The sequence below is a fragment of the Rhinoraja longicauda genome, chromosome 9, assembly GCF_053455715.1.
Source record: "Rhinoraja longicauda isolate Sanriku21f chromosome 9, sRhiLon1.1, whole genome shotgun sequence".
NCBI classification, from domain to species: Eukaryota; Metazoa; Chordata; class Chondrichthyes; order Rajiformes; family Arhynchobatidae; genus Rhinoraja; species Rhinoraja longicauda.
This window is the reverse complement of record NC_135961.1, coordinates 40270207-40340448: the sequence shown is the minus strand read 5'-3', so window position 1 is coordinate 40340448 and position 70242 is coordinate 40270207. Positions and strand designations below refer to the sequence as shown.

The 70242-nt window shown below is 46.8% G+C and overlaps 3 protein-coding genes across 8 annotated transcripts; 2 read left to right on the top strand and 1 right to left on the bottom strand.

The window, feature by feature from the left end:
- Positions 1–1229: 1229 nt before the first annotated feature.
- On the top strand, positions 1230–3048 carry LOC144597061 (cystatin-like). Its single transcript, XM_078405975.1, has 3 exons — positions 1230–1475; positions 2729–2848; positions 2940–3048. Exons 1-3 carry the CDS (start codon positions 1230–1232, stop codon positions 3027–3029), a joined length of 456 nt encoding a protein of 151 aa, XP_078262101.1. The 3' UTR covers positions 3030–3048.
- Positions 3049–11061: 8013 nt separating this feature from the next.
- Positions 11062–21305, bottom strand: LOC144596647 (cystatin-like). Of its 2 annotated transcripts, XM_078405250.1 has the most exons (4): positions 21187–21305; positions 19825–20027; positions 15765–15875; positions 11062–11529 (listed from the first exon to the last, which is right to left on the bottom strand). In XM_078405250.1, the coding sequence occupies exons 1-4, from the start codon at positions 21212–21214 to the stop codon at positions 11386–11388; spliced, it is 486 nt and encodes a 161-aa protein (XP_078261376.1). In that variant the 5' UTR covers positions 21215–21305; the 3' UTR covers positions 11062–11385. The 2 variants fall into 2 exon arrangements, with proteins under 2 accessions (XP_078261376.1, XP_078261374.1); XM_078405248.1 differs by lacking the exon at positions 21187–21305 and having other exon boundaries at positions 19825–20225.
- Positions 21306–21371: 66 nt separating this feature from the next.
- LOC144596646 (solute carrier family 22 member 3-like) lies at positions 21372–53703 on the top strand. 5 transcript variants are annotated; one of them, XM_078405244.1, is made up of 12 exons: positions 21372–21779; positions 31494–31572; positions 32037–32140; positions 32233–32387; positions 33230–33398; positions 34812–34926; positions 38349–38455; positions 40362–40576; positions 44092–44200; positions 45809–45921; positions 48661–48760; positions 51794–53703. In XM_078405244.1, exons 1-12 carry the CDS (start codon positions 21766–21768, stop codon positions 51897–51899), a joined length of 1386 nt encoding a protein of 461 aa, XP_078261370.1. In that variant the 5' UTR covers positions 21372–21765; the 3' UTR covers positions 51900–53703. The 5 variants fall into 5 exon arrangements, with proteins under 5 accessions (XP_078261370.1, XP_078261369.1, XP_078261373.1 ...); XM_078405243.1 differs by lacking the exon at positions 31494–31572 and adding an exon at positions 28997–29476; XM_078405246.1 differs by lacking the exon at positions 21372–21779 and adding an exon at positions 29420–29476.
- Positions 53704–70242: the final 16539 nt, after the last annotated feature.

Here is a 70242-nt window from a genome sequence, read left to right as displayed (position 1 = left end):
GCACTAGGCAACACTGTTAAAACTTTTGTACTTAATATAATTGTATTTATTTGTTTTTGCATTTATTGCATATATGTTTTTACGCACCGTCAGGATTGGCTATTTTTTAATTTCGTTGTACTCGTTGCAATGACAATAAATGAATATTATTATATTATTATTATAAATGAAGGCTTGATGATTGGTACAAACTCATTGGGATGAAATGCCTGTTTCCCAGTCCTAGAGTACTATGACTATCATTGAACTGGCTCCAGGGTCATTTTACAGAGCTTGTACAGAAGAGATTTACCAAAATGCTGCCTGGATTAAAGGGTATTAGCTATAAGAAGTTGAACAGACTTGGATATTTTTCTCTAGAATGACGGAGGCTGAGGGGAGACCTGATAGAAGTATATAAAATTATGAGAGGCATAGATAGTGTAGATGGTCACAACCTTTTTAACCAGGGTCGAAATGTCAAAGACTAGAGGGCATAGCTTTAAGGTTAGAGGGGACAACGTTTGAAAGTGATGTACTGGGCATGTTCTTTACACAGAGTGTTGGCGCCTGGAATGTACTACCAGGAGTGGTGGTGGAGGCAGATAGGTGGCATTTAAGAGGATTTTGGATAGTCATATGGATATGCAGGGAATGGAGGGACGTTAATGATATGCAGGCAGAGGAGATTAGTTTAACTTGACGTCATGTTTGGCATGGACATTGTGGGCTGAAGGGCCTGTTCCTGTGCTGTACTGTTCTAGGGTCTATGTTCTTTTGTGGAGACACATCATGTGGGGCTGACTCCGTGGAAGGCAGATATGGTGAAAACGAAAATCTGATCTAATTGTGTCACCGATGTTTGTCATCATGTAGGAAACTTTTGGGATTATTTTTCCGTTACTTACAACTGAATAGAGTTTGGAAATCCGCACACCTGGGCTGCTGATTAAACACGTGAATCAAATTTATGTTTTTAAACTCACATCTGATAAGAAATATGAATAACCTGGTTCAAAATAAAAATACACAAAACACTCCTATTTGCTGTAAGAAATCACTTAATTTGTTCTTATCTTGCAAATACCACAAAATATTTAGATAATAAAACTAATTCAAAGCTAATGGTGCATCACCATCCTAATATTTAATTGAATGAGTATCACTGTCACACCCTTAAGTTGAAACGGTATATAACAGGGCAGTGAATTGCCTGCTATCTGTTCATTGAGTGAGACGAAGAAAAGATCATGGCTGGCTGGCAATTTGCACTCGCTGTTTTCTCCCTTACCCTTCTTTCCATTTCTGCTGAAACCAAGCACCAAGTGAAGGAAATACAGCAACTTGCCCAGACTGGCCAGGACAATCCTTTACTTCTGAACGTTGATACCAGTGACAACGACTTCCAGGCAATTGCAGAAATGGCCATGCAAGAACTCAGCAGCCAGAAAGGCTCTCTGTACAAAATCGTCCAGTACCTGGATGCCAAAGCGCAGGTAATGTGTACGCAATTTATTCTTTCTGCAATTATGAATGAAAGGTGTTTACTCTACCTTTAAATGGCGGCTATGCCCTGCTTAAAAAGTGCCACTCTAACAAGTCTAGAGTTAGAAAATTGCTAGCGTGATGCAAGTGCAGAATCAGTGACCTGCACACGATGGTTTTCCCACTTGAAAAAGGCAGGAGTGGCTGCAGGTAGTTTGCTGACCTTTGGAGAGTTATATGGCGGGTCCCAATGTTATGTGCTGAATATGTACTCCAGATCAGAGAGTTGTCTTGGACTGAGTGCTGCAAACTGGTGCACTCTAGTTTTATCCACCTTATGGAACTGAATTTTAGTGGACATAAATTTAGAGTAAGGGGTAGGAGATTTCATGAGAATCTGAGGGGGGCCTGTAAGTGATGAGTACTGTACCTGGAATGCACTGCTGGAGAGAGTGTTGGAAGTAGTCACTGACAGTGTTTAAGCAGTGTCTGCATGAGCACTCGGCATAGAAGGCGATGGACTAAATGCTGGACGATGAGATGAATGTAGAGGGCACGATGGGGCGAATGGCCTGTTTTCACACTGTGCGTCTCTGAGTGGCTGACATGCTGTGAGGAGTGATGAAGATGGCTGCTGCTCTGGGACAAAAGGGCCACAGATCAGGCCCTCAAATCTGTGCATTAAGAGGACAAAATCTGTGTTAAAGCCCCAGGAAGTATTTGCTCAAAAGGGTTGTTTATAAATTTGGATTTAGATTTATTTTTGTCACGTATAGCAAGGTACAGTGAAAAGCTTTATTTTGCATGCTATCCAATTAAATCAGATAAAACTATACATAAATGCAATCAAGTCAAACTCAAGCACAGTAGGTGGAGCAAAGGGGAGGATAAAGAGTGCAGAATATTTTTCTCAATGATAACTGATGTGCTAATAGTAAATGATTGGACATACGAGGAAAATATTGACCAGAATGTTCTCTATAATACACATTAAAAATTTGGATGCATGAAGTCCATTTTTGAAATGAGAATGGGAAGGTGAGGAATGGTTATGTGAGGTGTCCCGGCATGCCTCCATCTTCCATGTACCTCTGGCAAAAGCAGTGTAAAATGTAAGAGTACAGCAATAGCACAGTGGGTTGATACAGCATCTTTTTACCTGGGATAGAACTGCTGGTAGACTGATGAGATTAAAATGTTACTGTTATTTTGGGGCAGAGGCAGCATTCAACACATGTTTAAATAGGTTTTGTTCTCACTCCAGGTGCTCGAGGGAATTCTCTACATGACGAATGTCTTCATCGGGAAAACTGACTGCCCAGCTTCTAGAGCAGGACCGGCAGCAGCAGGCTGCAAAATCATTCCATCCTTTACAAAGTCTGAGGTAAAATGCAGCACTCTGCAATCTCTGTGGATTTTCATTATGTTGTGTCAGATAAATTAATCTTATTTTACCTCTTTCTTTTCCTTCCTAGTTCTTCATGTGCCACTTGGTATTATGGACTCCCCCTGCTGGTACACAAGGACGGGTATTGACAAAGGAATGTCTGAAAATTAACCTATAATCCATCCAGCCCACAAGACCATCATCCTCATCAGCAATGAAGGGAAAAGGCCTGAGTCCATGTTGAATGATTTTTCTGTAGTTGTATTAATAATAGTCCAAATGCGTTTACTCTGATTGTGGCAATGCCAGAACATGAATTACTTGATTAAATTATCATCAGAAATTAAATGCTTTAAAGAATCATTTCATTGTGTGGGATATGAACAGTACATGGTTACAAAGCTTTGACACATCTTGCAATCAGCCCATCCACTGATTTCTGATGCACACAATTCCTCACTATTGCAATATAACCGACCAACACATTCCACAAATCCATTCATTCAGGCATGCATACAATTGGAGATTTATTTTAATAAAATTTGTCAGCAATTACTACTTCCATAGTTGTTTTGAATGCCAAAGTTTATTGTCAAATGCACAAGTATGGTGAGGGACTGGTACAATTAAAATCTTGCTTGCAGAAGCATCACAGGTACATACGCTAAGACAACACACAAAAACATAAATTATGCATAAATGACGCATGCATTTTACAACACCGTGAAATGAAAAGAGACTGTGCAAAAAAATTGTCGTTAGTGAAAAATACATTTCGAAAAAAAAAGTTCACCTTAGCACAGGAGGAAGTCTGTCGTTTCCATTACGGAGGTCGGATTAGGGTTCTGTTGGCACATTCAGGAACCTGACATTTGAGGGAAAGTAGCGGTTGCTGAACTTGCTGGCGCATGACTTCAGGCTTTGGTATCACCCACATGATGGCAGCGCCTCACGTAGATGGTTCTGGTGAAGGGAAGGGCTGTGCCTATGATGGACATTGTGCAGCCACTTGCATTCCTGTGGAATTGCCATACCAAGCCATGATGCAGCCAGTCAGCATAGTTTCAACAGTATATTTGAAGAAGTTTGTTAAAATATTCAGTGACATGCAGAATCTCTTTAAACTTATTAGAAAGTAGAGGTGCTGGTGCACTTTATAATTAATTACATCTATTTGCTGGACCCAGGACAGATCATCTGAGATGTTAATACCCAGGAATTTGAAGCTCCACTGTTGATCTTTTGAAAACCTTGCATTTGTTCAAAGTTTGTTTTTGTTCCCAGCAGGTGGTGAATCTTTGCAATTCTCCATCCTGAACTCTTAAGGAAAGAGGGCAATGATTAAAAGGAATCCAGGGAGCAATATTTTCCACACAGTGGGTGGTGGGTATATGGAAATAGTTGGGGCAGGTACAATAACAACGTTTGAAAGACACTTGGCCAGGTACATTGATAGGACAAATTGAGAGGGATAAGGCCAAACATGGGCAAATGGGACTAGCCTAGATGGGCCTTCTTGATCGGCATGGATGAGTTGGGCTGAAGGACCTGTTTCTGTGCTGCATGATCTTAAACGTAGAGGCTCCCTCATTTAGTTCATTCACAATATAGATGGACAGATTGGTGGATATTAATTGAAGCAAGAAGTGGGTGGAAAGTCCTGGGAAATGGTGCTGATGTAAACCAACTATGAACTTGACCATCTGACACTATGGCATTCATCAACTCTTGATCCGAAATATTCCATTTTTATATTCTCAAATAAAAGTCCAAAACCATAAAGGATTAACTAGGCAAACTAAGCAAGGATTAGTTGACTATAAATGCATGATGTTGATATCTGAGAGGTACTGATGAAGAGCCAGTTATTAAAGCTAGAGTCAGTTATTGAAGATGTGATAGCATCACATTTGGAAAGTGGTGAAATCATCAGACAAAGTCAGCATGGATTTATGAAAGGCAAATCATGTCTGACGAATCTTATAGAATTTTTCGAGGATGTAACTAGTAGAGTGGATAAGGAAGAACCAGTCGATGTGTTATATCTGGACTTTCAGAAGGCCTTCGACAAGGTCCCACATAGGAGATTGGGGTACAAACTTAAAGCATACAGTATTGGGGGTTCAGTGTTGAGGTGGATAGAGAATTGGTTGGCGGACAGGGAGCAAAGAGTAGGAATAAACGGGTCCTTTTCGGAATGGCAGGCAGTGACTAGTGGGGTACCGCAAGGCTCAGTGCTGGGACCCCAGTTATTTACAATATATATTAATGATTTGGACGAGGGAATTGAATGCAACATCTCTAAGTTTGCGGATGACACGAAGCTGGGTGGCAGTGTTAGCTGCGAGGAGGATGCTAGGAGGCTGCAGAGTGACTTGGATAGATTAGGAGAGTGGGCAAATGCATGGCAGATGCAATATAATGTGGATAAATGTGAGGTTATCCACTTTGGCGGCAAAAACAGGAAAGCAGAGTATTACCTGAATGGTGGCCAATTAGGAAAAGGGGAGATGCAACGTGACCTGGGTGTCATGGTGCACCAGTCATTGAAAGCAAGCATGCAGGTGCAGCAGGCAGTGAAGAAAGCGAATGGTATGTTAGCATTCATAGCAAGAGGATTTGAGTATAGGAGCAGGGAGGTTCTGCTGCAGTTGTACAGGGCCTTGGTGAGACCGCACCTGGAGTATTGTGTACAGTTTTGGTCTCCTAATCTGAGGAAAGACATTCTAGCCTTAGAGGGAGTACAGAGAAGGTTCACCAGATTGATCCCTGGGATGGCAGGACTTTCAAGGACTTTCATATGAAGAAAGACAGGATAGACTAGGCTTCTACTCGCTGGAATTTAGAAGACTGAGGGGGGATCTTATTGAAACATATAAAATTCTTAAGGGGTTGGAGAGGCTAGATGCGGGAAGATTGTTCCCAATGTTGGGGAAGTCCAGAACCAGGGGTCACAGCTTAAGGATAAGGGGGAAGTCTTTTAGGACCGAGATGAGAAAACATTTCTTCACACAGAGAGTGGTGAGTCTGTGGAATTCTCTGCCACAGAAGGTAGTTGAGGCCAGTTCATTGGCTATATTTAAGAGGGAGTTAGATGTGGCCCTTGTGGCTAAAGGGATCAGGGGGTATGGAGAGAAGGCAGGTACAGGTTACTGAGCTGGATGATCAGCCATGATCATATTGAATGGCGGTGCAGGTTCGAAGGGCCGAATGGCCTACTCCTGCACCTATTTTCTATGTTTCTATGTTTCTATGAGCCACCGAACTGAAAGATTAAACATAGAAACATAGAAAATAGGTGCAGGAGGAGGCCATTCGGCCCTTCGAGCCAGCACCGCCATTCATTGTGATCATGGCTGATTGTCCACAATCAATAACCCGTGCCTGCCTTCTCCCCACATCCCTTGATTCCACTAGTCCCTAGAGCTCTATCTAACTCTCTTTTAAATCCATCCAGTGATTTGGCTTCCACTGCCCTCTGCGGCAGAGAATTCCACAAATTCACAACTCACTGGGTGAAAAAGTTTCTTCTCATCTCAGTTTTATGTGGTCTCCCTTTTATTCTAAGACTGTGGCCCCTGCTTCTGGACTCGCCCAACATTGGGAACATTTTTCCTGCATCTAGCTCGTCCAGTCCTTTTATAATTTTATATGTTTCTATAAGATCCCCTCTCATCCTTCTAAACTCCAGTGAATACAAGCGTAGTCTTTTCAATCTTTCCTCATATGACAGTCCCGCCATCCCAGGGATCAATCTCGTGAACCTATGCTGCACTGCCTCAATTACAAGGATGTCCATCCTCAAATTAGGAGACCAAAACTGTATACAATACTCCAGATCTGGTCTTATACAACTGCAGAAGAATACCAGGGCCCTATACAACTGCAGAGGAAATGACCAGAATGCTGGATTAGAGGATATTAGCTATAAGGAGAGGTTGGACAGATTTGGATTGTTTTCTCTGAAATGACGGAGGCTGAGGGGGAAACCTGATAGAAGTATATAAAATTATGAGAGGTATAGATAGTATAGGCAATCAGAATCTTTTTTCCCAGGTTGGAAATATCACAGACTAGAGATCATAGCTTTAAGATGAGAGGGGCAGAATTTAAAGTAGAATTGTAAGGAAAGTTTTTTACGCAGATGGATGGTGGGTGCCTGGAATACGCTGTTGGGGCAGTGTGGAGGTAGGTATGAAAGTGTACAGTGGCATTTAAGAGACTTTTACATAGGCACGGGGATATGCAGGGAATGGAGGAGTTTGGATCATGTGCATGCAGAAGAGATTAGTTTAGTTTGGTATCATGTTCACATGGATATTGTGTTCTGAAGGCCCTGTTCCTGTGCTGTACTGTTCTATGTTAAGAATGGTTCCCTCTCTTGATGCAGCCTTACCTGATGAATATTGCTGTTTTTATCTACAAAGATGTTGTCAGAAGCATCCTCTGGCTCACAAATATTTTGGTCTTTTAAATTGGTTTCAATTCTGAATGTGATTATAATTCTGGATGTATGTGACTCAGCTGTTCTTTCACTACCACTGTCATTATTCCTGTTTGAAGAAGGTTGCCAATCCAAAAGTCACCTATCCATGTTCTCCAGAGATGCTGCCTGACCTGCTGAGTTACTCCAGCATTTTGTGTCTTTTTTATTATTCCTACATTGTGCTCAGCAGGGACTGAGGGAGAGATTAACAATTGTTCTTGTGTTTTGATTTGAGGTTGAGCTCTTATTTGGTTCTGGATTCATTCAATCTTTTGTTTCTTCTGTGCTGATCAAGAATGCAACTAAATCTATTACTCAAACAATTCCTTATTGCTCTCAAGTTCGATCAGGTTTGCCAGTGTAGATAGTGTTAGGCATTGGAGAAACGAGAAACTACAAGTGGAATCTTGAGCAAAACACAATTTTCTGGAGGAACTTGGTGGGTCAGGCAGCATTTGTGGAAGGAAGAAGGGTCTGACCCGAAACATTGTCTGTTCATTTCCCTCCAATGTTTTTTTATTGTTAGTCTCCATCGATTGAAAAATTAAATAAAAACCTTGGTCCTGTTGGAACTGTGCCGATTAACCTGAGCACATTCGAAACATTAGTGGTTCTTTATTCAGCACAGCGGTTAATGCAGTTTGTCATCTGTCCAGCGGGTCAATAGATGCCATGACTCAGCAGCAGAAAGGTCAGTCTTTATGGTGATAGCCTTGTTCAAGAAAGGATTACCTTCTACTTTCCCTTTCACCCACCTTAATTGCCCTAATTGTCCCTTATCCCAGTAAAATGTTGAATTTCAACTAATTTAGACAATAGACAATAGGTGCAGGAGCAGGCCTTTCGGCCCTTCGAGCCAGCACCGCCATTCACTGTGATCGTGGCTGAACATCCCCAATCAGTACCCCGTTCCTGCCTTCTCCCCATATCCCTTGACTCCGCTATCTTTAAGAGCTCTATCTAACTCTCTCTTGAAAGCATCCAGAGAATAGGCCTCCACTGCCTTCTGAGGCAGAGAATTCCACAGATTCCAAACTCTCTGGATGAAAAAGTTTTTCCTCAGCTCTGTTCTAAATGGCTTATCCCTTATTCTTAAACTGTGGCCCCTGGTTCTGCACTCCCTCAACATCGGGAATATGTTTCCTGCCTCTAGCGTGTCCAATCCCTTAATAATCTTATTTGTTTCAATAAGATCCCTCTCATCCTTCCAAATTCCAGTGTGTACAAGCCCAGTCACTCCATTCTTTCAACATATGACAGTCCCGCCATTCCGGGTATTAACCTCGTGAACCTACGCTGCACTCCTTCAATAGCAAGAATGTCCTTCCTCAAATTTGGAGACCAGAACTGCACACAATAGTCCAGGTATTTCTTTTTTTTTCTTGAGCAAAACATAAAGTGCTGGAAGAACTCAGCGGGTCAGGCAGCATCAGTAGAGGGAATGGATAGGCAACATTTCGGGTTAAGGCCCTTCATCTGACTTTCTATTCTGCTCAAGATTCCAGCATCTGCAGTTCCTCATAACATGGAACGGAGCACAGGTACAGGCCCTTCGGACCATAATGTCTGTGCCGCATGATGCCAAGACCTACTCTTTCTGCCTGCACACAATCCATATCCCTCCATTCACTGCATATCCACGTGCCTATCTAAAGGTCTTTTAATTGCCACTATTGTATCTGCCTCCACCACCATCCTCGGCTACACATTCTCACTCCAAAATTGCCCCTCTCACCTTGTGTCTTCATTTTTTTCTTTATCCTTTCTCTGCCTTTGTTAGGCCCATTTTGTGGTCCAATATGTTAGCCACTAGGATCTACCATTTCTTTGGTTGTATTAAGGACTTTGGTTTTGTACATAGTTTGCGGTTATTCATTTACCGTATAATTGATTATTACATATTTATCCGTGTGTTATTGAACTTACAGGCCCGTTAAGCTGCAACAAATAAGAATTTCATTGTTGTGTTGCCAGTTTGTATGACTCTTGGTTGAAGGTTCACTTGGTTGATTCGTGGTGTGGGTTGTTGACTCATAAGGAGGCTGAAGTTCCGACGATATTAGGATGTACATGACACTACCTGGCTGTACGATGTAATCTTCCATTATGTGCGACACTTCCTACTCTTGAGGAGTTAGTTAAGGCAGGTACTATAACAACAGTTATGAGAAACACTTGCACAGGAAAATGGATAGGAAAGGTTTAGAGAAATATGGGCCAAATGCAGGTAGGTGTGACGAGTGTAAATGAGGCATCTTGGTTGGCATAGATGAGTTTGGCCGAAGGGACTGTTTCCGTGCTGTATAACTCTATTAGATGCAGCAGCTGTGCAAATGAACACTGATGGATTTCCAAATGTTCATGTTTTTTATCTTTCTGCTTACACCTGGCACCTGTGTGAGGGCAGCTTTGATTTTGTTGTCATGGTGTAAACAGAAAGCTTAGCAAAGAAAAGATATCATTACTTTAACCACAAGGTTTAAACAAGCAATAATGTTCTTTTGAAGAAATCAAAAAGCTGTTCAATATCGGAGGCTTCAAGAACATTTGATAAGCATGAAATAAGGTGTTATGGAGTTACACCACTCCCGTTTTTCTGGCAGTGTCCTATGGAGGCAGTGATCTCGTCCACAGGTACAGAGGGACACCGCTTTGAGTGTTTGTAATTCCAAAACATCTTTGGTTTCAGTAAATGTCTGATTTTTCTTCACTTTTAGCTTTTCGAGTCATAGAATCAACATGGCAATGCGATCTTCGACCCAGCTCATCCATGGCGACCATGATGCCACACTTAAGCTGTGTTTGGCCTATGTCCCCCTAAACCTTTCCTATCCATGTATCTATCCAAATGTCTTTTAAATCGTGTTACCGCACCTGCCTCAAATCCCTATACTGGCAGCTTGTTCCATAAAGCCACCAGCCTCTGCGTGAAAAAGTTGCCGCTTGAGTTCCCATTAAATCTTCCCCCTCTCACCTTCTGTCCTCCAGTTCTTTATTCCCCTACACGGAAAAAAAATCTGTGCATTCACCCTTTCTATTTCCCTCGTGATTTTATACACCTCTTTAAGATCACCCTCAGCCTCCAGTACTCCAAGGAATAAAATCCTAGTCTGACCAACCTCTCCCTATAGGTCAAGCCCTCTTGATTACGGGTTTCATCAAGTTGTGTTAGGATAAATATTCAATGAAATAAAATAATTATAGCACAGGTATATAGGGCAATATGTTATGTTTTTCTATAGAAACAGATGCTCTTGATGTATGTATGTATCCTTTGCATAAAGTAGTTACATGAATGCTGAGATTCTAATTGTGGGGTGATGTAAGTTTGTTACCTTGACAACCGATAAGGAGGTAAGTTTTTCCCCCAGAGGCACAAGGAACTGTAGTCTTCCCACTACCCAGAGGCACAAGGATCTGTAGAGGCTGGAATCGAGCAAAACACAAAGCTCTGGAGTAACTCAGTGGAACAGGCAGCCATCTCTGGAGAACATAGTTTAGAATGCTCTGGGCCAAATACAGGCCACTGGCACCTGCCATGTGTGCCAATGTATTTGGCATGGACAAGGTGAGTCGAAGGGCCTGTTTCCATGCTCTTTTACTCATTTCATAGTAGTTGCCTGACAGCGCAAAATGAGCCCAGGCAACAGGTGAAGCTCTGGATGTTGCAAGCCCCACGACCACGAGATCACAAACGTCGTTCAAATTTCCAGCCACCTTATTTTGCAATAAAACTATTGGTTTATTGAGCAAGCAAAATTTCACCTGAGGCCAACCTCCATGAATTAAATGGTCACAGAGAAGACTCTCCAGTGGGACAGAAGTGAAAGAGTGGAAGTTATGGTAAGCACCACTTTATGGAGCAGTCTAATGTGCTACTCCCTTCTCATCAATGACTGCAATAGAGAAGATGCAGAGAAGGGAATCAGAACTAAAGGTCTGGAAAGGATGAAGAGCAGCAGCCTTGACGGGTAGAAGACGCCTGGAGACCTCATTGTTGTGATTGATTGGAGGAGGTGGGAACCCAGTGTTGGCTTTCTGGAATCCATCAGGCCTGGGCATTTGGGGTGAGATTTCCCAATAGATGTTCTGTGCTCATCTCCCGTTGGTCGGCCGGGATGCAGTTGGATTTCAGAAGGCTTTTCTGGTAACGCCAGAACGTGTCCAGTACTTCAAAGTGGCAGAGGAGGACCTGAAAATGAATCAGAGCATCGTAACGGAGACTCAGCAGTGCCCAGACTAGTGCAATCAGTGAACACAATGCCCCATCAACCTAGGGATGTGGAGACTATTTTTCCTTGAGACAGACAATTCCCCATGCTACTCCTGAATCTGGGGAGGGGCATTCCACTGATCCATCAATTGCTGCCAGGGGCACCTCAATATTCACTGCATATGTCAGGGGCAGCAATTACTGAGTTCAGTACCACAACTCCAAAAGCACTTGAGGGTATGTGTTTGAAAGAGGCAATATGAGTGTTTTGTACACAGAATGTGTTCATTCTGGCAGCACGGTGGCGCAGCGGTAGAGTTGCTGCCTTACAGCGAATGCAGCGCCGGAGACTCAGGTTCGATCCTGACTACGGGTGCTGTACTGTAAGGAGTTTGTACGTTCTCCCCGTGACCTGCGTGGGTTTTTTCCGAGATCTTCGGTTTCCTCCCACACTCCAAAGACGTACAGGTATGTAGGTTAATTGACTGGGTAAATGTAAAAAAAAATTGTCCCTAGTGGGTGTAGGATAGTGTTAATGTGCAGGGATCGCTGGGCGATGCGGACTTGGTGGGCCGAAAAGGCCTGTTTCCGCGCTGTATCTGAAATATGAAAAATATAATATAATACTTGATGGTACTTTGAATATTAATTGATTTGACAACACCATGTAGATAATACAGGGCCCTGGTGAGACTGCACCTGGAGTACTGTGTGCAATTTTGGTCTCCTAATTTCAGGAAGGACATTATTGCTATTGAGGAGTGCAGCGTAGGTTCACCAGGTTAATTTCTCAGATGGTGGGACTGACATATGCAGTGAATATTGAGGTGCCGCCAGGCTCGGTGCTGGGACCCCAGTTATTCACAATATATATTAACAATTTAGACGAGGGAAATAAATGTGACATCTCCAAGTTTGCGGATGACACCAAACTGGGTGGCAGTGTGAGCTGCGAGGAGGATGCTATAAGGCTGCAGGGTGACTTGGATAGGTTGGATGAGTGGGCAGATGCATGGCAGATGCAGTATAATGTGGATAAATGTGAGGTTATCCACTTTGGTGCCAAGAACACAAAGGCAGATTATTATCCGAATGGTGTAGGAAAGAACTGCAGATGCTGGTTTAAATTGAAGATAGACACAAAATGCTGGAGTAACTCAGCGGGCCAGGAAGCATCCCTGAAGAGAATGAATGGTGTCAGATTAGGAAACGAGACCTGGGTGTGCTTGTACAACAGTCACTGAAAGTAAGCATGCAGGTAGTGAAGAAAGCTAATGGCATGTTGGCCTTCATTGCGAGAGGATTTGAGTTTAGGAGCAAGAAGGTCCTACTGCAGTTGTACAGGGCCCTGATGTGACTGCACCTGGAGTATTGTGTGCAATTTTGGTCAGTGTAGGTTCACCAGGTTAATTCCCGGGATGGCGGGACTGACATATGATGAAAGAATGGGTCGACTGGGCTTGTATTCACTGGAATTTAGATGGATGAGAGGGGATCTTATAGAAACATACAGTATAAAATTCTTAAAGGATTGGACAGGCTAGATGCAGGAAAAATATTCCCAATTTTGGGGGAGTCCAGAACCAGAGGTCACAGTTTAAGAATAAGGGGTAGGCCATTTAGGACTGAGATGAGTGTGGAAGAAAATTTTTAAATCCTTCCTTAGTTAATTTTGATCGGAATTAAACAAGGTAACGAAAGGGTGTGCGGATGTGGCAATTGGCATCTCTCGTTGACCAGGTGCAGAAGAGGATTGTGAGAATCAGCAAAATAAGAAATCAGACGCATTACCTCTTGTCTGGGAATGCGTAGAATGGTGAATGGTGAATGTAAGCATAACAAAATTAGGATGGAGATAAGGAAGCCTGTTTTCTCAGTGGAAAGTTACAGGATGCTGGGTTACAGTAGTAGATGGAATGTCAAGCTGGGTAGACCACCAGAGCCCCCTACCACGAGTAGTGTAGAAACGTTACAGTGAATGGGGGCTTATGATTGGCTCGGAGAGGGGGCAGTGGCGCGGTCTGCTTGAAAGATGAGATAGAATAATGTCAAGATACCCTATTATTATGTTTGACTTGTATTAACCATCTGTTGTTGAATAAGATTAAGATAAATAAAAAGTACATTATGACTAATGAAATAATGTATACCCATGTAGTAGATGTTATAGGAAAAGATATAACCAAGGACAAAGTATATTTTCGTATAGTTGTATCTAACAAAAAATAAAAGTTGTTTACTGCACAATATAACTGTCGGCTAATTCTGATCTAATCCTACTGGTAGGAAAAGGCCAAAGGAAAAGAAGCCGGTGGTCTAGGAAGGAAAAATGTAGATAAGTAAGAAGACTGCCAAGGTAATAAAAAAGATCATAAGACACTGGGAAAGGGTAGGAGATCCCATTGTCCCATCGGGATTGCCAGCTGATGTTGTAATAAAAGACACCGGAGATCACTGATATGGGGTAACGTTTGGTAACGATCTGTATGATTGGTCAAATGGAGATTGGCCGTATGGGGGAAGTTTTAAGCTATCTCTGTTAAAGAAATGGATTGAGAGAGCGAAAAGACACCAACCCACAAAGAAGGAGAAAGCAGGTGATGAACAAAAAGAGGGAAATAAGGAACCTGTGCCTAAAACACAAAAGCAGGTGGTAGTGTTTTTAGTTATAGTGGTATTGCTGTGTATAACTTTAAGATTAAAGGACAAAATAACTCTTACTCTGGAGTAACAGCAAGGGGAAGCCCAACAGGGAGGGTATCCAGCCACTTACTGATACTTTTATAATCCCGTTACTGGGAAGACAGGCTCTGTGCAAACTGGGAGCGGTCTTACACTGTACCGCAGACATTATGTTTATGGAACTACCACAAATTCAAACCCATCAATTGCTAAAGTTAATTAATAAGGAAGAACCAGGGCAAAATGCGCCCGTCCTATACTGTTGGCAATTGATTAGCAATCCGTACATTCAATTGGTCAGCTGACTTTATGGTGCCCTGCAAAGTGTACAGGATCCAAAAGACCAGTATTTACAGTATCTTGTCGAAACCAGCCAAGAGCATAAGCGAACGCATTGCACAGCTTTATATAGGCACCTCCCTAACCCCGGGAACCAGGAAAATGTCTCCCCCTGGTTGAATAAACGAACAATTATCAGTGACCCCTTATTTGTTCTTTGGGGTCTCGGGATTAGGAATAATAGTCCACCCCTCTCAAAACCAAAGGGATAGATTTGAACTGGGAGACACCTCTGAGTCACACTTGACCATAGCTACTAGACCTCCAGCAGCAGCGAAGGAAATAGGAGAGATGATAAAGAGGCTGAAGGGCAAAAGGTTCATTCATGTTTTAATGTTGCCAAAGGAAAAAGGAGAGGTCCAGATTGACTTCTTTAATGACACAGAAGGAAAGGTCACATGGGTCAGAAAGGAATGAGACCTACAACCACCTACAGAGGATTTGCCAAGGTTACCAATGGCTCTGGTCCCAGTACCCTCTGAACGATGGGCAAAGCATAAGAATCATGTGGGGCGAGTGCATTCAGTCCCTGAGCATAAAGTGACTTAAAAAAAGTCTCCGCTTTTGTCTGCCACAGAAGGCAGTGGAGGCCAATTCACTGGATGTTTTCAAGAGAGAGTTAGATTTAGCTCTTAGGGCTAAAGGAATCAAGGGATATGGGGAAAAAGCAGGAATGGGGTACTGATTTCAGATGATCAACCATGATCATATTGAATGGTGGTGCTGGCTCAAAGGACCGAATGGCCTACTCCTGCACCTATTTTTCTATGTTTTTATGTTTCTAATCAAAGACATGTATTGATTGCATTTTATTTTCTGCATATACTTTTATGCCATTAGGTGCAACATGGCGGCATGGTTGGTAAAGCTGCTGCCTCATGGCACCAGAATCCCGGGTTTGACCCTACTTGCGGGTGCTGTCTATTTGGAATTGGCATGTTCACCCTCTGACCGCGTAGGTTTCCTCCAAGTTCTGTCCCACCCAGTTGCATATCCTCCCTGAGATCTTCCAAGGAGATTGCCAATGGAGTATTGGCATCTGCAGGGAAGGACATGTCGCAATTATTCATCACTCCCTGCCTGCCCACTTTCAGGAGCCTCTCCCCCCCGCCCCCCCTCCATCCACACTCTGCCACTCCCATTCCCCCACCAGCTGATGATCAATGCTCCTCCGGTGGACACATATCTCTTACCGTGGAACCTCCCAGCGTCACGGGGCACTGTCTCAGGTCCTCACCAGCTCCCTTCCTGCATTCTGTCCTCTTCAGTTCAACGTCGAGGATGTACAACATTCCACCCAGGTCCTAGCAGCGGAACAATTTACCCAGAGTTTAATAAACAAAAAACATTGGCCGTGGACCAAATCCACCAGCATCTCGAGTGCCTGTACCACCGTGCAGTGTCCTAGTGTCTGTTCAGAATTTTAATGGTCTTGTTTTTGAGAATGGATCAAGTCGGTTCCTGTTAAAGCTATCAATAAAGTGTGGTATCTTAATGCAGCCTTAATGCGCGCACCACCCGACAGGGACAGCTTCTTCCCTTCTATTATCAGGCTTCTAAATGGTTCTTCCATAAGCTGGGAAATGGAAATAACATCAATTTTGAGCAGTACCACTTTGGGGGGATATAAAAAAGTTAATGTGATGTCAGAAAGAAGGAACTGCAGATGTCAGTTTACAATAAAGACACAAAGTGCTGGAGTTCTTTGAAGGTGGAGTGACAGGTAGATAGGGTGGTCAAAAAGGCTTTTGGTACATTGGCCTTCATCAGTCAGAGTATTGAGTGTAGAAGGAATGGGTGACGTTTCGGGTCGAGACCCTTCTTCAGGCCAGTCTGAAACGTCACCCACTCCTTCTCTCCAGAGATGCTGCCTGGCCCACTGAGTTACTCCAGCTTTTTGTGTCAATCTTCAGTTTAAACCAGCATCTACAGTTCCTTCCTACACATTGAGTATAGAAGTTGGGAGGTCATGTTGCAGTCATATAAGACATTGGTGAGCCTGCATTGAGAGTATTGTGTTCAGTTCTGGGGCACCGTGTTATAGGAAAGATGTTGTCAAGCTGGAAAAGGTACAGAGAACATTTATGAGGATGTTGCCAGGACTCGAGGGTCTGAGCTATCGAGAGAGGTTGAGTAGGCTGAGACTCTATTCCTTGGAGCGCAGGAGGATGAGAGGTGATTTTATCGAGGTGTATAAAATCATGAGAGGAATAGATTGAGCCGATGCACAGAGTCTCTTGCCCAGAGTAGGGAAATCGAGGACCAGTGAGATAGGTTTAAGATGAAGGGGCAAAGATTTAATGGGAATCTGAGAGTAACGTTTTGACACAAAGGGTGGTGGGTATATGGAACGAGTTGTCAGAGGAGGTAGTTGAGGCAGGGACTATCGCAACATTTAAGAAACAGTTAGACACGTACATGGATAGAATAAGTTTGGAAGGATATGGGCCAATTGCAGGCAGGTGGAACTAGTGTATCTGGGGCATATCGGCCAGTGTGGGCTAGTTGGGCCAAAGGACCTGTTTCCACACTGTATGACTCAATGACTCTATAATTCAACGGGTCACGCAGCATCTCTGGAGAACATAGATAGGCGACCAAAAACATCGCCTATCCATGTTCTCCAGAGATGCTACCTGACCCGCTCAGTTGCACCAGCACTTTGTGTCTTTAAATGTGAAGCCAGTTGCCCAGAGAATTAGTTGAATTAATTGAAGCCCACTTAGTGGAAAGTGCACAGAAGAAATTCACCAGGATGTTACTTGGGCTTGTGGGCTTGTGGGCTTGTGTTATAGGGAGTGGTTGGATAGGTGAGGACCTTTTATTTTGTCACCTCGGAGGCTGAGGGATGATCATATTGAGGTGGACAAGAGGTGTGCAAGATCATAGGGGCATGGGTAAAGTGAATGCTCAGTCTTTTTCCCCAGGGGCCAGAATTCAAAGACTAAAATGCATAGGCTTAAGGTGAGGTGAGAGATTTAAGAGGGACCTTTGGAGCAATTTTGGCACTCAGAGGGTAGTCCGTACCTGGAGTTAGCTGCCAGAGGAAGCTATTGAAGCGGATACAATTGTGTTTTAAAGGATTTGAACAAATGAGACCATAAAACAGGAGCAGAATTAGGCAATTCAGCAAATCAAGTGTATGCCGCCATTTGATCATGGTTGATCTATTTTTCCCTCTCAACACATTTTCCTGCCTTCTCTTAATACTCTTTGACATCCTTACAAATCACGAACCTAAGAATCTTTGTTTTAAAAATAGCCAATGACTTGGCCCCCACAGCATCTGTGGTAATGAATTCCAGTTTCACTATCTTCTGGCGAAATAAATTCCGTCTCACCTCCATTCTAAACATACGTCCTTCTATTCTGAGGCTGTGCCCTCTGGTCCTAGACTCTCCCTCTGCTCAAAACATCCTCTCCACATCCACTCTATCTAGACCTTTCATTATTCAAATATATTGATACGAAAGGTTTAGAGGGATACTAGACCGTGGACTCGTTGGGCCCTAACCTCTCCTGCATTGGTGCAGCTCCCTCTCCTCCTCCCCTCCCCCTCCCCTCTCCCCACCGTCCCTCCCTCCTCCCCCTCTCTCCACCTCACCCCTCCCTCCTCCCCTTCCTCTCCCCCTCCCCCTCCACCCCCTCCCTCCCCCTCCCCTCCCCCTCTACCCCCATCCCCCTCCCCCTTCACTCCCCTTCCCCCTTCCCCTTCCCCATCTCCCCCCCCACTCCATCCCCCTCAACCCCCCTAATCCTCCCTCCTCCCCCTCCCTCCCTCCCCCCACCCCCTTCTCTCCCTCCCTCCCTCCCTCCCTCCCTCCCTCCCTCCCTCCCTCCCTCCCTCCCTCCCTCCCTCCCTCCCTCCCTCCCTCCCTCCCTCCCTAGGAGATATATTGAAACTTAAAAATGTGAATAACTTAAAAAATATAACACCGATTTCAATGAAACTTCTTCCACTAGCACCAAAATCACCATTAGACGGTGAGTAAGGTGGGCCTAAAATTGTTACGCTATCGTGTACCGTTTTGGCTGTAGTTCAGGAACAAACAAACAAACAAATGAGAGTTTTAGTATATAGATAGATATAAAATTGTCACGCTATAATGTACCGTTTTGGCTGTAGTTCAGGAACAAACAAACAATCAAGAAATAAGTTTTATTTATTCATCTCTCAGGATCTGGGCTTCATTCCCATAGCTGCTGATTAGTGCCCAACCCCGGCTGTGGTGAGCCACCTCCTTAAGTCTACAGTTTCTGCAGGTGCAGGTGTTAGACGGGGAGTTCCAACATTCGGACCCATTGATAATGAAGGGGCAAAACTGCGTTGAAGCGACAGCCAAGAAGGCACACCAATGCCTCTGGGGACAGATCACCCAAATGAAGATTGCTTGTGCGAGGGGAAACGTTGATGTCACCCCGCTGTGCTGCCCCCTCGGCAGTGTGGCTGTAATGCTACAACAAGCACTCTGTTTATTTTATCTTTTGGCACTACCTAACGTACCCATGTACGATATGGTCTGGAGTGCACGCAATGCACTGGTGACAATAATACTCCAATACCACTACCCTTCAGCACATCACAAGGCTCGACCTCACTGACCCCATGACCTCACAACCATGTCCTGTCATGGCAACCAAGGAGAGGAAGGTTCCTCGTTTTTTTAGCACAACTTTCCTGATCAATCTATTTTGATAACAAAGTAGCTAATATTCATCTCCCCCTACCCCCTTCCACCATACTCTTCCCTCCAGCTTTACATTTCACTCTTCCTCTTCACTTCTTATCTGACACCCTTTTGCCTCCTTTTCACTTCCAGCCTTTGTTACTTACTCCACCCATCTGCTAATCACCCCCTCACCTGTATCCAGCTGTCACTTGACAGGCTTTGTCCTGCTTACTCTCTTTTTCAACTACAACCACCCCTCCCCCACCCCATCAGTTTGAAGAAGGGTCCTGACTCGAGACGTCATTTGTCCATTCCTTCCACAGATGCTGCTTGACCCACTCGGTTTCTCCAATACTTTGTGTTTTGCTCAAGATTCCCGCATCTGTCGTTCCTTGTGCCTCCATGTTTCTTTTATCCTGCATATTCTCTGTACAACAGGGCTGGCCCAAGTTGTCAGTCAAACTAGAGAAAGCAAACTAGAGGGGAAGGCGTTCTTTTAGCCTTTAAAATGTGCAATCAGCGCTCCCTGACAAACACATTTCACTTCAGGATTAAAGGGATCACCAAAGCTCGATCTAGTTACCTGAACTTGCGAGGACAAAATCCTTCCGACTTTGAAGAGGTGATCGTCCTCTGAGAAGATGTTGAACGATTCAACGGCAAAATCCAGTGAGCTGCTAACGGCCTTGTTGCTGGGGCTGATGGGTGCTCCATCGGCAGTGGAGACAGAGAAGAGGGCAGCGATGATTAGGGTATAGAGACACAGCCACCTCGCGCACATTTTGCCTGTTGTAGAATGGGGTACAGTTTCAGTAAGCAACAAACAACTCTGGGAGCACACATTAGCTGGGTTTGGCAGACTCCTTTGTGTCATACGCAAGGTCACTCTTCCATGTTGTCGGTTTAGATAGGTCTAAACACTCTGTGAAATGCTGACATACAACAAAATAAACACATTCATATTTGCCCATGTATTCTCTGGCAGAGTTCCTTCCTGAATATAATTATTAACAGTGTTATCACTCTCAAACCGTGGCTTAATATTTAAGTGCTGGACCATTCCCAGGTGAAGGGATGGTGAAATATGGGATTCTTCATTAAAATAAATGTTTACATACTGAGACCTTTACTAGAAACAATATTGACATTTGAAAGGCTTTTTGATAGGCACTTGCATATGGATGGAGCAATGTGGATCACATGCAGGCAGATAATAGTTGGTTTTGGCATCAGGTTCAGCAAGGACATTGTGGGCTGAAGTGCCTTTTCCTATGCGGTTCTGTTCTATGTTCTAAAAAGACTGTTCTTCAACCAAGCTCCAAAGCAATAGGATTAACAGCTATCTTGTGCAAATGTTAATGATTTCATGGACTTAGAGGTTTCTTCCCCCGCAAATGTCACATTCCTTAAACTGCCACGATCCATCCCAAATCCTGTATCTGGAGCAACTTGCTGTTGGAAAATAAGTCAGGGCCCATCCTGATCAGGGGAATCTGACAAAGCACCAGAAGGTCAAAAGAATGAAGGGTGTTTAATTGACATATGTACCAGATACAGAACTATGAAATTCTTAATTAGTGCAGCTTAACAGGTATTGAATGCAATAAAACACAAAGAAATACAGTATGCAATAATCAATAACTTATAAATTAGTGATACCAGGTCACCAGATCATAATAATACAAAACCAAAGTCTATTGTGCAACCACAGTCCGTAGAAGATCATAGTTGCTGAGGTTGGCGTTGAGCAGTGTTCAAGACCCTGATGCTTGTGGGGAGAAGCTGTTCTTGAAACTGGAGGTCACGGTTTTCAGGTTCGTGTCCATTCTTCCTGATGGCAGTGAGATGAGAGCGTCTCCAGAATGGTGCGGGTCTTTGATGATGCTAGCTGCCTTTTTGAGGTAGTGCCTCCTGTAGATCCCTTTAATAGTAGGGAGATCAGTACCTGTGATGGACCGGGTAGTGTCTTCCATTGTCTGTTGTCTCTTTCATTCCTGGCTGTTCGTATTGCTGAACGAAACTGTGGTGCATCAGTCAGTGTGTTGTTTACCGTACACCCGCTGAAGGTCAATAGAGTAAACAGTGCAATGTCCCACATTAGCATTGACTTATCATAAGAGTAACGTTGGCCACAGCCAGGGACAGATTGTGTGTTGGAAGGAACTGCAGATGTTGGGTTACACCAAAGATAGATACAAAATGCTGGAGTAACTCAGTGGCACAGGCAGCATCTCCGGATAGTAGAAATGGGTGACATTTTGGGTTGAGACCATTCTTCAAACTGAGAGTCAGGGGAGTGGGAAACTCGAGATATGGAAGGTAAGGTGTGAAAATGATGGATCAAAGCAGACGTTGTTCAAGGAGCTGGAGAGCAGGAGGAATCACAGAAGGGGAGCAGCAAGAGAGGATGTTGCAGATCTCTCGCCGGAGAGAGGAGGAGAGTAAGTGGGCATACCTTGAGGAGATTTTGCAGTCGAGCAGCCAAAATGCCTCAGCATCGAACAACTAAGGACTTTGCACTGTTATGGTTGCTCTAAGGTACTTTGATGTTTTTTGCTCTATCATGGACTGGTTTACTCAGAATCGCTGATAGTTTATCTGTTGTTGTTGCATATAATGTGCTTGTAAAGCAGCAAGTAAGATTTCCATTGTTCTGGTTTGTATCTGGTGCGGTTGACAAATAAATTCTTTGTCCTCTTCAAATTGTTCAGAAAGGGACTATTAAACACGGTGAGAGACTTTCTCAGACAACTCAGTGGTGAGAGAAGGGAGAGGGGTGGTGAAGGGAACATGGAGAGAACAAAATAGTAATGCAAATGGCTGATTGATGGACAACATTGATTTGGTGGGCTGAAGGTCCAGCTTCTGTGTTACTGACCCAGAGGGAATCCAGAGGTGACCATCTGGTCTGAAGGAAGAATGGGTGAAGGAGCAGAAGCCAGGGGGAGTTGGGACAGCTGAAGAACACCCCCCTGTGCTCTATCATTCACTGTGAAGGTCCTGCTCGAGGTTGACTTCCTAAAATGTAACACCTTGCACTTCTCTGAATTAAATTGAATTAGAGTTGTGGTTTGACTTAAAATGGAATTTGAACTGTCAGGTTTGACATCCCTTGGATACAATGAACTCCACTTAACTTTCATTAATAAAGTACCTAACCAGTGAAATGATTTACCGTGCTGTTGCCGTGTCTATGGTTCTGCCTGGCTCAGTCTTCAGCAATCTAATTCACTGTCATTCTGTTGTTGTTTCTTGTTGGGCTGACAATCACAGACGTGGTTTCCATATACTATAATTTCCCACTCCCGGTGATACAGTGCACAGTGTCTCTGTATCCAGTGATACAATGCACTTGCTGTGTCTCTCTCTATCCAGTGATACAAGTACACACTGTGTCTCTGTGTGGGGGTGAACAATGCACTGTGTAGAATGTAAGCACACCCCAAAGAGCTTTGGGATTGCCTGTGGCCTGTTGGTGGGCTAAGACACCACACTGATGTGCCCAAGTATGGCACACGTTCCCAGGGCAAAGGCCGGTTCCACTCGCCCAGCAGCTCTGCCAGCATCCTGGGGGCTGTGCGTGGCCCAATCCGTCAGTGCCTGACAATGAGAGGAAACCTCACGTGGGTAGAGCAGCTGACTCTAGGCACCAGAGACCTAATTTCAATCCTGACCTTGGGTCCTGTCAGTGTGGAGTTTGCGCGTTCTCCCTGTGACCATGTGGGTCTCCTCCAGGTGCTTCAATTTCTTCCCACATCCCAAAGACGTGCAGGTTTGTAGGTTAATTAGCCCGCTGAAAATTGACCCTAGTTTGCAGGGAGCGGATGAGAAAGTGGAATAACATAGAACTAGTGTGAACGAGTGATCAATGGTCAGCATGGACGGTGAGTCGAAGGGCCTGTTGCCATGCTATAACTTTCGATCAATCATCAGAGAGTCACCCTGCCTTGTTCCCTGAGCCTGCAGCAAACTGTCCCACCGAGACTTCTCCCACTAAATGGCCATCCTGCTGTATAGCGGCCGGCCAATGAGACACACAGTTTAGGGGTTAAGTTTATTATTTACATATGTACCAAGCTAAAGCAAGCTGTTTTGCATGTTGTCCAAACAGATGAGGTTTACATAAATACAATTAAGTCAAACATGTACTGTATGGCGTGTCTGGAGGCTCGTTCTTTGTTGAAGAAGTTTATTGCGACAGCAATATTCGATCACAAAGTATAACGAACGAGATTACAGACAACCATTACTTCTAACTGTTCACTTCGAAGAAGTCTCCTAACTGACTGGTTTTGGGCGCCAAAACCACACGTGACGACGCTGTCCAATCAACGGGCTCACTCCCTGAACCAATCCCTACGGTCGCACCCACACGTGACCTTGCTGCCCAATCTAAGGGTTCGACTCCCAAGACCAATCTCTATGGTCGCTACAACTGTACAATAAGAAGGACAAGGGGGAAGATGCAGAGTGCAGAATATAGTTCTCAGCATTGTAGTGCATCACTTCTATAGATAAAGTCCAATGTCTGCAATGGGGTAAAGGTTTCGTTTGGAGCTAAAGAATGGAAATAGGTCCCATGGCCCACCAGGACCATGCTGGACATCGATCATCTGCTCTCACATGGTCTGGGTTATCCCACTTTCATACCCGCTCCCTACTTCCTACACATTAAGGACAATTTACAGAGGCCAATCAACCTACAAACCTGCACGCCTTTGGAATGTGGGAGAAGACCAGAGTACCCAGATGAAATCCATGTGGTCACAGGGAGAAAGTGCAAACTCCATATCGACAGCCGAGGCTAGGATTGAACCTGGGTCTCTGGCGCTGTGAGGCAGTGGCTCTACCCACTGCGCCACTATGAAATGGACAGTACCCTCTACCTTATGGAAGGACCGTTCAGAAGCCTTTGCAAAATGGCGGCACTGCCCTAGCAGCTGCCGCTCACCTGCGGTCCATTTGTCTTTGTGTTTTTGTTGGTTTTTTTTGGTCTTAATTGTAGTTGTGATGTGGTGTTTTTGTGTTTGTGTACTATGTGTGTATGTGGGGGGGAGGGGGAAACTGTAACACTATAAATATGTGTCCCTTCAGAACGGAGACCCGACCTTTGTTTTCTGGGCCGTGTCTCCGTTCCTGCTGCGGCCTACCATCGGCCCAACTCCTGGAGCTGTCGGCCTCCAGGGCTCTGGTTCGCAGAGCCCGCGGATCGGACTTACCACCACCGGAGCCGGCCGTCTTCGGAGGCTACGGGTGCGGCTGCGACTCGCCTTAGGCTCGGGCCGCGTGGATGCCGACATCGGGAGCTCCGGCAGCGGCAGCGTGTTTGCCCGCCCCGGATCGCGGGGCTTGGGGCGCGGACATTTCACCGTCCGGCGCGGCCTAAGATGGCCGCGGGATATTTCTCTGCTGGGCGGGAGTTTCAATGTCGGGAGCCACGACCGCCCCGACGTGCAGCAACAGCGGCAGCAGCGTGTTCGCCCGCCCCGGATCGGACTTATCATCGGCGGAGCCGGCCGTCTTCGGAGGCTGCGGGAGCGGCTGCGACGCGACGCGCCTTGGGCTTGGCCCGCTGTGGACCGTCCGGTGCGGCCTGCAACCACAACAACCTGACCGCGGGCGAGGACAGCGGGAGAAGGGAAAGACATTGTGGCCTTCCATCACAGTGAGGAGAGGACTGGAGGAGACTCACTGTGATGGATGTTTCTTTGATGGATGTTTCTTTTTTGTGTGTGTTTTTGGGGTTGGGTGGTTTGAGTGCCTGTTTGATGTTTTTATTGTTGGACTGTGTTTTTGGGGGTTTTAGGGTGTGTGATTTGAATGCCTATTTAATGCTTCTATTGTTGGACTGTGTTTTGGGGGGTTTTTGGGGTTGGGAAATTTGGGTGCCTGTTTAGTGCTTTTATTGTTGGACTGTGGGTGATTGAATTAACATTTTGTTCAAGATGGCCGCGCCGTTGTGTTTGGCTGCCTGCCACTGTATGTTTCTTTTTTTCCTAGTCAGATGTGCAGCACTTTGGTCAACGTGGGTTGTTTTTAAATGTGCTATACAAATAAATTGACTTGACTTGACTTGACTTGATAAAGGAGGGAAAGAAACTGGTCCTGAGTCAAGTAGTGCGCACTTTCAAGTCTCTGTACCTTCTGCCAGATGGGAGCAGGGAGAAGAAGGAATGACCATTGTGGGACAAGTTCAGTTTAGTTTAATGATACAGCAAAATATACTTTATTCGAGAAATAAATATATACAATACATGATCCTTACAAAACTCCTTCCAACATTGTCGTAGGCTCTTCATACTTTCAATACTGTTTACACAAATTACACAATTTTTTTCACCCCATCCTTGACACTCGTGTGGCCCACTGGCTTGAAATCCCTTCCCTTATTTGGTGGGGCGTCTCCGCCACACCCTCTTGTCCAGCAGCAGAAGGACCTGAGACTGTTGCTCTCCCCCACAGAGCCCTGGTGTTGGCTGCACCAAGCTTCAGTGCGTCCCTCAGCACGTACCCCTGCAGTCTGCAGTAGGCCAGTCGGCGACATTCCCCGACGGACATCTCACTCCGCTGGGAGGTCAACAAAGCTCGACCAAGGAGCGTCTTTCACTGAGTTGATGACCTTTAGCAGCACTCGATGTTCGTCTCTGAATGCGTCCCTGGGAACAGAGATGCCCTGGATTTAATTTTACTTTCATGAGACCAGAGCTGTGCCTAGCTGTTCAATATCGTTTAGCAGAACACAGAATGTAGAAACGAGGGACTACCAATGCTGGTTTCCAAAAAAGACGCAAAGTGCTGCAGTAATTCAACGGGTCAGGCAGCATCTGTGGAGAACATGAATAGGTGATGTTTTGGGTCAGGAACATACAGTCCGTAAATCACAGAGTCCTTTGTGACGGAGCAGCTTGGAATAAACCGTGCCAGGGACCCTTGCAAACCTCTCCAGACTCTCTTTGCAAATCCACACTCTGCGAAGAGATGAGCAACCATCTCCTCTCCATCGCACCCGTCCCGAGGGCCGTGTGCGCTGGTGGTGAGGTTCCAACGGTGCAGGAAGGATCTGTCTGGGAGGGCTCCCCTCACCGCCAGCCAAACCAGGTCTTGGTGCTTGTTGGTGAGTTCTGGTGCTGCATTTCGCCAGACAAGCTGTGCATTCTGCTCTGGGAACCACGCCACAGGATCCATGGAGTCATTTCCCTGCAGTGCCTGCAGGACGTTTCGTGCTGACCACTGCCCGATGAACTTGTGGTCAAAGGTGTTGGTCTGGAAGACCCTTCACACGAATGACAGATGGTGCGGCAATGTCCAACTGACTGGCACATTGCGTGTAGGGTTGCCAGCTGTCCCGTATTAGCCGGGACATACCGTATTTTGGGCTAAATTTGTTTGTCCCGTACAGAACCACCCTTGTCGCGTATTAGGCCCGGGAGGCGCTGTAGGCCCGGACGCTGTAGGCCAAGGATCGGCAACCCACGGCCCGGGGGCCTAATCTGGCCTGCCGCCTGTTTTTGTACGGCCCATGAGTTAATAATGATTTTTGCAGTTTTAAAAGGTTGAAAAAAAATCAAAAGAAGAATATTATTGGAACACAGCCAGGCGTGGTGGGGGTGAGCTGCCAGCGATCCGGCCACACACGGGGGAAGCAGTCGCCCATTGGGCTGCCATACACCACCGACATTCATTGACACCACCGACACCCCCCCCCCCCCCCCCACCGACCGCCTACAGCACGCGGACCAGAGTCCAGGCAAAGGCGGATGGGATGGGCATTGCCTCTGATCACTCAGCCTCAGAATTGGGAGGGAACGTTGTTGACAGCTCACAATATGCCCTGGATTTAATTTTACTTTCATGAGACCAGAGCTGTGCCTAGCTGTTCAATATCGTTTAGCAGAACACAGAATGTAGAAACGAGGGACTACCAATGCTGGTTTCCAAAAAAGACGCAAAGTGCTGCAGTAACTCAACGGGTCAGGCAGCATCTGTGGAGAACATGAATAGGTGATGTTTTGGGTCAGGAACACACATTTGCAGTGACACTATAGCTGTGCTAAAAGAATATAATATACATTGATATTACCAGAATATTTGATTAACTAATACTCATTTAAATCGTGTATTGCTTTTGGTATCAACAAATGTGAACCCCCAATATTGATAAGCTTTTAAACAGCAAAAAACATTAGGTTTCTCAATGATTTATTAAATATTTAAATTGAAACAAACTATTCTTTTTTTATGTGGACTTTCCACTTTTCAATAATAAATGTTTAAAATGTTTACATTGTAAAGTTTCCTTGTATTTTTACAAATTAAAAAGATTTTTAATAGAAATAAATTATGAATTAAATATGTTTTTAATCACAAATGGTAAACCTTGGTTAAGGACAAATCGTTTTATAAGTTTTAGCCTTTAATTTTTTAATGCAAAATATAATAAGTTATTTTTTAATAAAATAAGTATATTTTTTCTTTTTTAAGTAAACTAACTGGCTCGCTGCTTGTTCATTAATTCATGATACGGCCCGCAGTAACAAAAAGGTTGCCCACCCCTAGTGTAGGCTAACCGAGTGTGTTCGGGGAGCGGGACTGAGTGTGTTCGCCTAACGGAGGTTGCATAGCAACCCGGTTCCCGGCTCGGGCGGCCGCCATTGGTGGAGCGGGAGCAAGTGGCCGCTGGCTGGGTGAGGTCACGTGGGGCGCGGGCGGTGACATTACCTTGTCCCGTATTTGGGAGTTAGAAAGTTGGCAACCTTAATTGCGTGGCATCTGCGCCAAGCCCATTCTTTGCCACACCAGGGACAGGTAGAACGTCAGCAGGTAAGTGACATGGTGCCCATGTGCCTTGGCTCTACGCTCCGCCTGATGCAGCCACACACGAAGGTCATCCGTCGCAATCGGTCCATCCTCGACCCCCAGATGAAGTGGAAGATGGTCCGGGTGATCCCTGTGGCGTAGGAAGGAGGGACAGGCCACACCTTCGCCAAGTACAGTAGACCCGAGAGCACCTCACACCTGATGACAATTTTTTCCCCGTTATAGAGAGGGAGCGCTGCTTCCACAGCTCCAGTTTCTTCCACACCTTGGCTATCTGCTCCAGCCAATTTTTGGCACACGCCTCAGAACCAGAACCTTCATGAAGTCAGGCTTGATGGTGAAGGGGACGGAAGATCGGTCGGGCCAGTTGCCAAAGAGCATGGCCTCGCTCTTCCTGCGGTTCACCCTGGCTCTCGTGGTCGACTCAAACTGGTTGCAGACGCTAATCAATCTGCGGACCAACCCTGGATCCGAGCAGAAGACGGCGACATCGTCCATGTACAGGGAGGTTTTGGCACACGCCTCAGAATTTTTGGTATATACCTCCAAAGACGTACAGGTATGTAGGTTAATTGGCTGGGTAAATGTAGAAATTGTCCCTAGTGGGTGTAGGATAGTGTTAATGTACGGGGATCGCTGGGCGGCACGGACTTGGTGGGCCGAAAAGGCCTGTTTCCGGCTGTATATATATGATATGATATGATATGACCTGAGTGCCCCCACTGCCTGGCAATGTCACTCCTCTTATGCTCACGTCCTTCCTGATGGACTCGGCAAAAGGTTCCATACTACAAACGAACAAGACGGGAGGGAGGGCAACCCTGCCTGACTTCTAGATGGAGTCCAGATGGAGTCAATGGTGGGGAGTCTTGTCTGGTCTGTGTGATGGACTGGGGCTGTGTCAGTCCTTTTACTGATTAACTCTACAATTTACACAGACACGGAAGACCTTTGATCTGCCTCTGCAGCAGTGTGGCCGACACATTCACTGGTGCCAGGGGAGTCTCCAGGGCTGAGGAAACATGACCACATTCGACGACCTGCTGGACGAGGCCGGAGCCTTTGGGCTCTTCCAGAAGACGATCTTCCTGCTGTTGTGCATATGTTCGGCCATGTTCTCCTACCTGTACGTGGGGATCGTGTTCCTGGCCATCACACCCGAGCACTGGTGCCGCAGCCCCGGGGTGTCTGAGCTGAGGGCCAGCTGCAGATGGTCACAGGAGCAGGAGCTCAACTACACCGTGCCGCCCATTGACAGCCGCTGCCACCGCTACGACGTGCAGTGGGAATGGACGGCAGCCGGCCGCTGCGACAGCCCCCTCTCCTTCCTGCCCAACGCCTCGACCATGCTGCCCCTCGTCTCCTGCCGCGAGGGCTGGGTGTTCGAGGAGGGCTCGCACCCCAGCATCGTCACTGAGGTAAGGATGCAGGGGGGGGCGGGGACCCTGATGGTGCAAGCCGAGGTTGCACGCTACCATGCATGCAACTGGCCATCCTGTGCATGCACAGCGATGCTCTGGTGCAGGGCGATCCATCCTTGCACAAGCTAGGGTACTGATCAATTAATCTCTACCCCATTGTCTCAAGGTCCCAGGAAGCAGCTTGTAACCACTTGCAAAACGTAATGGACTCCTTGGGGTGCAGGGGGCTAAGGTGTGACAGAGAGGTGTATAGAATCATAAGGGGAATAGATAGGGTGAATGCACAATCTTTTTTTCCAGAGTAGGGGAATCAGAGGACATAGGTTTAAGGTGAGAGGGGAAAGATTATATAGAAACCTGAGGGGCAACTTTTCACACAGAGAGTGGAGATATAATAAACGATCTGCCAGAGGAGGCAGTTGAGGCATGTACTATAACAACATTGAAAAGGGACTTGGACTAAATCGATAGGAAAGTTTTAGAGGGATATGGCCCAAACGCAGGCAAATCGCTCTCACCTTAAACCTATACCCTCAAGTTCTTGATTCCCTCCTCTGGTTAAAAGACCAGAGCATTCACCCTATCTGTGAATGGGACTGAGAGGGAAATATTCATCAGCTGTGATTGATTGGCGGAGTAGACGATGGGCTGAATGGACTAATTCTGTTCCTATGCCTCATGGTCTTATGGTCTTTTCCCCTCATGATCTTGGACACCTCTATAAGATCATCCCTCAGCCTCCTGCTCTCGAAGGAATAAAGTCCTAGCCTGTCCAAGATCATAAACGATCAAGATCATTACGATCCTCGTAAAAGCTCAACACCTCAAGTCCTGGCAACATTCTTATAAATCTCCTCTACTTGTTTTTACAACAATGCATTAACAGTTTATATTAAATAAAGAGTTAATACAGCACAGACTTTGGTTTCAAACTCTTATGGTTACTTTGTATTACTCATGAATTTTTTTGGATTATTGATAATTACATATTTAACTGTGTGTTATTGCGATAATGGGCCTGTTAAGCTGGAGCAAGTAAGATTTTTGTTCCATTGCCGGTACACGTGACAAATAAACACTTTTTACTCTCTTGAAGTAGCCGAATTTAGTCTGGATCCTCCTCTAAGCTCCGAGACCAGCCCAACACAGGGGCAGATACAAAAACAGTGCAATTATTCAGCAGGTATGTCAGCATCTGAGGAGAAAGAAGCTGAGGGGTGATCTTATAGAGGTGTATAAAATCATGAGGGGGATCGATGCGAGAGATTTGTTCCTGCCATCATTTCTGTTAAAAGTAGACCTGACAGAAAGTGGAGGAAATTCTATAATTGGGGACATTGTCTTCTGGTCAATGAAAGAGATCAGGTTTAGGTTTAGATAGACACAAAAAGCTGGAGTAGCTCAGCTGGAGTGGCAGTATCTCTGGAGAGAAGGAACGGATGACGTTTCAGGTCAAGACCCTTTAGGTTTATTATTGTCACGTGTACCGAGGTGCAGTCAAAGGCTTTGTTTTGTGTGCTATCCAATCGGATCAGATAATAGTATACATAAAAACAATCAAGCCAAACTCAAGTACATTAGATAAAAGAGAAGACACAGAGTGCAGAATATAGTTCTCAACATTATCGTGCATCAGTTCCAGAGACAACGTCCAATGTCCGCATGGGGTAGAGATGAATCAGACAGTATCCTAGCATATGGAAGGACCGTTCAGAAGCCTGATAACAGGTCTGATAACAGGGGAAGAAGCTGATCCTGAGTCTAGTGTTGTTAATCCTCAAAAGAATTTGTTCAATTAAATTTCAATGAAGAGTTTTGGTTCGGTGGTGGTGAGAATGTGACCCAAAGCCATTATCAAGGACAGAGTCTGTTAAGTGTTTTGGAGAAAAGTAGAATATTAACACTGGGAAACTGGAAAGAGTGCAAGGAAGATTTACTACGATGTGGTCAGAACTTGAGGACAAACAGAATCAAGCTTAGCAATAATTAAGCAATTTTGATTACTATGTTATAGGAAGGATGTCATTAAGCTGGGAAGAGTGCAGAGGATATTTGCAAGGATGTTGCCAGGAGTCAAGGGCCTGAGCTATAAGGTGAGGTTGGGCAGGAGAGGACTATTCCTCGGAGCGCAGGAGGCTGAGGGATGATCTTATAGAAGTGTATAAAATCATGGGAGGAATAGATATGGTGTTTTTAATGGTGTAGGAGAATTAAAAACAAGAGTACATAGGTTTAAGGTGAGAGGGGGTCGATTTAATATGAAACTGGAGGACAACATTTTCACGTAGGGGGTGGTGGATATATGGAACGTGCTGCCAGAGGTGGTAGTTGAGGCAGGTACTGTAACATTTAAAAGACATTTGGATAGGTACATTGATAGGAAGAGTTTAGGATATGGGCCAAATATGGGCAGGTGGGACTAGTTTAGATGGGGCATGAACGGGTTGGGCCGAAGGGCCCATTTCCGTGTTGTAAGACTCTGTGACTGTGTGAGAACGTGAATGTACAGAATATTAACGTTATGATGTTATGTTTGTCTACTCCATGGGTTATACAGTTCGGACTTGTGTGTGCAAATGCCTGGAAGGTGGATCTAGCCCAAGCGTGCCTGAATCTGGGATTTATGATTGGAACAATATTCCTAGGTTATGCGTCAGACATGTACGTATCAATCTCATCAGCATAATATGGACAGTAAGTTTCAACAATGTGTGCCTATTTTAAATAGCAACATTTCCCATTCTTTCTTGTAGGTACGGTAGGAAGTTGAGCTTCATGGTCTCCAACCTTATGACCTCGGTGTCAGGAGTGGCCGTCGCGTTTGCTCCAAATTACATTTGGTTTCTCATCTTCCGCACCCTGCAAGGATTATTCAGCAAGGGAGGTTGGCTTGGTGCCTATGTCTTGAGTAAGCTTCTCCTTTCTCTCTCTGGTGTTGTGTAGTTAACAAAGTAGTTACATCCAGACGCTGGACAAAACCAGACAGTGGATCTGAAAGATGTCTGTTTAACTTGGGTATTGGTTGCAGCGAGACACAGTTACTCAGAGACCAGGTCTTCAGAGAACTCTGGGCCACTTCTTGTGAGCACTGCTTTTTTTGTAGACAAGAAGGCACTGGTGCACATATTGTTCCTTGCTGTTAGTGTCTATAGCAGATCGTCGTTAAGCTACTTAAACTGCTTAAGAGCCTGACTACAATCCTATCTGAGAGAAAGGTTCTGACCATCTATCCTATCTATGCCTCTCATAATTTTGTATATTCTATCAAGTCTTCCCTCAGCTTCCAACGGTCCTGAGAAAACAATACAATTTTGTCCAATCTCTCCTTCTAGTTAATACCCCCTAATCCAGGTATCATTCTTCCAAACTTTCTCTAAATCTTCTTCAGAGACTCCATATCCTTCCTGTAATGGGGCGACCAGAACTGCATGCAATTATCGAAATGCAGCCTAACCAAAGTGCTTTAAATCTGCACATTTCTTCATGGCTCTTATACTCAATGCTCCAACTGATGAACCAAGAATACCATATACCTTCTTTACCACTCTATCTACTTGTGTGCCACTTCAGTGAGTTATGGACCCGGAACCTAAGATCCCTCTATAGGGGGGGGGGGGGAGAAGGGGGGGGGGGGCGATGGGGGATGGGGGGGAAATGAGATGAGACATGGTGTAACTTGCTGTAGGAATGTTTGTACAGGAAGTTGCCTTTGAAGATCCTGAAAGATGTGTATTTTCACCCAACCCTTAGTTTCTGAACTGGTTGGACTGGAGCACAGAAGAACAGTGGGGATTGTGATTCAGATGTTTTTCAGTGTTGGGATGATGTTCCTTTCCGTAATCGCTTACTTGGTTCCCTCCTGGAGGAACCTGCAACTGGTGACTTGTGTCCCGAACTTCATATTCCTGGTCTACTATTGGTAAAGTCCATCAAAGATATCATTACTGCTCGGTTGTGCATGCGAGTAAGTGTTGTGGAAGCAACACACAGCTGTTTTGTAATCACAGATATGTACAAGGTGTTGCATTTTGGGAAGTCAAACTAGGGCAGGACCAACACAATGAATGGCAGGGCACTGGGGAGAGTTGCAGAGCAGAGGGATTTAGGAGTGCAAGTACATAGTTCCTTGAAAGTGGTATCACAGGTAGATAGGGTGGTCAAGAAGACATTTGGCATATTGGCGTGTATTAGTGTGAGTATAGAAGTTGGGAGGTTATTTCTCAGCTGTACAACTTGTTGATGAGGCCACATTTGGAATTTTGTGCTCAGATTTGGGCATACTGCTACAGGCTGGATGCCACTAAGGTGCAAGGAGTTCGTGAAAATTTACTAGTTAAATTTACCAGGTGGATAGGGTGGTCATCAGGTAGATAGGGTAGTCAAGAAGGCATCCAGCACATTGGCCTTCATCAGTCAGCGTATTGAGTATAGAAGATAGACACAAAAAGCTGGAGTAACTCAGTGGAACAGGCAGCATCTCTGGAGATAAGGAATGGGTGATGTTTTGGGTTGAGACCCTTCTTCAGACTGGTTAGGGATAAGGGAAACGAGAGATATAGATGGTGACCCATTCCTTCTCTCCAGAGTTGCTGCCTGTCCATCTGAGTTTTTCCAGGTTTTTGTGTCTATCTTCAGTTTAAACCAGCATCTGCAGTTCCTTTTTACACATTGAGTATCGAAGTTGGGAGGTCATATTGCAGTTGTACAAGACAATGATGAGGCCACATTTGGAGGATTGTGTTCAGTTTTCGTCATCCTGTTATAGGAAAGATGTTGTCAAGCTGGAAAGGGTGCAGAGAAGACTTATGAGGATGTTGCCAGCACTCGAGGGCCTAAGCTATAGGGAGAGGTTTGGCAGGCTAGAACTTTATTCCTCGGAGCACAGGAGGCTAGGGGATGATCTTATAGAGATGTATAAGATCATGGAGGGTGGCAGGGGGGGGGGGGTGGGGGGAGGGGGGAGGGGGGTGGGGGTGGGGGTGGGGGGAATAGGGTGAAAGTACAGTCTTTTATCCAGAGTTGGGGAATCGAACCAGATGACATATGATTAAGATCAGATGGAAAAGATTTAATAGGAACTGAGGGGCAACTTTTTTTTTACACAGAGGGTGGTGGGTATATGGAACAAGCCACCAGAAGAGGTAGTTGTGCAGGTACAATAACAACATTTAAAACATACTTTGACAGGTACATGGATAGGAAAGGTTTAGAGGGATGTGGGCCAAACACAGGCAAATGAGACTAGCTTAGGTGGGACCTCTTTGTTGGATTGGACAAGTTGGGCCGACGGGCCTGTTTCCGAGCTGTATGACTCTATGACTATATAACACAGGTTGCTGCCAGAGTCTCCCCGGTGGTTACTGTCGAGGAAGAGGAGAGAAGAGGCTGTCAGTATTCTGCAGAAGATTGCGAAGAGGAACAAGAAGAGCTTCTCAATGAATATTGAGGTGACCAGCATCACCGTTGTCCACACCTTACATCACTTTTTACCCACTTGGTCACTTGACGTCCAGACCCGGACTGGGATCCAATCCATGGGTCCCTGCAGCTTATGACACTGGTTCAATGGGATGGAGGAGAGGATCGGTGTTGGTGAGGGGGTTGAGGGCTCACCTCCCATGGGAACACCCAGTAGGACTGCCGAGGTTGGTTGTGGGAGGCACCCTGAGGCACGGAGGCTGAACGGTGACCGTTTGAGGTGAGGTGATGGCATGTTTGTGGGTCAGTGTTCGGATCGAGGTGCCAGTGGAGTGGGCTGCCGGAAGCCCCATGGCAACCTGGGGCTCAATTGGATCAGGAACCGCCCCAAGAGGCCGAGTGCATGGATTGGACGTGGCCTGCAGTGGCACCGAGCAGTGGAGCAGCGGTGGAGGACATCGATAGCAACGCCTCGCCAGCCCGATCCTTGCAGCTCTGACCCAATGTCACCACCAGGACCACGGGCCTTTCCTACCAAGTTAAGACTCCTCATTTGGACTTTTATTACACAAATGGCGTCGGAAACGTGGTGACTCTTGCGCACTGCCTCAGTGTAATCTGATTCTCACACTCGTATGTAAGTTTGATTGCGCTTATCAATAGTAAAGGGTTTATTGAATTGTATGCAAAAAAGGAATTTATTGTTACATATGTGACAATAAAGTACCATTGGACCATCATTGTCACATGTACCTAGGTATCGTGAAATTCTTTTTTTGCATACAATTCAATAAAATTCTTATTATATGTAGGCTCAATCATACTCAAGTACAAGAATGTAAGATAGTAGATTACACTGAGGCAGTGCACAAGAGTTACCAATTTTATGGCACCATTTTGTATCCTTCAATTTCAAAGTACTGAAAATCCTAACTTCTCCATAAAGGGCTGTGGTCATGGCAGCAGTACTGGGTCGGTGTTTTGAGGGTCGGCCTGGCCAGTCAATGTTGTCGATGTCCTCCAACGCTGCTCCACCACTCCATGCCATTGCAGGCCACGTCCGATCCGCATGCTCGACTGAACTCTGTGGTGCCTCCAGCGGTGTCTGACCCACGTGATCCCCTGGCTGTTGCATGTCCTCCAGTGGCCCACTCCATGGATGCTTTGACCCACGAATGCACCATCCCCTCGCCTCCTGCAGCCGACCTCTGAACCTCCAGATCACCAGCAGGTTAGCCCCCAGCCCCCTCATTGGCACCGATCCGATCCTCTGTCCGTCACCACTACTACCATCTTGAAGTCCCAGAGGGTCGTAAGAGCTTGCCCTGAGCATCAGGCTACTTGGCAAAAAATATAGAGCACATGGGGTCAGGGTGATACCCTGACATAGATTGAGGGTTGGATCACAAACAGAAGGTGATTAAATGGGTAATGTTGATCAGCGAGGCTCAGACTCATGGGGTTTGCGTGGAACTGGAGCTGAGATTCCAACTCCACACAATCTATATCAATTATATGAAAATGGGGACCAGATGTAACGTAGCCAAGTTTAGAGTCAAGCATCAGACAGCACGGAAACAGGCCCTTCGCCCTTACCGACAAAGATGCCCTATCTACGCTAGTCCCATTTGCCCACCTTTGGCCTATATCCTTCTAAACCTTTCCTATCCATGTAGCTGTCCAAATGTCTATTCAATGCTGTTATTTACCTGCCTCGACTACCTCCTCCGACAGCTCTAAGAGTGGAGTCAGTGGAAGATGTGGAAAAATTGAGTTTGTCCACTTTAGTAGGTAACAAAATAGAAAAGTTTGGTTTATTTTAGTGGTGATAGATTGGGGAATGACATCATCGAATCATAGAGAAATACAATACAAAAGCAGGCCCTTTAGCCCATACTGACCATCGACCACCCATTGACACTGGAACATAGAACAGTACAGCACAGGAACAGGCCCTTCAGCCCACAATGTCCATGCCGATCATGATGCTGAGTTAAACTAATCTCCTCTGCCTGCAAGTCATCCATATCTCTCCAATTTTTGTTTCAACATGTGTCTATCTAAAAGCCTCTAAAACCTATATTACTACATTACCATACTAATTCAACATTGATCCCTTGTTGTTAGTTTAGTTTAGTTTAATTTACTTGAGTTTAGTTGAGAGATACAGCTGGAAATATGCTCTTCAGCCCACTGTGTCCACAATGACCAGTGGTCACCCATTCACACTTGTTCTATCCCACACACTAGGGACAATTTACAGAAGCCAATTAACCTACAAACCTACATGTCTTTGGAATGTGCAAGGAAACTGGAGCACCGGGAGAAAACCCACATGGTCACAAGGAGAATGGTTCCTGACCACAACCAAAGGCACTAACAACAGACTGCACCCCTGATTAACTCAGCACAAAGTGTGTCCCAATATCCTTGCTCCTGCAAGGAATGCAACACATGATCCTGATGCCACTGTAAGTCTAGACCAAAGCGCCAAGTGAGGCAATTCTGAGAACTTGGTAATCCCATCTGTCTGGTGAGACACAAGGAACTGCAGATGCTGGAATCTAAAGCAAAGCACAAAGAGCTGGGGAAACTCAGTGGGTCTGGCATCTGTGGAGGGAATGGTGACATTTAGGGTTATGACCCTTCTTCAGACAGATGAGTCTGGCTTGAGAGTTCTTTTTCAAACCCAATCATCATTAGATGACACAAGGAACAGCGGATGTTGGTTTAGAAAAAGAAATAAAGTGTTGGAGTAACTCAGCGGGCCAGGCAGCATCTCTGGAAGCGATTTCAGGGACCACCTTAGGTGGGGCACCTTGGCCACATTAACAAGTTGGACCAAATGGCCAGCCTCTGTGCTGTATGACTCTACATAGAAAGATCTAACCAATTGTCAAGTCAAGTCAAGTCTGAAGAAGTGTCCTGACCCAAAACAACGCCTATTCACGTCTTCCAGGGCCGGGGCAGTGGTGCAGCAGTAGAGTTGCTGCCTTACAGCGCCGGAGACCTGGGTTCAACCCTGACTACGGGTGCTGTCTGTACAGAGTTTATATGTTCTCCCTGTGACCGTGTGGGTTTTCTCCAGGCGCTCCGGTTTCCTCCTAAACTTTAAAGACATGCATGTTTGTAAGTTAATTAATTGGCTTTGACAAAATTGTACATTGTCCCTAGTGGGTGGCACAGACTTGGTGGGCCGAAGAGCCTGTTTCCGAGCTGTATCTCTAAACTAAACTAAAGATGCTGCCTGACCAGTTGAGTTACTCCAGCACTTTGTATCATGATTAATTGTCGTATCCTGAAACTATTAATTGGCAGTGACTGAAACACATAATAATAGCTCTCGGTTAAGGCTGGTGGTTTGAATTGGTGTCAATCCTATGGTACAGTTGACTAATCCAAAGGTGACCTCCCAAGACATTTGATCATTTTGGGATTCTCTTTACGGCAGGTAGTCCACATCGACAATGCCGAGGATAAGTTAAGGAGTCCCTCGATCAAAGACCTGGTGAGAACGCCTCAGATAAGGAAGCACACTCTGATCCTGATGTTCAACTGGTGAGATCTTTTTACGCAGAGTTATACAACACGAAAACAGGCCCTTCAGCCCAACTTGTCCAAGCTGACCAAGAGCCCCATCTGAGCTAGTCTCATTTGCCCACGTTTAGCCTTTCAGCCCACAATGTTCATACTGAATATGATGCCAGGTTAAACTAATCTCTGCATGCCCGTGATCCATATCCCCCCATTCCCTGCATATTCTACCCCCCTCTCTCCCTCCCTCTGGCTTTACATTTCATATAAGCACAAGAACAGGTCCTTTGGCCCACAATGTCTGTGCTAGACACAATGCCAAGCCCATCTCTTATCTGTCTGCACCTGACCCATATCCCTCCATTCATTGCATTTCCATATGCCTATCCAAACGTCTCCAGAAACGCACAATTGTACTTGCTTCCACCACCACCACCACCGACAGCGCGTTCCTGGCACCCACCGCCCTTTGTGTAATAAACCTGCCCTCCACATCTCCTCGAATCTTTGCCCCTCTCACTTTAAAAATCTTAGATTTTTTTCTATCCTGGGTAAAAAACCTCTGACTGCCTACCCGATCTATGTCCCTCATAATTTTCTGCACTTCTATCAGGTTTGAAAGCTCTGGCATTCCAAAAAAAAAATCCAAACCTGTTCAACGTCTCTCTGTAGCTAATAGCCTCTAATCCTGGTATCATTGTGTAGCACCTCTTCTCTTCTTATCTGACACTCCCTCCCCCTCCCCTCCCCTCCCCCTCCCCTCCCCTCCCCCTCCCCTCCCTCCCCCCCTCCCTCCCTCCACCTCCCTCCTCCCCTCCACCCCCCCCTCCTCCCCCCCTCCCCTCCCCCTCCCCCCTCCACCCCCCTGTGTTTAGTTTATTATTGTCATGTGATGAGAGGGGATCTTATAGAGACAATAGAGGGGATCTTATACAGATTATTAAGGGGTTGGACACGTTAAAGGCAGGAAACATGTTCCCAATGTTGGGGGAGTCCAGAACCAGGGGCCACAGTTTAAGAATAAGGGGTAGGCCATTTAGAACGGAGATGAGGAAAAACCTTTTCAGTCAGAGAGTTGTAAATCTGTGGAATTCACTGCCTCAGAAGGCAGTGGAGTCCAATTCTCTGAATGCATTCAAGAGAGAGCTAGATAGAGCTCTTAAGGATAGCGGAGTCAGGGGGTATGGGGAGAAGGCAGGAACGGGGTACTGATTGAGAATGATCAGCCATGTTCACATTGAATGGCGGTGCTGGCTCGAAGGGCCGAATGGCCTACTCCTGCACCTATTGTCTATTGTCTATTGTCTATTGTGTTATCGAGACATATAAAATTATAAAAGGACTGGACAAGCTAGATGCAGGAAAAAATGTTCCAAATGTTGGGGGAGTCCAGAACCAGGGGCCACAGAATAAAGGGGAGGCCATTTAAAACTGAGGTGAGAAGGAACATTTTCACCCAGAGAGTTGTGAATTTATGGAATTCTCTGCCACAGAGGGCAGTGGAGGCCAAATCATTTAATGAATTTAAGAGAGAGTTGGATAGAGCTCTGGGGGCCAGTGGAATCAAGGGATATGGGGAGAAGCTGGGCACAGGTTACTGATTGTGGATGATCAGCCATGATCACAATGAATGGCGGTGCTAGCTTGAAGGGCCGAATGACCTCCTCCTGCACCTATTTTCTATGTTTCAATGTATACTGAGGTCAGTGAAAAGCTTTTGTTCCATGCAACCCAGTTAAAGAAAAGACTACGTATGATTACAATTAGGCTGTCCACAGTGTACAGATAAAGGATAAAGGGTACAAAATTTAGTGCAAGTTATAGTCCGATTAAAGATATTTCAAAGGTCTCCAGTGAGGTAGATAGGTCAGGATTCCAGCGTCTGCAGTTCCTATTGTCTCTCCTAATTGCAAAGCTCCTTCCCTTTCAGGTTTGTCAGTGCCATGGTGTACCTCGGCCTGGTCTTGCGTTTGGGCATTATGGGTGGGAACATCTACCTCAACTTCTTCATCTCGGGAATTGTCGAGATCCCTTCAGCCGTCATCATCCTGCTGCTCATCGATCGAGTGGGCCGCCGCTGGCCCTTTGCAGCGGGCAACCTGTTGGCGGGGGTCACCTGCCTGGTGACCGTCTTCATCCCCGACGGTGAGTCAGGGGTCACCCACTGCGAGTCTCTGGTTGCCGCCTGCACCAAGCTACAGTGAAAAGCTTTGTAATGATCAAGTCAAACTTATGTACAATAGATAGAGCAAAGGGAAGATGCAGAGTGCAGAATATAGTTCTCAGCATTGTAGAGCAGTTCCAAAGACAAACTCCAATGTCTGCAATGGGGTAGAGGTGAATCAGACAGAACCTTCGCTTATGGAGACCTCAGACGCGTAATAATGGAGGGCAATAATACTGTTCCTGAGGCTGGTGGTGCACGCTTTCAAACTTTTGTACCTTCTGTCAGATGGGAGCGCGGAGAAGAAGGAAAGACCGGGGTGGGACAAGCTTTTGATTATGTTGGCCACTACATCCACAACTTTGTACAATTCCTTGCGAGCTGTTCCCAAAGCAAGCTGTGATGCAACCCGACAGTGTGATTTCTACAGTGCATTTGTAGAATTTTGGAAGAGTCATTGGGGACATGACAAATATCCTCAGTCTTCTGAGGGAGTAGAGTCGTTGGTGTGCCTTTCCTGGCAGCCGCTTCAATGTCCTTGCTTGGTCCATGGCAGATCATTGGTAATATTAATGCCAAAGAACTTGAAGCTCTCAACCATTTCCACTTCCGCACCATTAATGATGATTGGGGCAGGTACTCCACCATGCTTCCTGAAGTGAATAACTAGTTCCTCTCTTTTGCTGACATTGAGGGAGAGGTTACCATATTGGAGAGCCCACCACCATGGGAAAGCAGGAGAATGGGGTTAGTAGGGAAAGATAGATCAGCCATGATTGAATGGCGGAGTAGACTTGATGGGCGTCAGTCAGTTGTCTATTTCTTGTGATGGAGACGGTGAGATCAAGAAAGGGGAGGGAGGTGTCGGAGATGGTCCAAGTCAATTTGAGTGCAGGATGAAAATTGGTGGCGAAGTTGAAGAAGTCCATGAGTTCTGCATGGGTGATGGGACGTAGCAGCGATGGGTGCAGGAGGTGGCAGCGATGCAGTCATCAATGTGACGGAGATAGAGTTCGGGGATAGGGCCAGTGTACGCCTGGAACAGGGATTGTTCAACATGCCCTACAAATAGGCAGGCATAGCTGGGGCCCATGTGGGTGCCCATAGCTACGCCTTGGACTTGGAGGACGTGGGAGGAGTCAAAGAAGAAGTTATTGAGGGTGAGGACCAGCTCTGCTCGGCGGAGTAGAGAGTAGATGGAAATTGGATGGTTCTGCGACCGAGGCATTGCATCTTCTCTAGGTTACTGCCATGTGGGCAAATGTTTTGTGTTGGGGGCAGTCTTGGGTGAAATGGGACACAGGATTTCTTTAATCATACAGACATTCCCAAATAACCTGTCAGTATACCCGCCTTCTAATCCTGTACCTGGTGAGTGCTTCTTTTAAAAATGTGCAACAGAAGTTCGCAGGATCCTTGTTTAGTTTAAATACAGCATGGAAACAGTCCCTTCAGCCCACTGACCATCATCACCCATTCACAGTGGTTCTATGCTATCTCACTTTCTCATTCACTCTCTACACACTATGGCCAATTTACAGAGGCCAATTAAGCTACAAACCTGCACGTTTTTGGCACGTGGGAGGAAACCAGCGCCCGGAGGAAACCTACGTGGTCACAGGGAGAATGTATAAACTCTATACAGACAGCACCCGAGCTCAGGATTGAACCCATATCTCTGACACTCTAAGGCAGTAGCACTACCAGCTGCAGCGTTGTGCTCCCATGAGATAATGTGATTGATTGGGGCTGCTTTCAGTCTGAAGATCTTGGCCAACTGATGGTGGTGATGCCACAGCTATGTGGTGGTGAAGGATGCTCAGATAGGATGGAAAGACACCACAGTTGGAAAGCACTGCAGTAAGCCACAGATGGAAAGGCACTGGAGCCTACAATGGTGCAACGGCAGCTCACAGCTGGATAGTTCTGCATCATTCCTTATCTGAAAAGCAGTGCGTCATGCCACAGTCAAATGGCCCTGCCCTACGCCTTAGCTGGATAGAACAGCCAGGTGTGCTAGGTGGAGCAGAATCTGATATGACACATCTGTTTGCTCACTGGACCCGCCCAAGCAACAAGCCCAGTATCCACTTACAAATCCTTCCCATTAAATCAATACCTTGGAATCTTGACATGCATGGTCCTACATTCTGGAATTGATTTTAATCCACCTCATGCGTACCATCCAGTGAGTCTAGGAAGATGCACATTTCCCCAAGTACAGAAACAAAGGCACACAGTGCTGGAGTAACTCAGTGGGTCAGACGGCATCTCTGGAGAACATGGATAGGTGACCTTTCGGGTCGGGACCCTTCTTCAGACTGATTGGTGGGGGGGGGGGGGGGGGAAGCTGGAAGAGAGGCGAGGCAGGACAAAGCCTGGTTTGCCCAGGGCTTGATTGCTCCATGCACTTAGCAGCTGGTTATTGGAAGTGCCAGAGTTTGACAAACAGCCCCACCTACCTGGCAACTTCAGACCAACGTAGACACAGAATGCCAGAACAACTCCATGGACCAGACAGCATCTTGGAGACCATTGATAGGTGACATCTCTGGTTGGGACCCTTCTTCAGTCTGGACCCACAACATCACATATCCATGTTCTCCAGAGATGTTGCCTGACCTGCTGAGTTACTCCAGCACTGGGCAACTTCAGGTCAATTTATGCAGATGGAAGAAGGCTTTGGGAGAATGGATGAAGCTCTGAACAAATGAAACTTTTCCTTTCAATCTTGGTAAATTTACATAACAAATGCTTGGAATTGAACAGATCTAAATACCTATTAATTTATTACATATAGGAAGGATGTGGAGGGTTTGGAGTGGGTGTAAAAGAGGTTTACCAGTAGGATGCGTGGACTAGAGGGTATTAGCTACAAGGAGAAATTGGACAAAATAGGATTGTTTTCTCTGGAACACTGGAGGCTGAAGGAAGGCCTGATAGAGGTACATACAATTGTGAGAGGCATAGATAGGGTAGACAGTCAGAACAATTCTCCCAGGGTGGAAATGTCAAAGACTAGAGGGCATAGCTTCTAGGTCATAGGGACAACGTTTAAAGGAGATGTGTGGGGCAAGATTTTTACAAGGAGAGTAGTGAGTGCCTGGAATGCATTGCCAGGGGTGGTGGTGGAGGCAGATACGATAGTGGCATTTAAGAGGCTTTTAGATAGGCACAGGGATATACAGGGAATGAAGAGATATGGGTTTGTGCAGAAAGAGGTGATAGTTTCACTTGACACCATGTTCGGCATGGACATTGAGGGCCGAAGGGCCTGATCCTGTGGTGTACTATTCTATGTACTATGTTTCAAATAACTCATCAAAAAGGCATCTTCCTCAATAAAATTAAAATGATGCTCAAAAAACATGGATTGATAAAATAATAGCTTGATTTCCCATATAGTTTTAAATAACGTGAAAATCAAAAATTTCAATTTTGTTTGAGAAAATACTTTATCTTTTGCAAATTGTACATTAACTTATTTCTAATTCAGATATCTTCTGGCTGAAAACAGTAATCACATCTTTGGGCAAACTAGGAATTACGATAGCCTTTTTAATGGTCTGTTTTGTAAATACTGAATTGTACCCAACATTTTTAAGGTAAGAGAATTTACAAATTGCAATAGCTGACCTTCGGCATATATGTTCAGCTACAATCAAAAGGCATTGAGTTCTAATGCCCAACACCTTGCTATGATTCAGTTATCTCAATCTCTATACCACCTTTTTATTCCAAACATAAACTCTATTTAGAATAAACAATATATACAAAAACAAAAACTGCAAAAACTCTTCATACATTCTCAGTGTCTATATATTAATTACTGCCATACTCAGTAGTACTCACACCTATCATTAAACAAAATACCTTCGCACTCATGTAGGCCATGGAGTGGTATCCCTTCCCTTGTTTTGCAGGCTGTTCCCACTGGACTCTGCCCCCTTTATTACTTAGAGAAGTGCAGAACAGAAAGATAATTATCGTAGAGTTAATTGGATTTAAAGATTGAGTATTTCCATTCACCGTACAAGAAGTAAAAACGATGCTGATTAATACACAAAAGGACACAAAGTGCTGGAGGAGCTCAGCAGGTCTGGCAGCATCTCCGAAGGTTTAAGGAAGGTTCTCAATCCAAAATGTCACCTATCTATGTTCTCCAGAGATGCTGCCCGACCTGCTGAACACTTTGTTCCTTTCTCACCGTACAGGGAGGTTCCCTTGCCCCATTGAGTCTATCAGATCAATTCGATTCCCTGACAAATGTTCCCTGTATCATTTCCCCACATTCTCGTCAGATTCTCCTGCCCAGTTATGCCGCAGAACTCACCGACCAATTAACTCAGCAACCCACAGTGTGTCTCTTCAAGGACAGTGACATGTGACTCAGTCAGAGAGTGAATCTTAGAGTCATACCACACAGAAAAAGGCTCTTCAGCCCATCTCAGTCCATGCTAACCCAGATGCCCTATTCAAGCTAGTCCCAGTGGCGCAGCTGGCAGAGCTGCCATAAACCTGGGTTAAATCTTGACCTTGGGCACTGTCTGTGTGGAGTTTGTACCTTTTCCCTGTGACTCCATGGATTTACTCCCACATCCCAAAAATGTGCGGGTTTGTAGGTTAATTGGCCTCGGTAAATTGCCCCTAATGTGTCGGGAGTGGATGAGAAAGTGGGATAATATAGAACTAGTGTGAACGGGTGATTGATGGTCGGCGTGGACGATGGGCCAAAGGGCCTGTTTCCATGCTGTATCTCTAAACTAAAACATACCCATGAGAGTCCTGATTAATCCTACAGCAGGCATTTTGCATTCAAAACACTTCCTAAACAGACAGATTCATTCAACCAGTTGAAACATGTTTTATTCCTTTTCCATCATAAATGAGCAACTAAACTCTGTCTGAAGAAGGGTCTCGACCCGAAACGTCACCCATTCCTTCTCTCCCGAGATGCTGCCTGACCTGCTGAGTTACTCCAGCATTTTGTGAATAAATCGATTTGTACCAGCATCTGCAGTTATTTTCTTAAACTCTGTTAGAGTTTAGAGTTTAGAGTATCTCTAAACTCTGAACTCTAAATAGCAAATCCAAGCTAGACAACATTTCTGTTGATAGTCAGTGTGATTATAAAAGTAAATGCCGCTTTTTGATCTACAAAGGAGAATTGGTACACTTTGGTTGTGATACCCAAAGCTTATTTTCTCCAACAGAAACTTTGCTGTTTCGATATGTTCAGCAATGTGTGACGTGGGAGGGATAGTGGCTCCCTTTATCTTGTACAGGCTGGCAGCGCTATGGGCCGAGCTGCCTCTTCTGGTTTTCGGTGAGTAGGCTGCTTGCTCTTAAACTACTTGGCACTGGTAATGGTTTATTATTGGCAAAATGATGCCTGGATTAGGGGGCATGAGCTACAGCGAGAGGTGGGGCAGACTTGGACTGTTTTCTCTGGAATGCTGGAGGTTGCAGGAAGACACGATAGAAATATATACCATGAATGGTGCAGCTGGATCAGTGGTAAAGACCCAAGTTTTATTCTGACTATGGGGAGGGATGCTGTCTGTGTGGAGTTTGCACGTTCTCCCTGTGACTGCATGGGTTTTCCCCGGGTGCTCCGTTTTCCTTCCACATTCCAAAGACATGCTTTTTAGGTTAATCGGCCTCTGTAAATTGCCCCTAGTGTGTTGCGAGTAGATGAGAACTAGTGTACAGGTGATCATTGATCAGCCTGGACTCATCGGCCTAAGGGCTTATTTCCACACTGCATATCTAGAACTAAAAACCATGTAAAATTGTGAGAGGCATAGATATTGTAGACAGCTAGAACCTTTCTCCCAGGATGGAAAAAAAATCAAACATTAGCGGGCATGGCTTTAAAACGAGGGGGGCAAAATTTAAAAGAGATGTCCGGGGCACGTTTTTTACACAGAGGGTGGTGAGTGCCTGGAATGTGCTGCCAAGGGTGGTGGTAGAAGCGGAAATTACAGAGGCATTTAAGAGACTTTTGGATGGGCACATTAATATGCAGGGAATGGAGGGATATGGATTATATGTAAGAGATGGTCATGGCATTATGTTCAGCACAGACATTGTGGGCCAAAGAGCTTGTTGCTGTACTTTACTGTTCTGTGTTGTATGTTGTATGTCACGTGTAGCAAGATATCGTGAGAAGCTTTTGTTTACATGCTATCCAGTCAGATCAAACCAGACATGAGTACAATCAAGCCACACACAAGTACAACAGGGAACGCAAATAGAAATATAACAGAGTGCAGAATATAGTTACAGAGAAGAAGTCCAATGTCCATAATGAGGTAGGTTGGAAGATCGGGACTATACCCGAGCTTACGAAAGGATGGTTGAGTAGTCTGATAAATAGTATAGGTTAGGTTTATTATTGTCACGTGTACTGAAGCTTTGTTTTGCATGTTATCCAAGCAGATGAGATATATCATAAATAACTCAAGTATAATAGTTAGAGCAAAGGGGAAGATACAGGGTGCAGAATATAGTTCTCAGCATTGTCACACATCAGTTCCATAGACAAAGTCCAATGTCCACAATGGGGTATAGGTAAATCGGACAGTACCCTAAGCTTATGGAAGGACCGTTCAGAAGCCTGATAACGGAGGGAAAGAAGCTGTTCCTGAGTCTTGTGTTGCTTGCTTTCAAGCTTCGAGGATGTTGCTCTGGCAATCTCTTCAAACTGTTGGTGTATGTTCTGTGCCGTATAGAGTAAAAATGTCTCCAAAATAGGGTCACTTACAAGATGTCTAGCTCATAATGTGGGTGTCAATGCTGTTGCCCAACAAAGGCACTACATTGGGAGTGCACTGACTTGTCTTAGGACATTTAGTATAAGAGTCAGAAAGTCATGATGTCACTCTATAGGACTTTGTCAGGCCACATTTGGAATATTGCATACAGTTCTGGATGCCCCATTACAAGAAGGATGTGAAGGCTATAGAATTGGTGTAAAAGAGGTTTACCAAAATGATGTGTAGGAAGGAACTGGTGATGCTGGATTAAACCGAAGATAGTCACAAAAAGCTGGAGTAGCTCAGCAGGTCAGACAACATCTCTGAAGAAAAGGAATGGGTGACATTTCAAGTCGAAACCCTTCTTCCTTTCTACGGAGATGCCTTTTCTACGGAGATGCTGTCTGACCCGCTGAGTTACTGTGGCTTTTTGTGTCTATCTTACCAAAATGATGCCTTGATAAGAGCATGTTAGCGACAAGGAAAGGTTGGATTTTTTTAATGGAACATTGGAGGCTGAGGGGAGTTCTGATAGAAGTATGTAAAATTATGAGAGGCATAGATAGGGTAGACAATCAGGTCCTTTTTCCAATCGTGGATATATCAAAGACTAAAGGACATGGCTTTAGTCAGAAGGGGGAACATTTAATGTGTGTGGTGTAAGCTTTTTTACAAAGAGGGAACACACTACCAGGGTTAGTAGTGGAGGCAGATACGATAGTGACCTTTAAGAGACTTTTGGATAGGCACACAGACTTGAAGGGAATGGAGGGATATGGATAGCAGATAAGAGTGAGTCTTGGCATTGTGTTTGGCATGGACAACGTTGACCAAAGGACATGTTATGGTGTAGTATTGTTCAGTGTTCTGGCGAAGGAACAATGCAATTCTTACTTGCTGCAGCTTTATAGGACCACTAATGCAATAATACGCAGATAAATCTACAATAATCAATAATACAATAAATGAATAACAGTAAATCTAGGTAACCATCATAGTGCAAAATTGAAGTCTATAGTGCAATCAAAGACATGGTTCACAGAAGATCATATTTTCTGAGGTTAGTCTTGTGCAGCGTTCAAGAGCCTGATGGGAAGACATTATTCTTAAACAGTGTCATACCGCTCAGAGAGGCTGGCAGAGAGGCCAATTTATGCTAGTAAATGTGGAAGGACTCCATAGAGCCATTACTGCTCCGGTGAATGTGATTTGGATTTTCAAGACCCTGCTGCCAAACTCCAGGCTATATTCTTGGACAGCAAATGTAATATTTGATCATCACACGCGATGTTGCTATTCACTTCCAGGGGTGATCGCTCTGATCGCTGGAGGGCTTGTCTTGTGTTTACCCGAAACCAAGGGGATCAGATTACCGGAGAGTATCGAAGATGCAGAAATCATTGGACGGTATGTAAACAGGGAGCCTGTTGGAGGCTCAACCAGACTGGGAGCCAATGTGGACAACACACAGTGATCCTTGACCCCAGCACATAGTGGCACAGTGGTAGAGCTGCTGCCTCACACCACCCAGAGACCCGGGTTCCATCCTGACCTCGTGTGCTGTCTGTGTGGAGTTCAACTTTCTCCCTGTGACCGTGTGCCCACCTCCCCCCCTCGGGGTGCTCTGGTTATTCCATTATTGGCCCTGTAAAGCCACAGCAAAGGAGAATTTAATTGTTCCATTGCCTAGACATAGAACGTAGAACAGAACAGCATAAGGACAGGCCATTCAGCCTACAATGTCCGAGCCAAAATGATGCCAAGACCAACTCTTATCTCCCTAAACATAATCCATATCCCTCCATTCCCTTGTGCCTATCCACAAAAGCCTCTTAAACGCCACCATCCTATCTGCCTCAACCACCATCCCTGGCAGCCCGTTCCAGGCACCACCATCCTCTGTGTAAAAATAACGTGCCTTGCATATCACCTTTAAACTTTGCCCCTTGCACCTTAAACCCACGCCCTCTCGACTTTAACTGAGATAGAAAGACTAGACATGTTCACAGTGTAAGGGGTTTCTGCGCTGAGCTTTCGCCCGACCTAAGGTCCCCATGCCTTGCTCTGATCCCTTGACCAGGCCGCGCACACTGGTTCCCCGTGAGTGGTTCGACCCACTCACCCCCTATGGTTCTAGACACTGGACTTAGATGCAGGAGCATTTATAGTGCAGAAAAATTCAACCAGACCAGATTTGAAGACCAGGGTTTAAATGGAAAAGGCTTTTATTGAGCACTTGGGACTATTGTCCATGAATACTTATACACAGTTCTATTAGACATATGCACAACTACACGAATACTTAGACACAGTTCTACTAGACGTATGCACACTTACATGAACACTTTGACGCAGTTCTAAAGACATATGCATAACTACACGAATACTTAGACACAGTTCTATTAGACATATTCTTGACTGTAAGATGGGGAACGTACGACACATCGCAAACTTGACCAACACATATTCATTTTACACACCCACGTTTATTCAAACCACCCTCCCCTCTACACTAAAACTATGTCCAGGATGTGCAGGATCGGGGTACATGCTCACCATGGGGCTATTTCTGGGGTTACTGGCTGTTCGTGCTGCTTCTCCGCTGCTTTCCGTGAGGGTCATGCTTGTCCCGTGAGTTTCTTCCTTCCGTTTCTTGCGTTCCTGGCCAGTCGTTGCGAGCGTTGTTGTCCCTGCTGCGAGCGTTCCTGGCCAGTCGTTGCGAGCGTTGCTGTCCCTGCTGCGAGCGTTCCTGGCCAGTCGTTGCGAGCGTTGCTGTCCCTGCTGCGAGCGTGTCTTTCTTGCCTGTCTTTTTCGTCTTCCTCCTGGCTTGCGTTCCTTGCAGGTTTCTTCTTGCAGTATTTCTTCTTGAGTTTAAAACCCAAAAATCGTGGCCAGTTATATTATTCTGACCCGTCCTATCTCCCGCCAGATCTCGGGATCTCTTTGTTTAAAAGATATGTATTGAGTTTTCCTTTTGTCCTGCGTTATGTCCGGGGGTACCGGGGATGGCCAGACGGTGTTAATTGGTATTTCGTTGCGAGGTGATGGGTTTAACTGGTTTCCCATCACCTACCAGGTAGTTTTCTATGGGCTATTGTGCCCCCTTAACGAGATTAACTGTGTAGGTCGGCTTGGGGCATTGTGAGTATGCTGATGTCAGCGCCCCAGTGTCTGGACTTCGACCTGGTTTCGCAGGTTTCTGCATGGCCAATATCCATCCATTGTTCTGGCCGTGGCTTTGCAGAAACCTAGAGACTGGGCTGTAAGGTTTTTGCTTTTGTGGCTGGTCACGAGGTCCTGCGGCTATCTTAGGACCCACGGATTGTGACATCCCCTGGTAAAACTGACCACAGCCTTTCTCCGCTATCAGCCCCAGTCTCCCGTTTAAAATGTCCAAACTGCAGCTCTTTGGTTTGGTGTTGCTTGCAGAATGAGGGAAAACTTCTCAAATCTTACAACAGTATCCCAGTATGTTCCAGTCTGGTCTCACCAGGCCATTGCATAAGTGCAGTCTTTATTCTTGTATTCAAATGCTCTTGCAGTAAATAGAGTTATAGAATCATACATCATGATTCGGCCCAACTCTACACTAGTCCCATTTATCCTATGTCCCCTTTCATCCTAAACTTCTGTTCTTGATTCCTCTCAAGAATCAAAGGGGTCTTGATTCCCCCTACCCTGGGTAAAAGACTCTGCACATTCACCCTAACAGTTCCCCTCGGATTTATACACCTAATAAGTAATAATTCAATAATTTAATAATCAGTACTAGGTAACTATAGGAGTGCAAAACGGGCCTTTGGTGCAATCAAAGACACAGTCCATAGAAGGTCATTGTTTCTGAGGTTAGTATTGGGTAGTGTTCAAGAGCCTAATGGTTGCTGAGAAGAAGTTGTTCTCGAACCTGTAGGTGACGGTTTTCAGGCTCCTGTACCTTCTTCCCGATGGTAGCAGCGAGATGAGAGCGCGGCCAGGGTGGTGTGGATCTTTGATGATACTGGTTGACATTTTGAGGTGGCGCCTCTTGTAGGTCCCTACGATAGTGGGGAGGTCAGTACCCATGATGGCAGTGTCCACCACTCTCTATAATCTCCCTCATTCATGGGCGTTCGAGATGCCGAACCAGGCCGTGAAACCAGCCAGTGTGCTCTCTACTGTACACCTGTAGAAGTTTGATAGAGTATTCATCAACCTATCAAATATACTCCATTTTCTAAGGAACTAGAGGCGTTGATGGGGTTTTGTCATCATTGCATCAATGTTCTGGGACCAGGACAGATCTTCAGAGAGATGCACAACCAGCAACTTGAAGCTGTGGCACTACATTATCTGAGTGCTATTTAAAAGCCATAACGTGAAGATAATGTAAATGTAAAAGACCTTACACGCAAATAAATCCCCCACATCTTTTGATAAGAGAACTTGTGCTTGTTTCTTCAGGACGAAGGAAGCTGTCCCTGCACCAAGCTACGAGATGGTAGCTCCATATTCCTCAGTAGAAACAAGCTGCGAAAAGGAACCTGCCTCAGAGAAAATCATCGTATGATGAGATGAAATCATTCAAAACAAACCCCGAGTAAATCTAATCATCAATAATATTTAATGGCATATCCTCAAAGCTTAGCAGTGACACGCGCTTTTGAAAATCACTCAAACTACAGATGTTTTGTAATCAGATACGTTGGAGATTCACTATTTATGATTTTCTGTGCTACATTTGCATGTAAGGATTATAAAAATGGAGCAATGAACTTTACTCTTTGTGTCTGCAAGTTTAGCTTAGAGATGCAACTTGGAAAAAGGCCCTTTGGCCCACTGAGTTCATGCCGACCATCAATCATCTATTCACATTAGATCTATGTTATCCCACTTTCTCAACCGCTCCCTGCAATTTATAGTCAATTAACCCACAGACCCCCACGTTTTTGGGATGTGGGAGGAAACTGGAGCACCCGGAGAAAACCCATGCGGTCACCAGGAGAAATAGTGAATTCCACAGTGACAGCCCCCCAGGTCAGGATCGTACACGGGTTTTTGGTGCTGTGAGGCAGCGGCTCTACCCGCTGCCACGCCCATCATCCTTCGCAGTGTCCAACAAGCTTCCACCACTGGAGACATCCTCCCATGGACAGGACGGTTCCTCTGTAACTCCCTGATCCACACTTCAGTCCCTGGTTCCCTCATCCCGTCTCATGACACTTTCTATTGCAAACCACAACTGGTACAATCTTTGTGCTTTACCTCTTCCCTTCCCACCATACGGGGACCCAGTCTATTCACCTGCACTCCAGTTATTGAATATTGAAAGGCCTGGATAGAGCGGATGTGGAGAGGATGCTTCTAGTGGTGTGTGAGTCTAGATCCAGAGGACGTAGCCTCAGAATAAAAGGACGTACCTTTAGGAAGGAGATGAGGAAGAATTTCATAAGTCAAAGGGTGGGGAATCTGTGAAATTCATTGCCACAGACAGCAGTGGAGGCAAAGTTATTGCGTAATTTTAAAGTGGAAGTTGATAGGTTCTTGATCAGTACGGATGTCAAAGGTTACGGGGAGAAGGCAGGATAATGGGGTTGAGAGGGAAAATGTGCTACATGCTGGAGAAACCAGATGTGGATTTGGGTGATCACTTTGCAAATAATCTGTCCCTACACAAGGGTGATGTTAAATTTACCCGTAGCTGCCCTTTAATTCCCCATCCCGCCCCCAACTCTGACCTATCAGACTGTAGCTTTCCAGTTGTGTCACAGTGAGGCCCAACACAAGGTTGAGGAACATAATCTCCCCATGGCCACGCGGGTTTCCTCCGAGTACTCTGGTTTCTTTCCCAAATCCCAAAGATGTGTGGGTTTGTAGGTTAATTGGTCTCTGCAAATTGTCCCTAGTGTGCAGGGAGTGGATGAGAAAATGGAATAACAAATAAAACACGTGTGAACGGGTGATCGATGGTAGGCGTCAATTCGATGGACTGAAGGGCTTGTTTCCATGTTGTATCCTTATACTAAACTAAATTGTGACCTATTGTTTGCTGCACATCATATTCTCCAAATGACATTACCAACTCATCGCCATGAGCAACTGATGGCATCGCGCTGGGTCAGGCCGACCCCTTCTTCATCGATGCAGTGCCACCAGGATCCTGGGCCTTAAAGTGAGAACATTAGAAAGTGTACATCTTCTTGGGCAGAGACATGGAAGTTGCCACAGGGTGCCGGGACATGGCGACTCTCTGCGCGCTCTTCCAGAAGAGGATCTATTGCACTCGTGTATGGGGTGATTTAACTGGACCGCACACAGAACAAGCTTCTCACTGGATATCTGTACACACGACAATAAATAAACCAAATTGGCCTCACCTGTCACAGAGATTGCTTTTGTCTCATCCATGTTTCCCTCCACCTTCTCTGCAACCTAAAACTACTCTTTCCTCCCAATTCTTATACAGATCTGAATCATTCACATTGAACATAAACCATAGAGCAGTCCAGCACAGGAACAGACCTTTCGGCCCACATTGTCAATAGTCAATAGTCAATAGTCGTTTATTTGTCACGTACACATAAATGTGTAGTGAAATGAAACATTACCCGCAGTTGAAACACTAAGACCAATAAGAATAATCAATAAAAATGCAATAACACATACAATCATACACTAACACCAAACAAAAGAAACATCCATCACAGTGAGTCTCCTCCAGTCCCCTCCTCACTATGATGGAAGGCCAGAATGTCTTTTCTCTTCCCTGCCGTCTTCTCCCGCGGTTAGGCTGTTGAACTTGCCACGTCGGGGCGGTCGGGGCTCCCGACATTGGAGCGCCGCGCCGGACGGTGAAAGGTCCGCGGCCTATTCCAGGCCGTGCCGGACGGTGAAAGGTCCGCGGCGGGCCGACCCAAGCCCCGCGATTCGGGGCGGGCGAACACGCTGCCTCTGCCGCTGCCGGTGCTCCCGATGCCGGCCCCCACCCAGGGGCCTGCGGGCTTCCGACGTCCACGCGGCCCGCGCCGGAGCCTCCGGAGACGAGTCGCAGCTGCTCCCGCAGCATCCGCAGGCAGCCAGCGCCGCAGGTGGTGAGTCCGGGCCGTGGGCTCTGCGAACCAGAGCCCCAGGTGGTCCCAGGTGCATGGCCGGTGGTAGGCCGCAGCGGGAACGGAGACACGACACAGAAACAAAGGTCGCGTCTCCGTTCGGGAGAGAGAATTTTTTACAGTTCCCGTTCCCTCCCACCCCCTCCCCCAAACATAACATACAAACACTACACCATATTAAAACTACAATTCATACAAAAACAACAAACAACACAAAAGACAGACGGACTGCAGGCAAGCTGCAGCTGCGACGGCAGCGCTGGCTGCTGAACATAATGCTAAACTAATCTCCTCTGCCTGCACATGATCCATATCCCTCCATTCCCTGCATATCCATGTACTATCTAAAAACCTCTTAAATCCCACTATGTTATCTGCCTCCACCACCACCCCTGGCAGCACGTTCCAAGCACTCACCACTCTCTCTGTGGAAAAAGTTCCCCCATGTTCTCTTTTTAACTTTGTCTCTTTCACCTTATAGCTATGCTCTCTAGTTTTTGACATTTCCATGCTGGGTAAAAGGATTTGACTCTCTACGCTATCTATGCCTCTCGTAATTTTATATATTTCTATCTGGTCTCCCTGCAACCTCTGATGCTCAGGTGAAGAAAGTCCAAGTCTGTCTAACATCTCCCTGCAGCAAATACCCACTAATCCATGGATCATTTTGGTAAGCCTCCTCTGTATCCTCTCTAAGCGTGGTCAGATTCTCTCTTGCAAGAGGTGTTACCTGGGCTTGAGTTTTGTGGTGAGGTTAGTTAGGCTGGGACTTTTTTCCTTGGAGTGTAGGAGGCTGAGCGGTGACTTTACTGAGGTGCCCATTATCATGAGGGGCATGGGTAAAGTGAACACTCACAGTCTTTTTCCAAGAGAGAGCATTCTAAAACTAGGGGGCATCAGCTTAAGGTGAGAGGGGAGAGATTTAAGAGGGACCTCAGGGGCAACCTATTCATTCAGAGTTTAGTCCTTATCTAGAATAAGCTGCCAGAGGAAGCTATAGAAGCGGATACAATTAAGCCTTTTAAAAGACATTTGGACAGATATATGGATAGGAAGTGTTTAGAGGGATATGGTCTATTTGCAAGTAAATGCCACTGGCCTAATATGCCAACTTGGTCAGCATGGACAAGGCAGGCTGAAGTGCCTGTTTCTGATCAGGCTATGAAGAGCTGAACTGTACAGTTGGTGGATGAAGAAAGATTTTGAGATGATACGATTGCTGATTCTAATGCTTCCTCACCGATTATGTCAGCCACATGGAGACATTTCACGAAGGAACCAGAGGGGAAAGCCCGCATTTGCACAGGGCAACTTAAAACAGATCACAGGAACAATGTGTGAATGAGCAAGTGACCATGGAAAAGGCTGTCATTGCAACCTTGCGCTCATTCACCTCAATGCAGATCAGATGGACGTGTGCCAGGGCACAGCATGTTGCAATGATGCACCTGGGTGATTTCGGATGTGAGGCTTGGGAGGAGCAGCTGACAATGGACCTTTGCCTCTCGGAATCTTTCCACCTCTGGGAGTTTTCCCCTCAATGCGTTGTAGATTAATTGTTAACAGCTGTTTATCATTATGAGCAGTTTTGGGCCCCATATCTGGGGAAGGATGTGACGCTGGAAAGGGTCCAACATAGGTTTACGAGAATAATCCCAGGAATTATTCGCTTAACATATGATGACCGTTTGATGACATTGAGCCTGTACTTGCTGTGGTTTGGAAAGATGAGGGGGGACCAAATAGTGAATGACCTGGATCGAGTGGATGTGGAAAGAATGTTTCCACTAGCAGGTCTAAGACCAGAGGGCACAGCCTCAGAATAAAAGGACGTACCCTAAGAACAGCGGCACGGTGGCGCAGCGGTAGAGTTGCTGCCTGACAGCGAATGCAGCGCCGGAGACTCAGGTTCGATCCTGACTATGGGCGCCGTCTGTACGGAGTTTGTACGTTCTCGCCATGACATGCATGGGTTTTCTCCGAGATCTTCGGTTTCCTCCCACAGTCCAAAGACGTACAGGTATGTAGGTTAATTGACTGGGTAAATGTAAAAATTGTCCCTAGTGTGTGTAGGATAGTGTTAATGTGTGGGGATCGCTGGGCGGCGCGGACTCGGTGGGCCGAAAGGCCTGTTTCCGGCTGTATCTCTAAATCTAAAAAAAAATCTAAAAGGAGATGAAGAGGAATTTCTTTAGTCAGAGGTTGGTGAATTAATTTCCACCTTTGGCTGTAGAGGCCGTTGATAGATATTTGTAAGGTGGAGATTGACAAATTCTTGATTAGTATGGGTGTCGGGGCTTATGGGGAGAAAATAGGAGAATGGGTTGGGAGGGAAAGATAATCAGCCGTGATTGAATGGCTGAGTAGATTTGATAAATGGCCTAATTCTGCTCCTATAACATGAACATTCCGGCTCTATCATTAAGGCGGCACAGCAGTGCAGCTGGTAGAGCGTTGCCTCGCACTGCCAGAGATCCATGTTTGATCCTGACCTCGGGTGCTATCTGTGTGGAGTTTGCATGTTTTCCCTGTGACCACCTGGATTTTCTCTGGGTGCTCCGGTTTCCTCCTACATCCCAAAGACGTGCGGATTTGTAGGTTGTGTAGGAAGGAACACAAAATGCTGGAGTAACTCAGCGAGTCAGGCAGCATCTCTGGAGAGAAAGAGTGGGTGATGTTTCGGGTCGAGACCCTACTTCAGGGTTTGTAGGTTAATTGGCTCTGTAAATTGCCTCCTCTAGCAAATGGAGAGTGGATGAGTAAATGGAGAGTGGATGGGATAACATAGAATTAGTGTAAATGGATGATCAGTGGTTGGTGTGGACTTGGCGGGACAAAGGCCGTGTTTCCATGCTGTATCATTCAATTAAACTCAATTCAATTATTGTTGCATAGGGAACCACCAAGGGGATGTGGGTGGACCGGATAGACCGTACTCTTTCTCCCAAGTGTACATCTCTCTTTCCACTCCCCCAGATCTTTTTAACCACCTCTATCTGCTCATCTCCCATCCCTCTCTACTCTGGCTCCTCTATTCCTCCCTCCTCCTGGTCCCTTCCACCCACCATCCCTCCCTCCATTGAATATTTCACTCCTCAACTTCCTCTCTTATAAGATTCAACATCTGTACCATTTTGTCTGCTCCACTTATCACCCATCCCCCGCCTCGTAAAGATTGAGTTATACAGAGGGCCAATCAACCTACAATCCTGCACACCTTTGGGAAGTGGGAGGCAATGGAGCGCCCGGAGGAAACCCACGCGGTCACAGGGAGGAGATGCAAACTCCGTACAGACAGCACCCAAGGTCAGGATCGAACCCGGGTTTCTGACTCTGTGAGGCAGCGGCTCAACCAGCTACACCACCGTGCCGCCCTCTATCAGGTCTCCCTGCAACCTCCGAGGTGCTGAGTTAATGTTCTACACACTGGGCTTGTGTGTGAGCTTTGCCTGGTGTGTCCGTGCGGTTGGGCGGATGTTTATGAGATGCTCTGTACATGACCTCTGTACCTGCTTCACTCTGCACCAGTGGACCGTAACAGTTCCTCAGGAGGGACACGACCCTGCCAGGCACCGGACCATCGTGTCTTCACATGGGAGGCAGCAGCGGGAAGATGATAACCTTTGACGATGTTCTGAGGGACATTGGGGAGTTTGGAAGATGCCAGAAGTGGATCGTCCTGCTCCTGTCTCTGTGCGGGGTGACATTTTCATTCATCACCGCTGTCTTTGGTTTCCTGGGTGTGATTCCGAGCCACTGGTGTCGAGGCGGCCCTGCTGTGGTGGGACTGAGGGAAAGGTGCGGCTGGTCTCTGGAGGAGGAAAAGAATTACACCGTGCCTCTGGCAAAGCCCGGCAGCCCGGCGTACAGCCGGTGTGAGAGCTACGACATAGACTGGAACCTGACGTACCTCAGCTGCGATTATCCAGAGGCTCTGATTGCTAATTTTTTTTTTTTTCTTTCTTTCAATAGGTGCAGGAGTAGGCCATTCGGCCCTTCGAGCCTGCACCGCCATTCAATATGATCATGGCTGATCATTCAGCTCAGTAGCCTGTACCTGCCTTCTCTCCATACCCCCTGATCCCTTTAGCAAAAAGGTAATGGTTCTGGAGATGTTCCACGCACGACTTGCAAAGACGGCTGGTTTTTTGACAGTTCCCGTACGACCATTGTGAGCGAGGTAAATGATCACATGTATGTTACGCAGATGTTATTAAATTCACAAGCCATAGGAGCAGAATTAGGCCATTCGGCCCATTGAGCCTCTGTAATTTCCCCTTTGTGTGCAGGGAGTGGATGAGAAAGTGGAATAGACAATAGACAATAGACAATAGACAATAGGTGCAGGAGTAGGCCATTCAGCCCTTCGAGCCAGCACCGCCATTCAATGCGATCATGGCTGATCACTCTCAATCAGTACCCCGTTCCTGCCTTCTCCCCATACCCCCTCACTCTGCTATCCTTAAGAGCTCTATCCAGCTCTCTCTTGAAAGCATCCAACGAACTGGCCTCCACTGCCTTCTGAGGCAGAGAATTCCACACCTTCACCACTCTCTGACTGAAAAAGTTCTTCCTCATCTCCGTTCTAAATGGCCTACCCCTTATTCTTAAACTGTGGCCCCTTGTTCTGGACTCCCCCAACATTGGGAACATGTTTCCTGCCTCTGATGTGTCCAATCCCCTAATTATCTTATATGTTTCAATAAGATCCCCCCTCATCCTTCTAAATTCCAGTGTATACAAGCCCAATCGCTCCAGCCTTTCAACATACGACAGTCCCGCCATTCCGGGAATTAACCTACGCTGCACGCCCTCCATAGCAAGAATATCCTTCCTCAAATTTGGAGACCAAAACTGCACACAGTACTCCAGGTGCGGACTCACCAGGGCCCGGTACAACTGTAGAAGGACCTCTTTGCTCCTATACTCAACTCCTCTTGTTATGAAGGCCAACATTCCATTGGCTTTCTTCACTGCCTGCTGTACCTGCATGCTTCCTTTCATTGACTGATGCACTAGGACACCCAGATCTCGTTGAACTCCCCCTCCTCCTAACTTGACACCATTCAGATAATAATCTGCCTTTCAATTCTTACTTCCAAAGTGAATAAGCTCACACTTATCTACATTAAACTGCAACTGCCATGTATCCGCCCACTCACACAACCTGTCCAAGTCACCCTGCAGCCTTATTGCATCTTCCTCACAATTCACACTACCCCCCAGCTTAGTATCATCTGCAAATTTGCGAATGGTACTTTTAATCCCTTCGTCTAAGTCATTAATGTATATCGTAAATAGCTGGGGTCCCAGCACCGAACCTTGCGGTACCCCACTGGTCACTGCCTGCCATTCCGAAAGGGACCCATTTATCCCCACTCTTTGCTTTCTGTCTGTCAACCAATTTTTTATCCATGTCAGTACCCTACCCCCAATACCATGTGCCCTAATTTTGCCCACTAATCTCCTATGTGGGAACTTGTCGAAGGCTTTCTGAAAGTCGAGGTACACCACATCCACTGACTCTCCCCAGTCAATTTTCCTAGTTACATCCTCAAAAAATTCCAGTAGATTTGTCAAGCATGATTTCCCCTTCGTAAATCCATGCTGACTCGGAATGATCCTGTTACTGCTATCCAAATGCTCAGCAATTTCGTCTTTTATAATTGACTCCAGCATCTTCCCCACCACTGATGTCAGACTAACTGGTCTATAATTACCCGTTTTCTCTCTCCCTCCTTTCTTAAAAAGTGGGATAACATTTGCTATCCTCCAATCCACAGGAACTGATCCTGAATCTATAGAACATTGAAAAATGATCTCCAATGCTTCCACTATTTCGAGAGCCACCTCCTTAAGTACCCTGGGATGCAGACCATCAGGCCCTGGGGATTTATCAGCCTTCAGTCCCATCAGTCTACCCAAAACCATTTCCTGCCTAACACAGAATTAGTGTGAATGGGTGATCACAGCTCGGCGTGGACTCATAAGTGATAGAAGCAGAATTAGGCCATTCAGCCCATCAAGTCTACTCTGCCATTCAATCATGGCTGATCTATCTTTCCCTCTCCATCCTATTCGCTTGCCTTCTCCCCTCATAACCTTTGATACCCTTACTACTCAAGAACCTGTCAATCTCCGCTTTAATGTTACCAAGACTCGAGGGCCTGAGCTACAGGGAGAGGTTGGGCAGACTAGAACTTTAATCCTTGGAGCGCAGGAGCCTGGTGGGTGTTCTTGCAGAGGTGTATGAAATCACGAGGGGAATAGATCGGGTTAATGCACAGTCTTTTACCCGTAATAGTGGATTCAAGAACCAGAGGACATACTTTTAAGATGAGAGGGGAAAAATTTAACAGGAACTTGAGGAGCATCTTTTTCAGAGTCATAGAGCTGCAGACTATGAAACAGGCCCTTCAGCTCACCCTGTCTATGCTGGCAAACTGGGCTAGTCCCATTGCTGCATTTGGCCCATATCTCTCTAACGCCTATGGATCCATGTATCTGCCCTAATGTCTCTGGTGTGCTCATGCACAGCCTCCATCTTGCCTCGTTATCAAAAGAACAAGCCCAATTAAGCCAAGGTTAAAGGGATGCCTTTGAGAGCATATAATGTGTTCATCTGTTGACAATGCCCAGGGTCATTTCTGGAATTTTGTACGCTATATACAGCAATTAAGATGGCACAGCAGCGTAGACTCAGGTTCTGACCTGAACTGTGCGTAGTTTGCACGTTCTCCATGTGAGCGTGTGGGTATCCTCCGGGTGCTCCGGTCTCCACCCATATCCCAAAGACGTACGGGTTGGTAGGTTAGTTGGTCTCTGCAAATTGCCTCTACTGTAGGATGAGAGAGGAAATAACATTGAACTAGTGTGATCGATTATCAGTGTGGACCATCTGTGTCCACCCTGTATCTTTCAATCAATCAATCAACAAATCAATCAATCAATTAATCAACCAATCAATCAGTTAATCAGTCAGTCAGTCAATCGATCGATCGAGCCACCAGTCAGCCAGTCAAGTATAAAAGGTACATCACAGAATAAAAATGCCAGAGTGCAGAATATAGTTTCTTGGCATTGTTGAGTTACAATTTTAGGAAAAATGTCCAATGTCCACAATGAGGTGGGTTGGAAGATCCAGAGCTAGTGTGAATGGTTAAATGATGGCTGGTGGGAACTCGTTGGGCAGAAGGGTTTGTTTCCTTGCTGCATCTGTCAATCAATCAAGCTAAAGGCTTGTGGTGACGTGGCGAATCATGCCGGTCAATGATCATCTGCTTTCTTTCCCTCTCCGTGCCGGCTCTGAAGTACGACCTTGTGTGTGACGATGCCTGGAAGGTGGGTTTATCCCAAGGCTGCATCCACATTGGCTTTTCCCTTGGAGTGCTCATCACAGGCTACGCTGCAGACAGGTATGACTGGGTTTAGCTTTATTATTGTCACGTGTACTGAGCTCCAGAGAGAAGCTTTGTTTAGCCTGCTACCCGGTCAGATCAGATAACACCATATCCATGCTGGGTCAGGAAATTGCAAACCATGTTGGCAGCACCAAGACGTCAGGATGGAACGTGAGAGTTCACAGTGCTGCTCGCTGCACAACTGCACTACTTCCACTGCTGGGTTGCTTACATTATCTCTGTTCATATGTACAATTAATCCATACACAACAGCGCAGTGGCACAGCTGGTAGAGCTGCTGCCTCACAGTGCCAGAAACCCGGACTCCATCCTGACCTCTGGTGCTGTCTATGTGGAGTTTGCAACCGTATAGGATTCCTCCGGTGCTCTGATTCCCCCCCACATCCCATAGACGTGCGGGTTTGTAGGTTAATCGGCCTCTGTGGATTGCCCCTAGTATGTGGAAAGTGGATGAGAAAGTGGGATAACGTAGAACTATTGAACTATTAATAAAGCACTATTGAACAAGTGTGAACAGGTGATGTATGATCGGTGTGGACTCGGTGGGCCGTGGAGCCTGTTTCTATGCTGTATCTTACCAATCAATGGTAGAGCAAAAAGAAAAATACCAGAGAGCAGAATATAGTTCTCAGCATTGTAGCATTATCATTTTGAAGAAAATGTCCATATCCACAATGAGGTAGGTTGGAAGATCCCAACTTATGGAAGGAACGTTCAGAAGCCTGATAACAGAACGGTCGAAGCTGTTCCTGAGTCTGGTGGTGCACACTTTTCAGGTTTCTGCATCTTCTGCTGAAGGGAGAAGAAGGAGAACAAGTCTTTGATTATGTTGGCTGCTTTTCAAAGGTAGCGTGAAATGTAGATGGAGTTAATGGCGGGGAGGCAGGTCTGTGTGATGCACTGGGTTACATCCACAACTCTCTACAATTTTTTACTGCCCTGGACAGAGCTGTTCCCAAGCCGAGCAGAGATGGAACGTGACGTTATGCTTTCTATGGTGTAGAAGTTTGTACGAGTCGTTGGAGGCCTGCTGGATTTCCTCTGTCTCCTGACAATCGGTGACCGCTGCACTCTGCACCCGGCCTCTGATAGCTGCTTTTGATTTCAGGTTTGGGCGGAAGCTGTCCTTACTGGCCTGCCTGGGTGGGACAGGAGTGGCTGGGATCTTTGTTGCCCTTGCACCCGTTTATCCCGTGTTTGTGATCTTCCGAATCCTGCAGGGCTTGTTCGGAAGAGGGATATCCGTCATCACTGCTGTCATTGGTAAACCTCAAAGCTGAATACAATTGACCAAGGTAAAGGCTTCTAACTGTACAAACCCTACACAATATCATTCATAAAATGTTAACGCAAAGGTGAACATTTTAATATTTCTAAAAAGCCAATGTCCCTCAATCAACAACATTTTTTTTTTCTTTTGTTTTCCTTGTTAATTTGATGCACTGATGAAGTCAGGATAAAATAAGACACACAGTAGTGGAGTAACTCAGTGGGTCAGGCAGCATCTCTGGAGAACATGGATAGGTGACATTCCAGGTCTTCAGACTGATTGTGGTGGGAGAGAAAGATGGGGCAGGTCAAACTCTGACAAATGATAAGTGGATACAATGGGTGTGCATTCATATGGGCACAGGGAAGAGAAGGGAGAGAGGGACCCAGATTTAGACCCAGCCTCCCCTTCCCCTTCCCCCTCCCCTGTCCCCGTCCACCTACATTCCTTCCCCTGACTTCACAATTAGCTTTTCATCTATCCTTATCTCACATTTTTTTGTCTTTTTATCTCTGGCCTTGGTCCAACTATCTGCCTATCAACCCCTCACCCCCCCTTTCCGGTATCCACCTATCACTTGCCAGGCTTTGTTCCACCCCTCCTCTCTTCTAACTTTCTTCCTCTCCCTCTCCACCACCACAATCAACCTGAAGAAGGGTCCTGACCCGAATTGTCACATATCTATGTTCTCCAGAGAGGCTGCCTGACCTGCTGAATTTACTCCAGCACATTGTGTATTTTTTTGTAAACCAGCATCTGCTGTTCCTCGTGTCTCCAGGATAAAAGCACAATTGTGGGAGGAAGAGATGGATTAGTGGAGGATCTGGAGAAAGATGCAAGGGTCCTCGTCACAGGTGGGGAAAAGGATGCTAGTCAAATGCAGGTATGTGGAGAAAGGCTTGGGTCAAAGTCTGGATGTCTCAAGATGCCAATAAGCAGTTTGTTACCATGTAGACAGTAATGGACTTTATTCCTTGCAGCACAAGAGGGGGAGGGGTCATCTTATAGAGGTGTACAAAATCATGAGGTGAACAGACAGGGTGAATGCAGAGTCTTTTACCCAGGACAGGGGAATTACCAGGGGGCATAGGTTTAAGGTGAGAGGGGAAATATTTAATATGAACCTGAGGGGCAACTTTTTCACACAGAGGATGGTGGGTACATGGAAAAACTGCCAAAGTTGTTGAGGTAGGTAGATAGATAGAAAATGCTGGAGTAACTCTTCTTCAGACTGAATTAGTGTCCCTTTTCTCCAGATGCTGCGTGACCCGCTGAGCTACTCCAGCACGTAGCGTATATCTTTTGTATAAACCAGCATCTGCAGTTCCTTGTTATTTAAGGTACTGTGGCGAGTGCAGAAGCGGGTGAGTGTTGAAGACGGAGTTTATTTGCATGGGCAAAAACCCCGTAACAAACGCAATACTCACAACTATAGACAACCAACGAATACGTCCTTACCGGGCGGAGTTCAACACTAGACTACTTGTCTCTCCCGCCCTGGCACACCTCGTGACATCGTTAGCCAATCCGAGGGTTCGAACTCCCAGCCAATCCCTATGTCCCTACATGACCCCCCCCAGAACCCTCGGTACGGTACCTAACGGGCAGCTGGACCGCCCGACCTGAACGGGTACGGGGAGGGGAGGCCGGTACCCCCGGCGACGAAGGAGGCGGGGAGGGCCCTGCAGGTGGAGGCGATGGGAGCGAAGCTGGAGGGGGAGGTAGGGAGGGCCCTTCAGATGGAGGCGGCGTAGCTGGAGGGGGCAGAGGAAACACGACCGGGGGCAGCGGAGGCCCGAGTGGCGGGGGAGAAGACGCAGCCGGGAAAACAGGTGGGCCAGTCAGAGGACGGCCCCGGCAAGGAGGTTGACCCGCTAGAACGGGACGGTCCTGGTCTAAGTGGGCCGGTTTAAGTCGGGAGACAGAGACAAGCTCCTGTCGGGTGCCCACTTGCAGAGTGAAGGTGACCGCCCCTCTTTTAAGCACCTGGAACGGGCCTTGGTAGACCGGCTGCAGAGGGGGCCGGTGGGAATCCCGCCGGAGGAAAACGAACTCGCAGTCGTGCAAGCCCACAGGTACGTGCGCTGCGGTACTCCCGTGACGGGAGGCCGGGACCGGGGCCAGGGAACCTACCCGAGCCCGGAGAGAAGCCAAAACTGACGGGACGGAAGACGGCAGGGCGGAGGATGGAGGAAGAATGTCACCCGGCACCCGCAGGGGCGAGCCGTAGACGAGTTCCGCCGAGGAAGTACCCAGATCGGACTTAGGGGCCGTGCGAATACCGAGGAGGACCCAAGGCAGCTGGTCAGCCCAGTCAGGGCCGGTCAGGCGGGCACAGAGGGACGCCTTCAGCTGTCGGTGGAAACGCTCTACCATCCCGTTAGCCTGGGGATGATAGGCGGTAGTCTGCTGCAAGCGGGACCCATACAGCTGCGCAAGCGCGACCCACAGGGACGAGGTGAACTGGGCGCCCCGGTCGGTAGTGATGATGGCCGGGACGCCGAAACGGGCAACCCAAAGCAACGCCAGGGCCCATGCGCAGGAGGCCGCCAAGGTGTCCGACAACAGAAGAGCCTCCGGCCAACGAGTAAAACGGTCCACCACGGTCAGGAGATGAGCAAGGCAATGGACCAACCAAATCTACATGAATGTGGAAAAAACGGACGGGCGGAATGACAAAATTCTGGCACGGAGGCTGGACGTGGCGGTGGACCTTGGAGGTCTGGCACGGGACACAGGCGCGGGCCCAGGCGGCCACCTGCTTGTGCAGGCCGTGCCAGACAAAACAGGCGGCCACCATAGCCGAGGTCGCCTGAATGGACGGGTGTGCCAGGTCGTGAATGGCCTCAAAAACCTTACGCCGCAGGGCGGGGGCGGGGAAGGGAAACGTCACACCAAAGTGTGGTACCTGTGGCATGCCACCTGGGCCAACCGCAACCCTGAGGCGGTGGAGGCGTACGCTGAGGCAACGTCTTCCAGGCGCTGAGCCTCCGCTAGCTCCCGAAAATCCACCTCAGCCCCCACCGCCGCAACAGAGGAAATGGCCGGGCGGGACAGGGCGTCAGCAACGGCGTTAAGCCTACCCGCGATGTGGCAAACATCCGTGGTGAACTCAGAAATGAGGGTGAGGTGCCGTTGCTGGCGGGCCGACCATGGATCCGAGACCTTAGAAAAAGCAAACGTGAGGGGCTTGTGATCCGTATAGGCAACAAAAACTCGGCCCCCCAAAAAATAGCGAAAATGACGGACAGCTAAATAGAGGGCCAGGAGCTCCCTGTCGAAAGCACTGTAGTTCAGCTCAGGCCGAGTAAGCTGCCGGCTGAAGAATGCCAGAGGCTGCCAGTGACCATCGACCTGCTGCTCTAAGACCCCACCCACCGCCACGGCTGAGGCATCCACCGTGAGGGCCGTGGGGGCGGGGGTGCACGAGCATGGTGGCATTGGCGAGGGCCAGCTTGACCGCATCAAAGGCCGCCTCGGCAGCTGTGGTCCAGACCAACTCAGCGGGATTACCCGCGAGGCATTGAAAAAGGGGGCGCATGATCCGAGCTGCCGCAGGCAAGAACCGGTGGTAAAAATTCACCATGCCCACGAATTCCTGCAAGCCCTTGATGGTGGTAGGGCGGGGAAAGGCGCGGACGGCGTCCACCTTGGCGGGCAATGGAGTGGCACCGGCCGGTGTGACCCGGTGGCCCAGGAAATCCACCGAGGACAGTCCGAACTGGCATTTGGACGGGTGGAGGATCAGGCCGTGGACCTGCAGCCTTTGGAACACAGTGCGAAGGTGGACCAGGTGCTCTGGGACCGAATGACTAGCGACCAGGATGTCATCGAGATAAATAAACACAAAAGACAACCCACGACGTTGGAATGCCTGTGCCGCGTTTTTGAGACCGAATGGCATGCGCAACCATTCAAATAAACCAAACGGAGTAATCGTAGCCATCTTGGGAATGTCTGGTGGGTGGACGGGGATCTGATGATATCCCCGGACCAAATCGATCTTCGAAAACACCGTAGCGCCCTTGAGGCTGGCTGAGCAGTCCTGTATGTGAGGGATCGGATAGCGGTCGGGCCGGGTGGCAGCGTTAAGACGCCGGAAATCCCCACATGGTCTCCACCCCCCAGATGCTTTGGAGACCATATGCAAGGGGGAGGCCCACAGGCTGTCTGAAGGCCGAACAATCCCCCGCCGTTCCAAATTCAGGAACTCTTCCCGAGCCATGGCCAGCTTGTCGGGGGGCAAACGCCGAGCCCGGGCGAATACAGGCAGCCCCTCGGTAGGGATGAAGTGGACGACACCGTGCTTGGCGGAAGGGGCATCGAACCGCTGTACGAGGATGTCCGGGAAATCGGCGAGGACCGCAGCGAACTGATCGGGGGCCGCGGTGACGGCCCGGATCGACGGGCAGGGTAGGGTGGCAGGTGGAGGAGTAGCAGGCTCCATGCTGTCAGCCGAGGGTTGCAGGCCCTTCCCGCGTACGTCTGCGACCAACAAAAAAGCCCAGAGGAAATCCGCGCCCAGGATGGCCTGGCCCACGTCGGCAATGATGAACACCCAATGGTAGGTCGCTGGCCCGAAGGACAGGGACATGGCCCTCTTGCCGTAGGTGCAGATGGGACTGCCGTTGACCGTGATGAGGGGCGGATCCTTCCTACCTGCTCGAACTTGGCAGCCGTAGGGAGGCACGATGCTAACAACTGCTCCCGTATCGACCAGGAACATGGTGCCGGTACCTCGATCCTTGATGTAGAGGCGGCGATTGCGGCCGATCGAGACTGCCTCTATGTTCGATTGGCCGAGGCATTTCCCGAAAAGGTGCACGGGGCCCTGCAATTTCGGGCTTCCCCGCCCCACCGCTGGTGGAAGAAACACCAGCCGTGCCTGTGCGGCTCTGTTGCGTGGGCCCGCTGCGAAATGGTGGGCGCTGCAGCTCCGTCTTGGCGGGCTTTCTGTAAAATGGCGGCTGATGTGCCACCATCTTGACCGCGTGGCTGGTCGCTCCTAGGCCTGGAAACCCGGTTTATCGACTCGTCTCCCGTCGGGGCCTCCGTCACGAGGGCATCCGCCTTCTCCGCGAACGCCACCGGGTCTTCGAAGGAGACGTCCGCCAAAACTAACCTGACGTCTCGGGGCAATTTCTCCCGGAATGCCGCTTCAAACATGATGCACGGCTGGTGGTCGCCGATCAAGGTAAGCATCTCCGTCATTAGGGCGGACGGTAGTCGATCCCCCAGCTCCGGTAGATGTAGGAACTTCAGAGCCCGTTGGTTCTGGCTAAAGCCACAAACCCTCAGGAGGAGCCTCTTGAGCCCCTCGTACTTCTCGGTTGGGGGGGGGTTGGTCAGGTACCGTCCCACCCGCGCGGCCACCTCGGGCTGTAGGCAGCTTACCAGATGGTGGAACTTCTCCTGGTCCTCCACGACTGTCTTGATGTGGAGCTGGGACTCTACCTGTACGAACCACAGGTGCGGTTGATGGGCCCAGAACGGGGGCAGGTGAACGCCGCTCGCGTTGGGCTGCCCACTGTTCGCTCTTCCCTGAGACATCTTCTTGCGATCGTCGATCACGTCGGGGTCACCAATGTGGCGAGTCCAGAAGCGGGTGAGTGTTGAAGACGGAATTTATTTGCATGGGCAAAAACCCCGTAACAAACGCAATACTCACAACTATAGACAACCAACGTATACGTCCTTACCGGACGGAGTTCAACACTAGACTAACTCGTCTCTCCCGCGCTGGCCCAGCTCGTGACATCGTTAGCCAATCCGAGGGTTCGAACCCTCAGCCAATCCCTATGTCCCTACAATTACATATTTATCCGTGTGTTATTGAACTTACAAGCCCGTTAAGCTGCAGCAAATAAGAATTTCATTGTTCTGTTGCCAGTTTGTATGACTCTTGGTTGAAGGTTCGCTTGGTTGATTCGTGGTGTGGGTTGTTGACTCATAAGGAGGCTGAAGTTTCGACGATATTAGGATGTACATGACACTACTTGGCTGTACGATGTAATCTTCCATTCTGTGCGACACTTCCTAATCTTGAGGAGGTAGTTAAGGCAGGTACTATAACAACAGTTATGAGACACTTGCACAGGAAAATGGATAGGAAAGGTTTAGAGAAATATGGGCCAAATGCAGATAGGTGTGACTAGTGTAAATGAGGCATCTTGGTTGGCATAGATGAGTTGGGCCGAAGGGCCTGTTTCCATGCTGTATAACTCTATTAGGTGCAGCAGCTATGCAAATGAACACTGATGGATTTCCAAATGTTCATGTTTACCTTTCTGCTTACACCTGGCACCTGTGTGAGGGCAGCTTTGATTTTGTTGTCATGGTGTAAACAGAAAGTTTAGCAAAGAAAATATATAATTTCTTTAACTACAAGGTTTAAACAAGCAATAATGTTCTTTTGAAGAAATCAAAAAGCTGTTCAATATCGGAGGCTTCAAGAACATTTGATAAGCAGGAAATAAGGTGTTATGGAGTTACACCACTCCCGTTTTTCTGTCAGTGTCCTATGGAGGCAGTGATCTGGTCCACAGGTACAGAGGACCTCCTTATGAGTCAACAACCCACACCTTGATGTAGAGGCCAAGCGAACCTTCAACACAGAGTCATACAAACTGACAACAGAACAATGAAATTCTTATTTGCTGCAGCTTAATGGGCCTGTAAGTTCAATCCTTTTGTCTCATATCTTCTGTTATTTCATCTCTGGCCTTTGTCCACCATTGGCCTATCAAAACCCGTCCTTCACTTGTGTGTCAACCTATTACGTACCAGGCTTTGTCCTACCTCTCCTCTCTTCCAACTTTCTTCCCCCCTCTCCCCCTCCCCCCCACAATCTGTTTGAAGAAGACCTGAAACGTCACCTATCCATGTTCTCCAGAGATGCTGCCTGTCCTATTGAGTTACTTCAGCACTTTCTGTCTATCTTTGGTATAAACCAGCATCTGCATAATTGGAGTACCTTGCAATATGATCAATTGCCTGAGAACGAGGATTGGGATACTGCGCAGATGGTACATTCATGAGGTTCTGAAACACCTACTGTGGTGTATGTAACTGGTGTTGTCCCTGGCATGACCTACTCCACAAAGCGAAACAGCA

Coding starts and splice junctions, on each gene's coding strand:
- LOC144597061 (XM_078405975.1), top strand. CDS start 1,230: ATGGCTGGCTGGCAATTTGCACTCGCTGTTTTCTCCCTTACCCTTCTT. Junction 1,476..2,728: donor ACCTGGATGCCAAAGCGCAG/GTAATGTGTACG, acceptor TTCTCACTCCAG/GTGCTCGAGGGAATTCTCTA. Junction 2,849..2,939: donor CATCCTTTACAAAGTCTGAG/GTAAAATGCAGC, acceptor TTTCCTTCCTAG/TTCTTCATGTGCCACTTGGT.
- LOC144596647 (XM_078405248.1), bottom strand. CDS start 20,115: ATGACACAAAGGAGTCTGCCAAACCCAGCTAATGTGTGCTCCCAGAGT. Junction 15,876..19,824: donor TTTTGTCCTCGCAAGTTCAG/GTAACTAGATCG, acceptor TTCCGCTGCTAG/GACCTGGGTGGAATGTTGTA. Junction 11,530..15,764: donor TGACGCTGGGAGGTTCCACG/GTAAGAGATATG, acceptor ATTCATTTTCAG/GTCCTCCTCTGCCACTTTGA.
- LOC144596646 (XM_078405243.1), top strand. CDS start 29,081: ATGACCACATTCGACGACCTGCTGGACGAGGCCGGAGCCTTTGGGCTC. Junction 29,477..32,036: donor ACCCCAGCATCGTCACTGAG/GTAAGGATGCAG, acceptor TGGGTTATACAG/TTCGGACTTGTGTGTGCAAA. Junction 33,399..34,811: donor ATATTCCTGGTCTACTATTG/GTAAAGTCCATC, acceptor TATATAACACAG/GTTGCTGCCAGAGTCTCCCC.